Source organism: Filicampus tigris, chromosome 14 (genome assembly GCF_054856515.1).
Source record: "Filicampus tigris isolate MCC_2025a chromosome 14, RoL_Ftig_1.0, whole genome shotgun sequence".
Lineage (NCBI taxonomy): Eukaryota > Metazoa > Chordata > Actinopteri > Syngnathiformes > Syngnathidae > Filicampus > Filicampus tigris.
Window position 1 is genome coordinate 9,913,038 of NC_141230.1, and position 72,089 is coordinate 9,985,126.

General features: G+C 40.3%; 1 protein-coding gene and 1 long non-coding RNA gene across 7 annotated transcripts; one reads left to right on the forward strand and one right to left on the reverse strand.

The window, feature by feature from the left end:
• Positions 1-316: 316 nt before the first annotated feature.
• Positions 317-42,313, reverse strand: LOC147136261 (phospholipid-transporting ATPase IH-like). 5 transcript variants are annotated; one of them, XR_015089563.1, is made up of 31 exons: positions 41,856-42,313; positions 28,798-28,920; positions 28,050-28,139; positions 27,242-27,322; positions 26,708-26,815; positions 24,377-24,505; positions 23,114-23,217; positions 22,972-23,022; positions 20,987-21,051; positions 20,798-20,879; positions 20,563-20,713; positions 20,039-20,236; positions 19,790-19,963; positions 17,962-18,128; positions 16,839-16,910; positions 15,876-15,949; positions 14,839-14,942; positions 14,129-14,310; positions 13,483-13,716; positions 12,531-12,702; positions 12,349-12,451; positions 11,511-11,656; positions 11,293-11,352; positions 10,931-11,058; positions 10,596-10,731; positions 9,428-9,451; positions 7,753-7,818; positions 7,507-7,610; positions 7,244-7,409; positions 3,956-4,292; positions 317-3,598 (listed from the first exon to the last, which is right to left on the reverse strand). XR_015089563.1 is itself a non-coding variant. In XM_086051675.1 (31 exons), the coding sequence occupies exons 1-30, from the start codon at positions 41,892-41,894 to the stop codon at positions 6,192-6,194; spliced, it is 3,414 nt and encodes a 1,137-aa protein (XP_085907801.1). In that variant the 5' UTR covers positions 41,895-42,313; the 3' UTR covers positions 4,146-4,292; positions 6,155-6,191. The 5 variants fall into 5 exon arrangements, 4 of the variants coding, with proteins under 4 accessions (XP_085907798.1, XP_085907800.1, XP_085907801.1 ...); XM_086051675.1 differs by lacking the exon at positions 317-3,598 and adding an exon at positions 6,155-6,272 and having other exon boundaries at positions 4,146-4,292; XM_086051672.1 differs by having other exon boundaries at positions 317-4,292.
• LOC147136262 (uncharacterized) lies at positions 17,143-21,307 on the forward strand. 2 transcript variants are annotated; one of them, XR_015089564.1, is made up of 3 exons: positions 17,143-17,325; positions 17,982-18,152; positions 18,279-21,307. It is a non-coding gene; the product is annotated as an uncharacterized LOC147136262 (long non-coding RNA). The 2 variants fall into 2 exon arrangements; XR_015089565.1 differs by having other exon boundaries at positions 19,807-21,307.
• Positions 42,314-72,089: the final 29,776 nt, after the last annotated feature.

The window sequence follows — 72,089 nt, forward strand, 5'->3', positions numbered from 1 at the left end:
CTGTAGCACGAAATTTTCCATTTTCCATAAATTTCACATGAAAGCCCAATATCCCTAACCTTTTGTGGGTAATGTGTGTGTGAATTTATATATTGTATTTCAAAATGATCTTCTTCCTCTCCTTAGATGCTTAATAAATTTAATTTCTTTCACGGAATGAATACAGAATTGAATCTCATCCAATCTATCTATTTTCTATCTTTCCATCTATCCACCCATCACGTAAAAGTCAAGGGGTAGAGACTGAGGCTACAATGTAGAGAAGTCAACTGAAATTCATCAGAATTTGTAAATAAATTTTTTTTAAAAAGTCAGATATTTTTAACATTTCTTTATTCCAAGCAAAATGACAATACAGTGCTTTCATCCCTCATTTGCTACAGACAGGCTTGCAAAATAGTTAAGGAAAAAAAACGAACCTTTTTTTTTTTTTTTTAAAGAAAACCTTTCAAAACCTGTTATATATAATAGTAATACAAACAGTGCTGCACGGAAGAGCGCGCGTGCCGCGCGGGAGCACACACACGTGCACACACTCACTCACACACGCATGCGCGCGCACACACACACACCCCTGGCACCTTTGTCATGCTCTGAGATGTCAGCATTTTGACGCTGCACTTGTGCTGATGGACTTCAGAAGAAGATGCGTTGACATTCGAGAAAAAGGCTGGTGAGACACAACCATTTGAGACGGAGGCCAGTTTGTTCCATTTTCAAGTTATTTGGTCACTTCACCCACTACAATCTTATTAGAAAAATAACTTGTGAGGAAGTATAACAGTATAACCCCCACCCCACTTAGCTGATGGACAACAGACCTTCATTTTTGGGCGAACACAGATCTGTACCACAAAGTGCAGTGTGTGTACTGAAAAATCTCTACTAACCCTTTTGGTAAACTTGAACCCACATTCGAACAGAGTTAAAATATCTTCTAAAATAATCTTCTTTCAGGGATATACAAAAGTAGCAAAGGAAACATGCACAAAACATCCTAATGGACAACACAACAACGCCACAGAGGTGAAAAGTAACAAAAGGAATTATATATATGTAGATTGCTGTAGATGAGCACAATGTATCCCACCGGGTATTGGATTTTTTTCTCCTTCATGCTTTCAAATTCAAAAGGGGATGAAAGTACATTGTGAGTGGAAATGGAGGGTAAAAAATATTCCTCAAATGCCAAGAAATAAAGTAGAAATGCATTGTAGATGACCCCAATGTATCTCACTGGACAACATTTGGATTTTCCTTTCTCAATTTCAGTACACAAGTTGATGAAAGCACAATTAAGTGAGTAGATGGGACTAAAAAAATACATCCATTGGCCTTTGAATACAAAGAAAATAGTAGAAATGGATTGTACCACAATGTTTTAGTGGACAACACATGTTTTTCATGCTTTCCAATGGGCAAGTGGATGAGAACACAAATACACTGCTATCAAAATTGAAAAAGAACATCGTTTTTGGCACATGTTGAGACCTCAAAATGCGGTTTTAAAAATAAATGACAAAATGTGAACACGTGGTATACATGATGTACAACTAAATCCTGATGGGGTATACAAAAATCAAAAAGTGTTTAAGCAGAGCGTACATCAAATTTGTCTGGATACTATATAGCAACAGCACAGTGAGTGTCACTGAGGTCAGGATGTTGAGTCCCAAAATTAAAACAGACTGTATGCGTGTCACATCTTGTATCTAATATGTACAATAAGAACTACTGGTGTTTTTTTTTGTGCGTGTAAATGAAATCTATACCCGTTGCTAGATGGTAATGTGTATAAAAATAAATTGCGTTCTTGAGATGAAAAAGAGGTTGATCCGGAATGAGCTACAATCGTCAGCTGGAGAACATGACGGACAAATTGGTTTGACATTCTATTGTTTGATTGTGACGTCGCCTATTCAAGTCTTCCTGCTGAGTACAACATACCATCAAGTGTCAAGTTACTGTACATCCATTCATCAAAACTGACTGCCAACAAGACAGGGGAACAAAAGGAAAACGTACTTGGCCTTCTTTCAGATTCGTGATTAGTTTTTGCATAACATACAAAGAGCACAAAATCATCCGGAAGTAAAAGACAGACGCTTTTCGAGCATGCGCAACCATCACTGTGCTACGAAGGAGTATTAGAGCCACAACAACATGAGAAAAAAGGTCAGGATTTTAGGATAATTAAGTTGTAATATTACCAAAATAAATTTATTCATGAAAAAATGGTGTAATGTGACAAGGCAAGTCATAACGTTACTTTTAGACTTAAAAAAAACCCGTAATGTTACACAGAAAAAAAGTCATAACATGAGACTAAAGATATAAATGTTAGGTGAAAAAGTGAAAATTATACACAAAGGACTTAATATTGTGAACAATTATGAGGAAAAAAAACTGTAATTTGCGAGAATAAAGTCATCATTTTAAGTAGTTAATTAAGAGAGAAGGTGTGGATACATTTATGCTTGTATAATATTTCAACTATTTGGTACAATTCCTACTTTTTCTTGTAAGACTATTAAATTACTAATTTATTCTCATAAAATTCAGACATTGTTATCTTTCAACACCTTTTTTTGTTGTAAAACAAGAAGTGTCACCTATTATAACTTTCAGAAAATATTTGGTCCTTGTAATTGTGACTTCATTCTTGTAAAATTGCTACTTTATTCCTGGAAAATTGAAACTTTTTCTGGTAACTATCTGCCAATTTTATTTTCCTGAAATTCCAAATGTTTTATTAATATATATCTTTTTTTAATAAAATGATTACAGAGAAATGCTACATTGACCTTGTTTCGATACTTGTTTGTTTGAAAAGGAACTTCTGTGCAATACAGAAATAGGTGAAAACAATTTATTATGATGAAAAAACTGAGTTTGCTAGCAAATCACTGTGCAGTGTCTTTGGCCTTTTTGGGTACATTAACGTATATGTTGACTGTGGTTATTGCTAGCCTTAAATGGCCACCATCTCCCATGACGCAGTGCAGCTTTTGCATTATTCTGTGGAATGTGAGCACAGAGTTCTGAGTGTTTCACAGCCACGCCAAGACAGTTAGCAAACTGAAAACATTGTTATTTGTAAACTGAATTTTTTGGTGACCTAGGTCTCTCAAAAACTGAGGTTACACTGTATTTATTCATTTATTTTTGCAATCCAATGATTTAATCTCATAATGATGTTATTTTTAGTGTATCTTTTCAGTGTGGCCATAATACTCCTCAGTGCCACGTGGCCACATGGTACAAGAAATTAGAAGTCAAAGTTCAGTCCGGGGTACACATCACCATGCAAAGAGTTGAGACATGCAAGGACACAGAGGTGAGATGGAATAGTGAATATAAGTGTCCCACAGAAACTACAGTAAGCAGGCATTTATGAATTAAGGCAGGGTGGCGAAAATACTGCACATCCCTCTTTCTTATTTTGACCCATTCTAATAGGATGAGGTGTGTGTGTGGTGGAGGCGGAGGGCGGGTGGGCAGGTTGGCGGTTCGTGCGTGTGTAAGGCTTTGTAAGACACCACTTCCTCTTTTTCTTTTTGAACACATTTGGCTCCTAGCCTGCTGCTGTGTGGTTTACCTGTAAGGCAAAGGTGTGTCACATAGAAAACATACAGTGCAGGCATCTTCATGCACGCAGGCGTACATACACACATACGTACACACATCTAAAGGGCTGAGCTTGATGACAGCCCTTACGTGGCCGGACCACATAGTGAACATACACATATATACATGGAGATTTTGACACAAAATAATATAAAGACGTCATTGTACAAATAGGCTGGACTGTATCTTCCGATTGTTCTTTCAATTTGCAGAAGATGTCAGAAAAGCAAAAGAATGAACATGAGGAGTTTGGACAATACTACCTATAAAGTGGTATTCACTAGCCCAGAAGTGCACACAGTGAGCTTGTGTTTGTATAAATTCTCACCCTTGAGATGAAGATGGCCGCCCGCATATCCCATGAGACTCCATTCTGCAAAACCTCACACTAAAGTTTGGACTCAGACTGATGTTTCTGGGCCCGGAGCGTAGTAGGCGATCCCCGCCCCGGAAAGCCGGAACATGCACGGGCTGAGGGAGCGCAAGTCTGCCCTCCCCCCTTCTGCCAAGTGCGCCAAGAGTTTTTGGGGAAGGGGGTCGCAGGTGCGGAGTGACAGCGTCTCCATGGCGCCAAGCTGCAGCTGAGAGGAGTCGACACTTGCGCCTTTGTAGGAGCGGCGGGAGGACAGCTCGGCCACGTCGTCCCGTGCCAACTTGTCGTGATCCTACAGAGACAAACAACACCGCCATGAAGAATCTAACCCCACCAAAAGTTGTACAATTTGGACTTCAGCCAAATCTTAGCTGTTTATAATGTTAAAAATATGGTCTAAAGGCAAACAAAACTTTGGAGTTTTCACCATCACCATGCAAGATATTCTCAGAAGACTTCAGCTCAGTAAGAATCTGAAAGACTAACTCTAAAAGGGATTTTTCTTAGGATGCTTTTGTGACTTTGGGTGATGCCAAAATTCAGCTCACTGCAACAAAAGCTTGTCCTGTCAATTATATAAAAAATATATTTTTATCTCACCTAATATGAATATAATAAACGGTACAGTAGTGTACTTATTCATTCCAGTAATGCCAATAAATCCTAGCTTTCACCCTCCTGTTCCCTCTCCATTACAAGTTTGTCAGGCGTCCTAAAACCATGAGTAGTTCTACTTAATTTCGTTCAGTGGTTAACTATTCATACTTGTTTGACAGATAGGAATGTTGAAATGTGAATTTCATTATTTACTATGGAGAAAAAATTGTTTTGAAATTGCAACAACTTGGAAGTTAACCAATGGATTATGTTCCTCCTTAGAGGTTCACCTGTCTATGTTTGAAATCATGGTCATATTCAGAAAATCCCTTCCATGAATAGTTTTCGACGCCAAAGTAGTGTTACTTATGCAAATACAAAGCAAAAAGTAGAATAATGCGAAGTTGTCAGTTTGTTATCATTATCGAATATCATCAACAGTCACCATGATTGTGAAAACTGGAGTCACACTTGCAATCCCGTCTTTCAACACCAGATGACATCACTGTTCCTCATACGAAAAAGAACACTTTTTATTCAGTCTATCAAATACCAGTCCATCTAAAAAGTGGGTGGGTGATTAAAAACAAGAAAAGTCATTATTGAAATAGAAATAGTGTAAACTTGTAAAACATGTTTTTTTTTCTTGTAATAATAATAATAAAGTAACATATGTGAGCTGAGACCCAGGAAATAAATAGGGTAGTAATAGATGGGCTGCATGCATATCAATAATCAACAGAAGGGATTCAGAGCAGAGGAACGTTATATTATTCAGGTTTCCCGAACTTAGGCTTGGGGGTGAGTTTCGATTCGGTCGCCAATTACCATTGACTATAGAACTGAGTATTATTCTATTGTATGGTATTGACCAGTGATTCCCTAGTTTGCCGTGAGAGCGCATCAGGGGTGCTGCGGGAAGTTTCACTTAATTTGTCACAAAATTGATATTATTTCATCAAAATACAGGTATGTTCATCGATTTATGCCAGGCAGAACAATTGAATGCTCTTCCATGAGTTGGCAGAAAGAACAATAAACGTGCGCATCCTTCTATTGCCATTCGTACAACAGGATAAGTCATGGTTTCCTGTGAGTTTATCAGACTTGTATGCAATTAAACAGGGCCATATTTGCCATGTCTGGGAATCAGTTGAGATGAGTTCATCATTATTTCAGTACTTTTGTTTGGTCCTATGCCGTGACATATTTCTGTTAATGTAAAATGGATGCCTTTGCTCAAAGATTGGGAAACACTGCTAGAGCTCATTAAGCAATTATTTAATTATACAATTTCTTGGCAAAGGGATTTTTCATTCATGTCTTTTGTGTTTTCGCATAGTATGTTGATGTTATGGTGATGTATTTTGGGTCTTAAAACTGAAAAAGTTGACGAAACCCTGCATTCAACAATAATAGGCAGGAAAGGAGGAGGTATCAGTTGCACCTGTTGCGTTGCAGTTAGTTGAAGCGATGAAGGGATACATTAAAAAGTGTTTTTTTTTTCCCCCTTTTTTTTCAGCATGCATAGAGGAGTTGAGGCCTTAAAAGAGTCACCTGCTCTTCTTGCTCCTCCTTCGTCTGTTTGGCTCAATCAGAAACTCATTCTGCTGGACGACTGAGAAAGCATGAAGATGGTGGAGGGCTCCACGGTAAGGCACGGGCGAGGTGTGGACTGTTGGGTTACCATAGGTTGTGGGTGTGTAAAGGGTGGCATTGGTGATGGTGAAGACATGGAGGGAGGAGGACAGCAATGAAATTTGCGTCGAGGGGAAGAATGGAAAAATGATGGTGGAGGGTGGAAATGTGATTATGGTGGTTCATTAGAGATGAAAAGAAGAAGCAGAGCAGGAAAAGAATCTGTCAGTGCTTCCATTCATCCCCTGGCCTTAATTCATGATCCAGTGTGCTTCAAAGGAGGCTAAACTAGGGTAAAGTTAAGTCACAGAATTCACAGCTTCTCATTTTAGTTTAGTCAAGAGAATATATCAATTCAAAGCACAATGTCGTTCTACTGAAGTGGAGGTTGGACAATGTACATTTTTAGAGAGAGCTATATTTTTTAAATGACTAAATCATTTCTACAAAGGAGCATTTCATTCATTCTGGGACATTACAGAAAAAATCCTGGCAAATATCGACAAAATCCATTAAGACACTGAGCTGGCTCGGAGAAAGCTAATCAATGCTAATTAAAACCAGAGCAACCAGTTCTAAGATATACAGTCTATAGATCGATAGATAGATTTGAAATATTTTTAAAAGGAGAAAATGCATGTGGTCCCTGTGCCATACTTTGCCTACACCTGGATTAGCGACCGTTAAAGTGAAAGTCAACCCCCCAAAATTCTTTGCAATAATCTGTTCTATGCATTCTGATTGATACTGCCTTTGTGGAAGATGAGTTAAGCAGTAAAATTCACCCGTTTTTGTCCATCTCTGGGGGTGGCCATTTTGCCACTTCTGTCGGCTGAAAATGACATCACAACTGCTCAAGGGCTCAGATAACGACCAATCATGACTCAGCTTCAGAAAACAAGTGAGCCGCGATTGGTCGTTTTGGGTTGACTTCCTCTTTAAGACTCTACGACAAAACTATTTTACCCAACAGGAAAAGGATCACCATCCATTTGTATCGGATCTCACCTGAGCACGCTCTGTCGCTGTGGGGCACATAGCCCTGCAGAGGACCTTCTTGATGACATCAGGAAGCAGGCTGACCGTGATGAGCAGGATGATGCTAAGCCAGGCCGGCCCGCTGGACAGCATTTGCATGAAGACGTAATACATCCTCTGGTAGTTGAGGAAGGGCCTATGCAACAGGAAGAGACTCACGAGGTTGAGTTTTGCAATGACGCACAGATCGATGTCGCCGTAATTGGAGCATGAAAATGCTAATCAAACTTTACCAAATGATGCCACCCCAGAGAAGAGAGAAGATCACATAGAAAAGCAGAGAGCCCCAGATCACAAAATGATTGATCCAGGTCCAGTGGTGCGTGTCCAAGGCGAGCTAAACAAACAACATACATTTTGCAATCACTCGCTAAATTGTCTACATCAATAGCTTTGCCTACAGGCTCAACAGTCATGTGCAGTCCATCATCCACTTCACAAAGTGGCGCCATGATGTCATACAACCTTAAGTGCCTTACCTTAAGTGTCACGGTGAACACCAGCACAGTGAAAACAAGAGTCCCGAAGGTCCAGTTGCCAAACATCTACCAGGGAAAAGGAGGGAGAAGATTGTTGGTTTTACAACTGAGCACATTAATCAGTGACATGGATTGATTAGTTAAAAGTGTGTGTTTTCTTCCCACACATTAGTGGAAATGATTAGAAGCAGCCTAAAAAATGGGCTAGTACTCATGTTAGGGTTAAAGTTATTATTTTCTTACTCTCACGTCTATAGAGTGGGACCCGCCTTCCATTTCGCTCCAAATGTTCTGGAAAATGCCCCAAGAGTCGAGCAAAACGTGAACCTCAAACCATCATCTTGACTAGCCTTCAAGTGTGCTTTAGAATATGTTTTTCCTTTGGCTTTATGTGAGTGTGTTTTGTGATTCTACACAAAAGGGTAACCATGATGGCATAGAGGAAAAGTGTGTCGTTAACAGTAGAAGCCAACATGGAACTGCAACATGTACTGGAACAATATGAGCAATAAAATTAATTAAAAAATATATGGCTCAAAAGTCAAACCATCACCATGTTTGATACTGGCAAACTTTTGAGTCCACTGTGTTTTGGATTAGTTTGTGTTTTTTTCTTGAGCTTTTGCTTTATGCCACCACAAAAGGTTACTACCCATGTCGCTGAAGAGTGATGATAACCATAGAATACAAAATGTAATTAAGCGTATTCAAGGGGTGAGTAGATTTCCTTTTAGTAATTTAATTTCACAGTGGTTATCTTCTCTTACATTTAATGAAGGTTTTAGGCAATTGTTGAGTTCATTCACTTGATATGGGAAATTTTGTTTTGAAACGAGAACAACTTGGAAGTCAACAGCTTGTGTTCAACTTTAGCGGTTCCTTTGTTAAAAGGGAAATCAACCCAAAAAATATCTTGACAAAAATAGGTTCTATGAGCCGCCACTAGTCACAACACGGCATTCTGATTAAGATTGTGTTTGTGGAATATGATTTAAGCAGTGAAATCCCCCCTTTTACAGCCATCTTTGGGGGCGGCCATTTTGCCACTTTCTGTCAACTGAAAAGACACCACAGTTGCTCAGATCTCAGGTAACGACCAAGCATAGCTCATCTGTTTTCCGAAGCTGAGCCATGATTGGTTGTTACCTGAGCCCTGAGCAACTGTGATGTCAATTTCAGTTGACAGCAAGTGGCAAAATGGCTGCCCCCTGACATGGACAAAAACGTGTGGATTTTACTCATAACTCATATTTCACAAACAGAATATTAATCAGATTGCCGTGTTTTGACAAGTGGAGGCGCAAGGAACATATTACTGTAAAGACAATTTTGGGGTTGACTTCCTTCTTAAATATTTGCATTGAAAATGATATTCTTTCTTAGTGCAGCCCCCATGGCTAAGCAACAATTATTTGTGCAACTGTATGGACACAAACACACACACACAAACAGACAAATACAAAGAGACATTAGACAATCCAATGTCGGATCACTATCTGAGGTCTTATTCTACTTGCTACCACATCAAAACACAGGGATCGTGTGGCGAAGCATCGAAGAGTATCATGGAACGATGGAGCACTAATAAACTACACACTGAGATGAAGATGGAACTGAACGGGACAATGAAAACTTAAAAGGTTGTAAGCGCAGACAGGGAGGGAGACAGGCTTACCATCTGCGTGTTGGTGGTCATGAGCTTGAGGAGGCAATAGAGGTGCAAAATAACAAGAGGAAGCAGAGAGAAAGGGGGGAAGAAAAGAGAAAAATAATCAGGACAAAAAGGTCAAATGAATGAATGTTTCAACTGAAAAAAACCAAGACCAAAGGTAATCAAAAAGCGAATACAAATCAATAATAGAGATATGCTATTGTCAATGTGAAGGGATATCTCATGTTGTCTATCTCGTGCTATTGCAAATCTAAATAATAACGATGTTTTAACTTGAATTTGACAATACACATTTTTGACACCAGTCAACACCATGCTATGACTACCCTATTTCCTTAAATAGTGCTATTTATTAGAGGTAAGGCCTTTATTAGAGTACGGGCCTGTATTTTTACAAATACAATATGTGCCAATATTTAAATGTCTTTTATAGATATATCATTTGTAAACATTCATTTAATCCGTGTATTTTTTTGGTGTTAGTTAAAACTACACTACACTATGATACAATGTGAATCATAATCTCACAATATTATAGTATATTTTATTGAACTATATAATAAGAATTATGGTAAGAGTATAGAGTGAACCCCCACATTTTCAAGCTTTGGCATTCATAAATTCACCTATTGATGATTTTTCTTGGGAACCTATCCAATGTCATTTGCTGAAAAACTCAATCATTCGCAGTTTTTGTACTAAGGCCAGAGCCATGTCTAATATAAACATATTGCTCCGGTGGCATCGTCGTGCCAGCCACTTTGAACCGGGGAGAGGATCTTAATTTAGTCTGGCATAGCTTTGTCTAATGGGGAAAAAAGTTCTTTGCCTTCTTCTTGTGTCATCTATGGGCAATTACAAACCTTTTTGCGGGACATGAATTAGTTGTTGAATTTGTTGATTTTCACGCTTTGCAGCAGAGCTCGGTCCCTATTTGCCGCACAAATAACAAGGGGGCACTGTATTGTGAAAATTTCAATCAGAGATGGCTCAGAATGCAGAATCAATGACACATGGTCACATCAGTCATAATAAAGGTATTTGTCGTGATGTTTGTTTCTTCAAATGGGCTCTCAGTGATTAGGTCAGGCACAGCGTTTATTACATCAAAGGCCATTTATGCGTGGAACTTTTTTTCACGGCAAACACCATTGCTCTTGAAGAGGCTCACCTGGCCATTGCTGGTGAAGGTGGTGTTGTCAAACAGGAAGTAGGCACCGAAGAAGAAGACGACGGCGTCAAACACGCCCAGGCATGTCCAGTACAGGAAGACTGGCCAGCGGAGGAGGGAGTTCTTGGCAATGTCCCTGAGGGAAACAAGGTTGTGCCATCAAAACTGGACAAATATTTCATGAACATGAGGTCTACCTGCACGATATAATGCGATCCAAAGTGAAGGCACATAGAACATATTATTACAAATAATTTTTTTGGGGTGGGGGTTGACTTCCCCAAGTCCGATGGCTACATACAAACAGGCATATATATTTATTTGTATTCCCTTACCTGTACAAAGAGGGCTCCCGTTTAAGTGTCTCCATGGTGACATGCTTCTCCACCAGACTGTATAGGAGGATGGGCAGTGATGTGAAGCTGATGTTATACAAGGTCAAATAGGCCGTGTCGTACAGAGGCTGCCGTGGGACAAAGCACAACATGGTTTAGTGTTCGAAAGGCTCTCATCTTTTAATGCACCTAGGAGGTGCCATTTTGAACAGATGAGAGTCAGGACGCCGAAGAGCTCTCAGCTAAATTCATGTGCGCATAACATCTGGTCGTTACATGACGAGCAAATTGCTAAGGCCATTAAAGGCTAATTTGCGGTAGTGCACCGTGAACAGAGCTGACTTGACAAGTTAAATACTTACCTGCTGGGAGAAGCCGCAGAAGAACTGGTACAGGAACTGCGGGAAGATGAAGCATACATTCTGCAAAGATTTAAAATACGCATCTTAAGTATACATTTCTATGGTGTCCTATAAAGTCAAGTGAGTGGGAAGTGAAAATGAAATGGCTTGCCAAAAATGGCTCAGCGCTTGCAATGGAAAACACCCACACTGATCATGACGGCCACTTTTTCAGGTACCTTGTAGAAGAAGTACTGGACGAGCTCAGCGATGCGTATGTAGTAGTAGTGGCCGTGAACCAGCAGCATTTTCTTCAAATGTTTGAACTTTGGGATGGCGTAATCGCTGTTCCTGGCAGCCTGGCGACCCTCTTTGCCCATTATGCCTTTAGGGACACATATTAACCAGTGAATAGTGATTCAAAAGCACTTTGTTGATTTTGTACAATGTTAACTTAATTAATTTTGTACACTGACCAGGTAGGGCTGAGCGATTATGGAAAATGATCTACGTAATTGCGAATTCCAACATCTACATTGATAAATAAAGACAATACACTTAGACCATTATTTCGTTCGTCTTCATTTTCATTTTTGAAGTCGGATGATGTAACATATGTCCACATATAGACATATTTCACCCCAAAATATATGACAATTTTGCGTTTTCATTTTCAAATCACTTGACCGGAGGATGTGTTTTGATTGGTCACTGATCAGTATCGCCCTGTGCACAAACATCAGAGACACGCCCCTCCACGTCTCAATTAAAGTGAAATAATACTGATTATTATTATTATTGATGCAATCGACAAAAAAACTTCAATTTAGTTAAGTTTAAGAGTGAACGCTTTTTTCTCTTTAAAAAAAAAAAACAAACAGAAAATTAAAAATGCATGGCCAATGATCACAATGTATGCCAGATGACGTTCTCCAGTCGTTTATGATGATTCTTTTTTGTTAAAACAAATATAAAAATGCTTGAAACATTTTAGAACATGATTTATATTTGATTTTTTAAAATATTTTGTACAACATCTTATGGTTTAATAGTGTTAGAGCAGCAAAAGGCGCTCACCAACGCCCACGTGTGCTTCTAAAATCATGCTGACATCATTGGCTCCATCGCCAACAGCGAGGGTAATCGGGTGCTCCTTGGAGGCCTTGATCAGCTTCACGATCTGATAAAGTGAATAATTCCACTGGCTCAAATGCACTGCCTGACATATGACCCGTGGTGTGTGTTTGCGTATCTCTTACCTGCGCTTTCTGCAGCGGCGCCATGCGACAGCACAGCACAGCGCTGCAGTTGCGACAGATCTCCAGGAAGACCTCGCGGTAGTTGCCGTGGCCGTCTTGCTTGGGCTTGAGCACGGCCGACAGCGTTGCCCCGTCGATGATCAATCCGAAATCCAGGCAGTCGACAGACAACCTGCAGGGACATTTTGATATCGGTCAATTGAGACCTTTGCATTTAAACTCACTGGCCTCTTCATTATATGCAGTCCAAACAAAGAGAGTAAGGCTGACTTTTGATTGACGCTGTCAAAAAGGTTTTAATGTAACTATTGTGGATGGAATTTAAAGTCAGTTAGCATCACACAGAGTTTCCAGTCTTTCTATGTTTCATGTAGTGCTTTGCCGCCATCTTGTGGCATCTATAGGCAATTATAAACCTTTTCAGGGGTGCTTCAATTACTCACGGTTTACGACAGGGCTCGCTCCCTTATATGTAAAGTATATAAAGAGATGCGACTGCTTGAAACAAGTGAACAGATGTGTGGGGCAAGTGTCTTCAAATGTAATTTTAGAGCATTTATTTACAACACAGTTATACACCACTACAAAAAACTAGAGCTGTGCAATTAATTGGTATTCAATTACAATTAGGATTATTATACTCTACGATTCCCCAAAAAAAAGGTAAAAAAAACCCGATTATTAATATCAATTTATTAGCTCAGCTTCAGAAAACAGGTCAGCCGTGATTGGTCGTTATCTGAGCCCTGAGCAGTTGTGATGTCATTTTCAGTCGACAAAAGTGACAAAATGGCCGCCCCCCTGAGATGGCTAAAATGGGCTGGATTAACTCTTATTCCACAAATGCAATATTTATCAGAATGCCTTGTTTCAACTAGTGGGCTTGCATAGAACATATTCTTGAAAAAAAAATTGTGTTGACTTCCACTTTAAGCAGATTTGTGGTCCTCACCCAGAAATGGATCTCTGCCTGAGAACTGTCCTGTTGAGCTCAAAAAGAACGTCGTGCAGGCTCTGCTCTTCCGTGCGCTTCTTGGTTAGCTCCAAGATCTGAGTGGTACGGCGGAACAGCTTGCTGGCATAGCAGGTGGCCGCCGCCGTCTCCATTTTGTCCCCAGTCAGCACCCAAACTTTGATTCCTGCCTTGTGCAGCGACTCAATGGTGTCTGCCGCCTTCTCCTGAAGCCTGCGCATCAATAAGTCAATAAATGCATCAGCCTCCAGCAGGGTGGAGAGTGTGCGCGTGGGATGTGGCGGTTAAAGCATTCATCAAAATTCGAATCAATCCATGAGCGAGTGGTGATAACTTATCAATGTGCGACTGCCCACTGTCACACACCATCTCCAGTTTATCTGTTAGGAAGTCAAACTGTCAGGCCAGCAATCGATCAGCTAGAGAGCTGCCTGATAATCAATGCACTCCGTCTTGTCCCAGTGTAAAAACAAAGAAACGAGGTAACGCTACGAAAAAGCCAGACCTCCGACAAGGCCAAACAATTTTCATTTTCCCAAAGGCAACCGACCAGACATGTTTTTTTTCCCCATTGATGACACAATTGACTTCATGACTCATTTCTTCTTGCATTTGTCCAACCAACCTGTCCTCCACCGCCGTGGCACCCAGGAGAACAAAGTCTCTTTCGATGACGTCGTAAGCTTCAGCCAGCCTCTGCTCCCTCTCCTGCAGGGCCAGCTTGGCGTCCGTCAGATGACGACATGCCTCTTGGTACTCGGACTCCGACAGCCTCTTGTAGGCCACGCACAGCGTTCGCAGGCCCTCCTGTTACCATGGCGACAAAGGAATTTGCTGCTCAGTGATTTTTGTTTATGCTGTGCCTTCAGAATCACTCAAATTGCGCATTCATGAATTGATCGTGAGAACGGCACCTTTTAGCCAGACTGTGGTTAAAAAAAAGAAAACATATTAATGTCCTCAATTCTTTATAGGGCACACATTGACATACTTGGAAAACTATCATTTTTAAATACAGTGGTTGTGCCGTGCATTTGGTACCTGGGCCTTCAGCGGGGATTTACCTGACTTAATCAATTTCTAAATATCAACAATAAATTAGCATTTTGCAGTATTATACTGGAATAGTCATGCTAATAATTTTCCGCTATGCCTTCAATTAAACTTTATATTGACCACAACGCATGTCATTAACCTCATACACCCTTATAATTGCAATAGTATGTTTTAATGATCACCATTGGCTGTGAGAATCCACAAGGCTCGACGGCAGTGAAGAAAGCCATGCGAGGTTAATTTCGACTTCAGTTGCCAAATACTGTTTGTGGCACTTACCACAGCATTTTGCTCCACCCGCACCTTCACCTGCTCAACCTTGCCAGATACGACCAGAGGAAAAATGGCAGAGTCCGCGCCCTTGCAGAAGAGCAGGTATTCTCCTAAGAGCATACAAACACGTAGCAAATTATCGGTACAGTAAGGTGCCCTTAAACAGGAAGTCAACCCAAGCATATTTTTTCCAGAATACGTTCTCTGTAGGCCCACTCGTCTAAACAGGGAATTCTGATTAATATTGCGTTTGTGGAATATGAGAAATCCACCCGTTTTCAGCTAGCTCAGGGGGCGGCCATTTTGTCACTTCTGTCGACAGAAGATGACATCGAAGTTGGTCAGGGCACGGATAACAACGAATCATGGCTCAGCTTCGGAAAACAGGTGAGCCGTGATTGGTCGTTATCTGAGCCCTGAGCAACTTCGATGTCATCTTCAGTCGACAAAAGTGACAAAATGGTCGCCCAGATGGCTAAATGTGGGTACATTATTCTGTTTAATTTATATTCCACAAACGCAATATTAATCTGAATTCCGCATTTCAACTAGTGGGCCTGCATAGAAAATATTCTGGAAAAAAAATGCTTGGGTTGTCCTCCACTTTAATAGATTAGTACAGTGGCTTCCAACCACCGTGCTTTGTTACATTAGTGTACCGTATGAGATCATCAGGTATGCTGCGGGAATTTACCCAATTTTAATTAATTAGTCTGAAAATGAATATTGTTTTTTAATACAAATAATGTATCATACAGCTATGTCAAAAACAGACTAGTGACAAGCAGAATCATTAGATGGCATTTGTGAGAAAAATTGAGAGAATATGTTTTCAGTACATACAATAGTATACTTTTTGTGACATTTTTATTCGGTCGTGTGCCGTGACATTTTGCTAGTTTGGGAAACACTCTATTAGCATGTAATTTTTTTCTTCAAGTGCCACACAACAAAATGTCATCCAAGTATTTTAACCTCAAAAGCATGTGTTGATACAGTAAAATGCTTTTCACTGGCAGCGATCACATGTTAGTGCGACTTACCTGAGCTTGCCCGAACAATGACGCTCATTCTCCTCCTCACAGAGTCGAAGTTGAGCACATGAAGCAGCTCAAACCTGAAGGAAAGCAAGAGTTGGCATGAAAAGAACTCTTTTAATCATATTGTTTTGTTGATAATTTAATCACTGTCTTTATCTGAGGAAGGACAATCCATCTTTTTTTAGGCCAACTATGCACTTAGGAGAAAAGCCATTCTTTCTTGATGAATACACTCTGTAAATACTAAAAGGCTCTTCAGTGTGATATGGACTTGATAGATGGAACTAAACAGATGTACCTGGAGGCTTTTTATCCACTGTAATTCATAAAGTGACTTAAATAGAGTACAATGTCATGCTAACTAAAGTCACTCAACCCAGTGAAGTAAAGAGTATATATATGAAATTGAAATTTCAAAATGTTGGGGGAAAAATGTGACTCAGGACTTGCTTGAACCAACCACAACCTGATGACAGCTCACCTGCTTTCTGAAGCTAAGCCATGACTGGTCGTTAACTGAACCCTGAGCAACAGCGATGTCAATTTCACTCGACAGACGTGACAAAATGGCTGCCCCCTGAGATGGCTAAAAACGGGTGGATTTTACTGCTTAACTCATATTCCGCAAACAATATTAATCGGAATGTCTTGTTTCAACTATTGGGTGTGCATGGAGCATATTGTAGAAAAAATGTTTGGGTTGACTTCCCCTTTAAAATAGATGACTATTGACAGACCTCCAATGAATGAAAAAGGAGACTGAGCCTCAATACACTTCTTTAGATCATCAACACTGCCCTGTACAATCAACTCAAACATGAGTCAAATAAAGTAAGCAAATATTTGAAAAAAACTCTTGTGATTTATCTATGATTGAGCTGTTGCGTCATCTTCCCATCCTCCATGACAAATCAATGCCACTACCTTTCCTGTGGTGTAACCACAGCAACCACTTGGCACACCAACCTTTCAATCTCATCGTCTTTGTTCAAAATCTCCATGTAGTTGTCTTTCAGTCTCAGGTAGGTGTAGCCCAGCCTGGAGACAAGAAAGATGATGATTAAAAACAAGATGCACTGGTTATTTTTAATGGAAACATGATCACACACATGCACATGCAACAGTCCATCTGGAAAAGCAACAGTGAAGCACAACACATTCTGGACCATGTTCATGAACCTAACACAGTGTCCCCACTTAAAATAGAGCAGTGTTATATGAGCGTGTTGCTTGGGGTGTACTGACCTCAGCATGTATGCAATTTGCACTTTGTAATTTAATTTTAGAACTCTGGAACGTTATATAGCCCAAATATTGTATCAGGCATACTGCAAGTATTTAGATATTTGAACATCAAGGGACAGCGTAATTATCGGATTGCCAACAATTTTGGTAATTGTCTGTGGACATTCTCGGTCATCCAGGTCATGGTAAACCGTAACGTTGAATCAAGGTAATTGGAATCTTTTTGTTTTTTGAAGACATTTTATGTTTAATTGAAAGGTTTCTTCAATCAATTTATGCCTTGGTGGATGTATATCCGGGAGGTGATCAACAATAGGGTGTTGTTGTTCAAATTCTGGATGAGAGGACAGCCGGTTTGAAAAAGGTGTAAAAGAAGCCATCTACGGTTTTCATCGTCAGGCTGTCGACGCTTCACTTAATTTGGTATTAAAGAGCTTGGATGATGAAGGAAAACTGCTGATTGTTGTGTTATGCGATTTTTTTTGCCTAAATGTTTTTAGCTTGTCCTGTTAAACCTGTTTAATGTGTTTGCTGCCTGTTTGGACGGGACAGTCTTGTAAAAGAGAATTCTAAATGCATTTTTTTTCCCGGCCAGCTATATCGGATATGTCACACTTGAAACGCACATTCTAATACCAAAAATATCAAAATCAGCGGATATGTGCACCAAAAAAAAAACCAGATTTAGGCACTGGGACCTGCAGTGTAAATCTAGCCTCTGAGAAGAGACTACTATTTGGAGGATTTACAGTAATTCAACAATAAAATTCTACAGCTGCATGAGCGCTAAATTATTCCAGGGGCAACAATTTTAAGAATATGCAGCACCATTTAGAACATTGACCTTTTCATTCCCTCCACCAGAGCCACCTCATCGGGGGAGGAGGAGATGTAGAAGGAGGTGGGTCTGCCCTGATGGATGCCCTTCTTGATGCCGTCCACCGTCTCCTCCTCCTTCACTTGCACCGTGTGACACAGACACAATGCCCGGAAAAACAGGTCCTCGTGTTCCTGTAGCCAGAGAATTTAATGAATGTAAGTAAAGGAAATGCAACAGATCACAATGTGTATTTAAGAGGTTTTCTTAATGCTGTTTTTATGAGGCAATAAAACATTGCATGTATTTTGTCTACTTTCATGCCCATTTCTTTGCTTGAACAGTTTGGCAGGCTCGCGTTATGTATGTGGTGGATACTGCTGACGGACAATTTTCTAAATGTGAATACGGTTGCCAGAAACGAAGATTGCCATCACTTTTATGTGTACCGGGGGACATTTCTTCAAAGCCAACAGGAAGGGTTTACAATAGCTTTTATGAATGACAGAAAAACATGCAAATTAATACTTGTTTTGTGTTATACTTGCAATACTGTGAACTTTTATTGTACAAAGTAACTTTTTTTAAGACTGACATTTTTTTCTTGAAACGTTTTCTTAAAAAAGTCCTTGAAAATGAAACTTTTTTTGCTTGTATTTTTTAATGTTATTCATGTAACTACAACTTTATTCTCCAGCAAACAAAACCTTAGGGTACATTAGGTCTAATGAGATCCAAAAGGAAAATTATGCCTTTATAGAAACAGTAATGCTCAGTTTTGATTGACACTGTCTGAGAGGTTTTTAAAAATAACGACTAAGCACTGACTGAAGTGGATTTTCGTCCATCATTGCAATCGTCACCAACCACGTCCGTCAGTAAGCCCGTTCTGCTGACAGTTTTTTTTTGGCGTTAGGGGTGGAAGTGAGAGGACAGACTGATGGACCGACTGACGAACCAACGGACTTCTGACGGATTACCAGTGGGACGGGCGGAATGACCAACTGACGATTACAATTTGGTTCGTCCCGAAAAATGACAGACTGACATATGACACATGATGGACGGGTAGACTGGCCGCTGACGAAAAAAATTGACGTGATCAACTCGACTTTATCACAATAAAGTCGATTACAAAAAATTAATTAGCTGCTCAACACCTATTAGATGGCGTAATATAAACTACAATAAGAGGAAAAAAATTGAAAAATTGTAATTTAAAGAGCGTAAAGTTGCTGTGATAACACAAATAAAAGTTGTAATTTTATTGGCATTCAAGTCAATATTGTCAATTCACAAGAATAATTTTACAAATTTTACAAGAATAATGTATTTTTACAAGAGTTAAGATTGATTAGGCATATAAAGCTCTAATTTTATGAGAATTACGGTGCAATACAAAAAGGAAAAAACATTGAATTCTACAAGAATACTGTTGTCTTTGTGTGAGAATAAAAGTGTAATGTTAGGAGGAAAAAAAGTCATGATTGATAAGGAATTAAGAATTTGAACAAAAAGAATGTGAACAAGTTATGAGTAGAAAGTGGTCATTTTACGATAAGTTGTAAGGAAAATGTTTTACTATTAAAAGAATTACGTTGTAGTTTTATAAGAATAGATCGCCAATAATAGCGCGAGAAAGGTCACACCTTAAAACGAATAGTTTTAATATTAGAAAAAGTCAGAATATTGGAATTTTTCATGAGTTGTAATATTTTTAAAGACTTATTCTTGTGAAATTATTATGAACTATGATACATATATTTTTTTCAATATGATCCTAATATTTCATTGTGGGATTTGTGCTTGTCAAATGCGTTTAACGTAGTCGCGTTTACAATGCGCGCATACTTACTCTGCGGAATCCACCAGGTGAGGAATCTATCATGTCTATGCTGGAGGCAGCGCTGAGGATTTGACCGTTGCAGATGGCATGCGGAATGTAAACGTTCCCATCTACACAGCATTCGATGAACTCCATGTTGTTCTCCGTCAGAGTGCCCGTCTTGTCAGTGAAAACATATTCCACCTGGAAACGGAGAAAGATGAATGGTGATGAGCGGGAAAATAAAATGCTTACAAATAGGAAAAGGTTTGGGAGTACCTGACCCAGCTCCTCATTAAGGTCGGAGGTGTTGACCTGAGCTCCCTCTCCCAACTCCTCATCGAACATCTCCTCATCCCACGTGATGAAATAGGAGCCCAGGAATTTCTGCATCTCCACCGTAACATACATGGACACGGGAATGATATAATTGAACAACACGGTGAAGGCCAGGAAGTCGGTGAAAGCTCGGACCACCTGCGGGAAAACAGCAGATGGGGATAATGGGAACATGAGGTGGGATTGCCAGAAAATAACGTGAAAACACAGCGGAAAAAATCAATCTATTCAAGTTCGGTGTGTATACTGCCCCCGTGGTCACTCTCAAATTAAGGAGAAAAGTGAGCCAATCATAGCAGAGCTGATTTACATCTCAAATATTAATGAGAAACTCATCCATCCGGGATACCAGGAGTGTAAGACCAAATAGAACAACTTGAAAAGGGGCATCCTGGACATTTCCAACCCAAATTATCGAGCAAACCCGATAATAGGACATCAAAGAAAAACGTCACTGAACGCACCACGTGTCGCTGTCGCTCGTTTTCCGTTCTGTGGTTGTACCAGGGCTCGTCACGATCCGGAGACCACTGCCAGGCGTATTTGAGAACAGTGTTGATGACCGCTTTACTGATCAGGATGCACAGATAGACAATCAGAAAGGCATTCATGGACCTGTGGAGGAGACAAAGGTGTCCAATGGAATAATCCAAATTGTTTCTCTCAATTAAATTTGGATGGGGTCAGACGAGATCTCACTTTTCCACCGCGGAGCGCTTCTGTGATTTTGACTGGTAATTGAGCGCCATCTTGGTTTCCATGCCGGTGTAGATGGCAACGGCTGAAGAAAGAGGTGGACGAAAAATGTGTTACTATTGCCCTAAGCCTAACCTCTAACCCTATGCCAACAAACCTCAACATGAAGAGACAATTAGAATAAATGATCACCATATATATGTTGTGTGTTCTTCAATGTTGCACCTCTGAGTAGTAAGTTCTCAGCACCAAGTGGTCTAGAAGAAAATACGAGAGATTAACTTGTCTGCTAGGTATCAACAACAACAATTAAGTCATCATGATAAGGGAAAAAAGTTCAATTTATTACAAGAATAAAAGCAGTCATTTCCAAGAATGAAGTTATGATCTTTATATATTTTATATGAAAATGCTTGCATTGTGTTTTATGCTTTACCTGAAAAAAAAAAAGACCAAAAAATGAGAATCATAAGTGAAGTGATGAAAATGTACTATTCTGTCAGCTCCCACGCGAACCATGCAAACAACAAGCAGCAGACTAAACAATTCTTCAAAAAGATGCCAAGTGCTTGTCCTAAGATGTGAATTGCCATTACCAGTCACAGCTTTATGTCAGGATCCGTCTTTGTTGATTTGGTTTTGATTAGAATTTAGTTTCATCATGTTTTCCTGTTGTCCTTTTTGTCAATGTCTGTCTCGTTGAGTTATTGTGTCCTTGTGTTACCCAATCAGGTCATTCCAACCCTTGTGTCTTATCCACATGTTCCTTTTGTCTCATCAGTTTGTTTGTATTTAGTTCCCTGCTTTCATTCAGTCCTTGCTGAATCATTGTCCTTGTCACGTCTAGTTGCTGTTAGTCTTGTTGTTTGTTTTTCGGTCCACGCCAAGTCTAGTCTTTTCCTCAGTGTTTGTTTTGTTGCTTTGAATGTTTTGATTTTGAACCTCTGTTGATATAGTTTTTTTTTCATTAACTAAGTACCTCTTATTTGCCTTTTGTTATCTTTGAATTAAATTACTTTTTGAGAGCAAACCTGTCTCTCATCCCTGCTTCCCTACGTTTGGGTCCTCTTCCACGCCATTACATGACACTTACACATAGCATAAAGTGAAATACATGTTGTCTGTTAAACCAAACTACATAACTTACAGAAGTCAGCTATCTTAATACTAACACAACGCAAAACACAATAGAAGGGGTAACAACACTAGCAAGAATGTTGCGATCGTTATTACTCTTTAAACGATGAATATGAACACAAACGGTGCAGCAACACTTGCAGACAGATGATGTAACAATACTCATAGGCACTTATGTTTTCTCCTCCGTGGAAAACGACTAATATTATAGCAGCTTACAGAGTCATTTAGTTGTAGGTCTTCATTTATGTCTGTATTATACTGTCTCCAGGAGGTCAAGGCGCATACACCAGAGGGAGCACAATGTCAATGGGCATTGAAGCATGAAATTATGATGCACAAACTGCTTAGTTTTTCGACATTCTATTTAATTACAAGTTTCCTGTCTGTGTTTAACAAAGTAAAATACTGTAGAACACTATTTTTCCAACTAAAAAAAATACTTTACAGACTTTAAACACTCAGCAGCAAGAGCCTATGACACATCTAAGTATTCAAGTTAAAGCCAAGTTGTAATTACAGTACATATATACACTTTTTGTGATGAACAAAATACATACAATAACAGTTACAATTATTGCGAACTATATTAAAACTCTTTTTATAATGAAAAATTTTTTAAAAGTCTTTATGAAATTGTATACACTTTTTAGGCATTGAAATATTTGAATGTAAAACAGCATATTGTAACAAATTGGGTTATCTGTGTTGTCGTTGGATTTGTGTGTTGCTGAGTAAGATCGCGCTAATAAATGGACCGAACCGAACACAAGTGGACCGAACCAAACATATGCCATACCGAAACGTATTAATACACCCACGTGTACCGTTACACCCCTAATATATATATATATATATATATATATATATATATATATATACAAACACTGTGTGTGTATACAAAACAGGATTTTTTTTCACAATATTATGCAAGCAAGTTCTCTTCTGAGAATAAAGTTGTCATTTTATGCCATAAAAATTAAATCTTACATTTGGAAGTCTAGTAAAATGAACATAGAATGAATCACATAAAAACCTACCTAGCAACAGGCTCTTCTTTGTCCTTGTAAATATTGATACGTCCCACAAATCTGAGTTAAGCAGAACAACAAGACGAGACAAGGCAGACATTGAGAAATGTGACCTAGAATTTTCACACAAACACCAAGGTGTCACACTGACTTGTAGAGGTCAGGCTGCGGTTGTTCACATTCGATGGTGGCATGTAGGGAATCTACCTCCTGGTCCGTCCTAAAGGCCATGGTATCTGGTATGGCGTAGTAGGTCTGAAGGAGCAGAGGCCAAGTAAGTGAAGCATTGCTTGGCTGGGAGCTCATCAGGGGGTCCCATTTGCGCAAAGTGTGGGTGGAGTCCTGTATGTGTGTGCACTCGGCCATGCGTGTGGTTGGTGTGTGTGACATCAGTGGAGATCAGTACAGGAGAGACATTAAGAGTAAAAAATATAAAAAATACACAATGTTCCAACTCAATATGCATCATTTTAATAAATGTTTCATTAATTGGAGTCGAATTAATCACATCAATTTGAGATTTGTTTTATATCCATTAGTGACATGAATCTGAAACAGCTACTAGGTTGCCAGGTAAGACTACTTACAGAAAATTAGATTACCACTATTCCATTTTATGAAGAAAGCACAAAAGAATCCAATGCCTTGCAAAAGGAATGAAAACAACAAAGATTTCAAGAAAATTCTCGGGCAAATGGGTTTCTTCCAATAAAGTGATAGGCAAATGTTTTTTGTAGGGCATTAAGAGTATCTTAATTGCTTCTTTTTCTTCTCACTTGACTCCAGCGCATTTGAAGCCCACTGGTAACACAAATCCTGCCTCGCAACACAAATAAAAAAAAAAAAAAATGGACCAAGCGACGGATGGTCATTCATAAACAAAGTTGGGGTACTGGTAAGTCAAGGTACGACCTTAAACAGGCAGTTCATGCTCACCACTGTATAATTAAATACTACATATCCTCACTGTCCGGCCAAATATGGCCAAATTCTTTTTTTTTTTTCACACATATTAATATGCATGCAATGAGTCACTGATAGTGTAGTGGTACACGCGCCCGAGTTGTGTGCGGGCAGCGTGGGATCGATTCCCGCTCAGTGATGGTGTCTGTGTGTGTGCCCTGCTAATAGGGTTGCGTTAGGAAGGGCATCCGGCGTAAAATGCTTTGCCAAATCAATGATGCGAATCATGCGTGCACTTGATTCGCTGTGGCGACCCCTGAGGGGAAAAGCCGAAAGGATAACAACAACTAATGTGTATGTAATAAAGTTGATGTTAAAAAAAAAAAAAAAAAAAAAAAAAATCAACATTTTTTTCACTGTGAATTGCATCGACTATTTAGGAAAATGAAGCAAAATAGCATTATGATGAATCATTTGGACTGAAATGTATATTGGTGCGTCATTGTGGCACCTTGTGACTGGACTCCCCATCCAGGCTGGTGGTGGTGACGTAGCAGGTGCCATCTTGTCGGCTGGAGGAGAGCAGGATGAGGTCACACGGGAACGTTTCGTCCTCCCTCACCACCACGATGTCGCCCACCTGCCACAGCAACACAACAGTCCCATCATGGTGGCGACATCCATAATAGATGAGAGGCCTTTTGCCAACATGAACACACTACACTCTTTTTTAAAAATTTTTTTTTTAGAGGATTGAGAAGTTGCATAACAGATAATGCCAAGCGAGCATCTTACGTCGCGTGGATAAAATCCCATCGTCATGGTGACCGTACACATGACACATGCTCTGCGAATCTGCGTGATTAATATATTCATCATTATTCCTGCTGCCGGCTCAGGCGCTAATCCGCTCCGTTTGATCCATACCACAAAACACAAGAGAGACAGTCGTGACGACAGGAAGGTGGGGAATAAATCGGGGAGCAGAGGCAGAGTAGAAAATAACACGAAAAGGGACACATTACCCTGCACGTGGATGTGGAATTTATTCCGAAGAACACTTTTTTTTTTTTCCTGAGCGATTAGAAGCAAGGGAAGATTACACTGGCAGTAATACTTCAAGGTAGAACAGCAAGAGAGGAAACAAAGCTCTCAGTTTTAACTGGCAGGCATTTAGTTTCCATATTAATGTGCTTGGAGTTTGCAGTGCATCATACTGAGAACTGTTTTTTTTTTAACCTCTTATGCAGCTAAATAAGGTCACCGAAATGTCAAAGGGGCAATCAAATGTTAGGCACAGATACTCAATATAATACAGTGCAGTTCAAAACAAGTATTTGAGGGCAAAGACGATGACTTGATTTTTCACTATTTTGAAGCCTCATTTTGTGGGGGCAATGGCTTGATTTTTCAGTTTAGAAGCCTCTTTTTAAAGACATGGCAATTTTTCTTAAATAATTCAAATTTGGCAGGGTAGTTAACAACACTCTTCTCTGTGGTGTGTGAAATTTAGAAGATATTTACTTGTCCTTCACAGGGACATCAATCTAACCATAATTTAAAAAGCCCACTAGCTTAATCCCAACATACAATGCAAAATGCCATAGATGGGCTAAAGAAACTAGTATCAATTTTATATAGATATAATCCCTTTAAGCACTGATATTCAAACATAAATGGTGCAACAACAGAGACAGTAACATAAAGCAATATTCACAGGCAGTGTTGTACCTGAACGAGATCAATAAACAAAAGTTCATGAACTTGTTCATTTTTGGGCGAATGTGAACTGAATGTACTGTATTTCTGCCTGATGAACATTTTTGCGAACGCACTCATTCTGGTGCCTGTGAACGGTTTTGAACGAAAGTTTTTTTTTTTTCTCAAGAGTGCCAGACTTTGTTGCTCTTCAAAACCTGGCTAAACAAACGGTAAATGAGCATTCAGATGTAGGAGAATAAGGAATTATGTATTTGGCAACCCAAGCCCTGGAGCATTGGGTGGCCGCATGCGTCATCAAAAAGCACGATGGGAGCTTGGAGGGGAAAAATGGGGAAATGGCAATATTTTGAGGGTAATGGCTTGCAAACAAAAAAAAACCCAATATGAAGTACATAATTTGGGGAAAAATGAACTAGTTAAAAATCTTTTTTATGAACTATGAACAGAAAGTTCATTAGAAAATTGTGAACTGAACTGTGAACTTGTTCGTGTGGAAAATGAACTTTATCAACACTGTTCACAGGCATATATTCTTTATCCTCCTCAAAAAACAACTAACATCATTGCAATTTATTGACCTGCTTAGTTGTGAGACTCTTCTTTGTGAATTATGTATCTGCGCATGATACTGCTCCCAGGTGGCCAAGGCGTGCACAATATCAATGAATATTGTAGCTACTTGAAAGTTAAATACAACGGAACTGTACTGTGGGTCACTCTAACAATATACACAGTTGGAACATTGAATTGCATGCACCATTAGTGGTACTGGTACCACAGTTTGAACATCACTACATAGAGTACTGTTTTTTAAATTAAACACTTGTTACAAAAAAAAAATTATAGTGTTTTTTGTGGGGCTGAAACAGATGAATGACATTTCCATTCGTTTCAACAGAGAAAAATGATTGTTTTGAGTTACAAGCATGGTCATGGAACAAATGAAACATGTAAGTCAAGGCATCACTGTGTATACTGAACATTTCATAACACTGTAGTTGGAGGCGTCGCATTGTCAAGATGGCCACAGAGCATGAGGTAGACAGGAGACAAATGTGTACAAAGCAATGCCTGCTTCGTGGCTTCAGGTGCAGTTCGCTTTTAACAAGCCGGGTCTTACCCGCAGCTTGTGACTCTGCGTCCTCGCCGCCTTCCCCCGCTGCACCACATCCACCGGACACTCATTGATGGAGCAGTCGGCTTTGTGCCGCAGCCAATCCTCGTAGCCCTGAGAGGACACGATTGTTAACGATGGAGAAGAAGAGGAGAGGGTGCGGGTTGGACAGATGATTGCGCAAACGTAGAACTGGGTGTGATTAATTAGCGTCGCGCACATTGAGCTGGGTGACCTGCTTGCTTGATTTCGAGCCGAAGCATCACGGGTTAGATTTATGTCCTGCTAAATTTCGCTTCTCTTTAGCCAGCACGGCCCCATCTATCATTGATAGTAGCGCGGGGGGAGGCTGCATCTCCCCTGGGGCTCCAATGATGAACAGAGGAGAGCATTCATTACCATATTTCTCACATCAGCAGACATTTTCAATGCGCCCAGAGAGGAATGTGTGTATGTACGGATAATAGAACAGCTGATTGGAGTCCCAGGCTGCAAGGTGTGGGCTAGAAGTGACTGTGTGTTTGTGTGTGTGTCGTATACCTGCTTGATGGCGGTAACGGTGATAACGAAGAAGAGGGGCAGGCCACTGGTGACTGGGCTAGTGGGGGTGTCGATGATGAGCTGGAGGGGAAGACGCATGACATATATTAGGTGCGAGTGCCCAAAGTATCCATGTTAACTCATCCACTGCCATTGAAGAATTTACACGTCTTTTCACAGTCCAAAACAGAAACAAAAAGCAATGTCAAACCGTTTTATATCTGGTGTACCTCTCTCATAAAAAACGATTTGATACGTATCTCGATACATGGGGTGTGATACCATTGAAGGATGCTACAATTTTTACAATGTAACCATTTCGTTCATTCCGTCAAAAATGGATTTTCTAATTCAAATCGGTTTTTTTTTGTTGCACACCTAATTGCTACTGATCAGTTCAATTCAATTGAAGAATACGAAGTGCTGCTGCAAAGTTGAGACGATGGAGTATAATTTTGCAGCGAGAGCTAAGGACGTTAACATACTTATTTTTGTGCTTTATAGCTGCATATTGTGAAAAGTTACAATAACGCTCCCATGTGGAATCTGACGAGCAGTGGTTGACACATCCAATATGGGATGAACTCGGCACACTTGGAACCCGGCTGACCAGGTACTAGGAATTGTACCTTGTAGTAACCCTGTGGTACAACTCAGTTTCTCCAAGCCAATCAGTGGGAATTTTGTTTTGTATAAAATACATAAAATAAACTAAACAGCGTAACACATTTACCATTCCAAACCATACCATCAATATGAACTGAACTATACAGTTTCATGGAAACACTTGAACGATGATATTACTCACCTGGACAAGAAATATGACCAAAAAGTAAAAGTTGGCAATTCTTCTGAACTGTTCAAACAGGTTCTTGGGGATGAAGTTCCAGAAGGTGTACTGTCAACGTGAAAAACAAAACCACCATCACTCACAGAATTAAAAAAACTAAATCTCAATTTGACCTTTAAACAAAATACAGCGAACACCCATATATTGGTGGCATTCATAGATTTTTGAGGGAAACTAGCCTTCATTATTTGCTGAAAAACACACCTTTTTGTGCTTATGCCAAAGCCATTTCTAATATAAGAATATTGCTTTGGCGCCCTCTGGTGGTATGCCAATGAGGGGAGGAGCTTCATTTAGTTAGGCCCTAGTTTTGTCTCACCGAAAAAGTGCTTGCCTGCTATGTTGTAGCATCCATAGGATATTTCAAACCTTTTTGATGAGGGCAAATTGCAGGCACAATTTTGTTACTTATAGCGGGAGTTCACTGTAATAACAATGGAGGGTTGAGACACTAAAGCAGGGGTGGGGAAACTACTGCCCGTTGGCCGTATACTGTACGTCCAGTTGGGACATTTGATGTAGAATGCCATGAAACGATTGCCTAATATAGTCATAAAAAGCCCAATAATATTCAACCAACAATTGGTTGTTATCTATGATAATCATTCATTTGTTCCTAAATTTAGTGTGTTTTTGAAAGGAAAAAAAGGCCCCTGATACAGTAGGTTCCCTTGGCAGTTCTAAATAATAGCTAGGGTCTTCTGACCTTTGAGGACACGATACGGTTGTCGGGGTAACGTTGAGGGATGTAAGCCTCAGTTCCCGGAGGGGGTTCTTTATGGCCGATGTAGACCGTCCGACTGTCGACCCAGTTCTCCTCCCCCGCGCACTGATGGAGAGAGAGAAAAGCAGATATAAATAGAAACACAGGTAAAGATGAAAGAAAATGTGTTCAAGCCCACTTCTCATTTATGTTCTACCTATTATAACATAATGTTGAAAAAAAAGTTGAATTGGGTTGACGAAAAGATCTTTCTGTGGGTTAGCAGAGTGCATTGTCAACATCCAAGGTTCTTCATGAAGCGACATTGGACAAGGCTCATAACACTTTGGCCTCAATGAAAACATCCGTTGGCAGAGCGACCCGGCTGACACAGCTCAAACGTGCAATACTGATCATTCATTGAAAAGTTCTGGAACAAGCACTTTGTTGTTTTAATGAGCCCTCATAACCTTGGCAGAGATGCCATGAATAAATGGGATTTTTTTTTGGTTGGGATTTTTACACTCAAATATCAAGGCCAAATGGTGTTCAGGGAAGTTACCACTGATTAATAACATTCCATGGTTTGCATAATAATATACAGGATACAAAAGGAATAGCAACACACATTTTAATCTACCATTAGCTTTAGCATCACGCTAAGAGAAATTACAGAATGTATGAACTAACTGAAGACGTTGTTGGTAACGATAAAGATATACTGCATAGGATAAATAATAAATAATATGGGCTCATTATCATTCAAATAAAAGTGGAATTTGATTTTTTTTTAATCATTGTAATTTGTTAAACACACATACAGCAGACCCTCACGTACTGGAGGTTTGACATCCATACTTTTTATTTCATGGTGACATATACCATTTTCAAATTTCAACATCTTTGTGGGGTGCGGTTGGCCATCTCTCTCTGTGCACTAACCACTTTAGAATTACACCAAAAATTGTGATAACAGTCTGAAAAAGTTGTGCTTTCATTGCTAAAGACAGAGTTTTCAACATAGCATGTCAGCCATCTTTGTTTAGTGTGTTATGGCAAGATATATAACAATGTCATTCTTCATCACACTAACAACTTTATTATTATTTTTATTGAAAAGGATAAAAAATAAGTACAATTGCTAGAAATACCTTTTGTTTTAATGTCTAAATACAGTGGTCCTTGGTTTATTGCAGGGGTTAGGTTCCAAAAATAACCCGCGATAGGTGAAATCCGCGAAGTAGGAAAATTTTTTTTGTAATTACAAGTCCTCAATTTACACTCTGCGCATGCTCAACCGCAAGGAATGCTGGTCTTTGCAGTACAGGAAGTGCTTGTATGCGAATGTCCATTGTTTGCAACCCAACGCAAATACACAAGCAGAAGTAAACAAGCTCAGAAACGCAGCACAAAAGCACACTTTTGGAGCGAGGAGGAAACCGGCTGCATCATTCCAGTGGTGAGTGACATCAAGTGTTTTATTGACAGTTGAAAGTAACAAGCGGAAATGACGTCCGTTTGAGTCATGACGCCGTGTGTCGCCGTACACAGTGGGTTATTCAAATGTCGGAGTAACTCTGCCCGCTCAATCATGTAAACGGGTTATTCAGAATGTTTCAGAAATTGGAATTTTGACCTGTTGACAACGGGGCAATAATGCCTCTCAGGGCTTGTGCAATTTATTTTACCTGATATTGGAGTGAACACCATTTTAAATGTAACATATTTACACACATCAAACACAGAACTGTTAAAAATAGAATATACTGCACACTAAAAAGCTTGCCTGTCTAATAAAAACAAGCTCTAAAACTAACAGGACGGAACAGCGAGGTGCATATCTTTAAGTTATACAGAGCGATCAACAGGCGCCAAGTGGGTTGAGGGGAGAAAAATAGACAAGCTGCCAACAGTGTCAGCTGGCTTGAGACCCCATCAAAACATTGAGAGGGGTGGGTGGCGCATGACCCAGAAACACAGAAGAGAGTGCGAGCGATGAGGGACAAGCAAGGCTATGATACACCAGTGAGATCCAGTACAAGAACTAGATTAAAAGAAAAACCTTTACAAAACATAATACTCACTTTTGACTGACAATGTCAGAGAGGTATTGTATTGTGTATAGTATTTTGTCTATAAAATTGCACTGCGTCCTAACCGAGAGCTGTTTATATCTATTATAAACTCCATAATTTATACATTTTAAAATCCCATTTACACTCACGCTTCATAAATTGGACACATAAAACATATAACATAGATATTAATATATGCCCTCGATTCGTACAATTTTTAAACAGAGCAACATTTTTTTTGTTAAAAAAATACTCAATGTGTAGTACTAGTTGAGCAAAACTTTCAGCTCAGTAAGCATCAAACAATTGGCATTGAAGTGAGTTTTCATTTCTTCTTTTTCTTTGCTTAAAATGCCACCAGAGAAGGGTACTCGTGATGGTAAATAGATCAAGTGTGGTGATAACCCAAAGAACCGGAGAGTGAACTCATATGGACATAGTGGCACAGTACGTGTGTCTCTGTCATTGGCTGCCAGTACAATAATCATAAAAAAGTCTTTATGTGAAGAGATTATTTTCCCGGGTACACAAAAAAAAAATCCTTGTTTGTCAACATAATGAATGACAAGTACACACATTGTTTTAAGATACAACGCTTAGGTTATTTTTACACCTGTATGGCAGTTGGTTAAATAATTGATAGGCATTAAGTTACTTCAAAAGGAGAGTAGTTTTATTCTACTTTCCGTAGTTTCCACTGTAGGTTGAAAAGGATTTGCAAATCATTGTATTCCATTTCTATTTACATGTTACGCAATGTCCCAACACAACATCCCGATTTCATCGGACTTTGTACAGTATATGAGACCGACGACTGACTGGCAACCAGTCCAGGGTGTTGCCCAAAGACAGCTGAGCTCGGCTCCAGCGCCTAGCAACCCTGAACAGGATAAGGGCTATAGGAAATGGATGGATGGGTAGATCATGAGCCTTACGAAACAGATGACGTTCAACCTCAAAGGTTCCACCGCATCACAACGAGGCATTTAAACATCATCTCTTTAAATCCGTATTGTTCCATCCTTCTTTTCCATCATAGAGTCTGCCTAGAGCGCTTTGTGATCCTGGGTATGTGGAGGAAGAGATCAGATTATAGTTTGCATTTATCTGATCATTAATCCTCACTGATCCCAATCAACCTCCGGTTCACTGTTGCGTTCCTGTCCCTGCCTTCGCTCCATCATGCAAAGTAACCTGGCAAGTCCGCCGCACCTGACATGGAATTCTTAGTCTTTATTAGCTGCAACACAATGGCGGCAGGCTGGTTTTACTGCAGCAAAGTGCTATTGCCTTAACCGTAAAAAGGGTTCTTGGCCACATCTTTATCTTCACACTTTGAGTCAGACGCTCTCAGGTGGTGCCAAGAAGAGCAACCTCCGACCCCAAGCAGTTTCCACGGTGCAGCTCCCTGCAGAGGTGCAATAAAAAGTAACAGACCATTAAGCGGTCTGATTAAATGGTCGTGTCTTGTCCCTCCTCTATGTCGCTGCCACGCTGTGCCGCAGAGACGAGCGCCATGTTGAGCTGGCATCCCTCATTAAGCCAGCTCTTTTTTTTTTTTTAATGAACTCCTCATGTTTAAACGGGCAAAGGTTGGTGCAGCATCGTTCTGTGTTAACATACACTCACCGGCCACTTAGCCACACCTGCACAGTCTATCCATCCACCCATTTTCTACAGCCCTTAAACTCATTAGGGTCGTGGGTGAACAGGAGCCTATCCCAAATGATTTTGGGACGGAGTTTGGATACACACGGGACTGGTTGCCAGCTGATTACAGAGACTTCGATGAACCTAACAGAAAAATGTAGTACCCCAGAGATAACTCTCACGTATTTCAAGTATGGGGAGGATATGCAAACCCCACACAGGATGCCCAAGCCGAGATTCGAACCCAGAACCTCACAATTGTGAGGAGTGCTAACCATGAAACACCGTGCTACCCTGATCAAACATTTACAGAGATTGCAGTTTCAGAACAGTTCTACACACCACTGTTAGCTACAGCCAAAACCACTGTTAAATTTACACCTATTTGACTGTGTTGATCAAAACTGAATATTAGAAAAAAAAATTAAAAAAGAGGTCCACAGCATGCATTTCGAGTAGATGCATATAGTAGAACATAAAGTAAAATAAAACAAAATGAATTGCATCCAAAAGAATGCACAGCTATGTACCATATACTGAAGGTTGATTGTCTTTGTGTGCCCTGCGATTGAGTGGCAATCAGTTCACGGTACATACTTCCCATAGACAGCCAGGCTCCAGCACGCCCGCGACCCTTGTGAGGGTAAGCGATTTGGATAATGGATGCAAATACCCAGAGCTGGGCATTTTACTAAAAATTGAGCGTCCATCATCCATCTGCAACATGGGTACCCTTCCGTTGTTCGTCATTCGCCTTTAGTACCGGTCTATAGGTCGGTCAGCCCCTAATTTCAAACGTCCGTCCGTCGGCGAGGCCGACTAAACTTACAATTTACACCCAACTCCCATCCCCCGCTGGCCAATATTTGAACAGAAATAGTGACTCAGTACGCTTTGGAAGCCTGTTCGCAGCCTGGTCCCTCACTCAAGTCTGTCCCCTGAAGCAACAACAACTCACTGTTTTCCTCCACGCGCTTGCCGCAGCCATCAAAGCCTCGCCACGAAATCAAGGACTGCGGACGAATGGCGGACTAAATAATGCTTCTAAAGCCGATGCTTCGAACCTGGTCGTTATAATAACAAAAGCCGTACTTGACATTTGTGTGAGACAGAACTGAGTGATTTTAGCCAGAGTAAGTGTGTCAGAAACCTTTTAATAGGACACATGGGAACTCTCTTAAACTGTGAAAAAAAAATGCATAATACGTCTCCCTTGAAAGACAAGAGCACTTGTTGTTCTTAGTTTGGTTAAACAAAATTTAAATATCTCTGTATAAAATTCCAATTAGAGCACGGTATGGTGAAATATCTCTACAGCCGTAACCTTTTCCTCAACTGTCTCATGATGCAAACATCCTGCGGCATTACAGGATTAAAAAAGAAAAAAAAGACAACATAGTCGGATTACTTAAAAAAAAAAAAAAAAAAGACAAAATGTGTATGCTGTTGCTTCGTCCCCCGCTCGACTCCAACTGTGATGTAACTCTTTAATTTGGCAGCGCTACTTCACTTCCCCCCCTTAAAGCACCACCATAATCTGCGCCGTCCATGACCCTCTTCCTCCTTTCATCCCAATTTGACACAGGCGATGCGCTAACAACCTGGTGGGAAGCTGTGAGAAGTCATTCCCACATGCCAGGAGAGCGACGTACAGTATAGCCGTCTATGAGATGAGGGCGAGAGCGCAGAACAGGAATAGAACTGCCTAAAACAGCAATGTGTCACTTTTGTCTTTCAAGAGCAGGCGAGGGGAGTGGAGGAGCCGTGATGGTGTGAGGAACCTTTTGAAAGCTGTCTGGCAAACACTGGATCAAAGGAGGACATGTTTTGTGACCCGGGGCAGCGGTTGGTGATCACGTTAACACGTTTGCAAATGACGATTAGACGCTAAAACATTTATCAACCTGTTGTGTCAATATTTGCAACATTATTGTTCTTTCTTTTTAGTTTATTCCTTACAACAAAGAGGAGAGATTTAAGAGAGCACGCAGAAAGCAGTGCAAGGTCTTCCGGCCAGCATACCAACTGCTACCTCACTTTGCTAAATATAAGCCAAATTGCGCCAACGAACTTAAAAATGTTTACAGTTACTCGAAAGGGGGCGAACAAAAACAACACTGGGCAATGAGTCACATGCTGCTTCACCGAATCAAAAGCCTAATGCAATACAGTAGCGCCTTGACTTACAGGTTTAATCGTTCCGCGACCAAGCTTGTAACTTAATTTACTAACTTTACCATTATTCTGTTGTTTTGTGTTTTTAATAAAGAAAAAATAGCATCTTATTGTCCGATAATTAAAACTCATTCACTGCCAAAGACATATTTATATGTCTTTTTACAGTCAAGACATAAAATCCCAGGAATTTATTGGGGTTTTTTAAAATTTATTTCAAACATTAGGGTAAAAAAAGGGCTGAAAATGTCTGGCAGTGAATGAGTTAAATATATTACAAGAGGCTTTGGACATCCTCTCTCACTGACTCTTTCTTCCTAGCTTGGCACTAGGGGCTGCACAATATATAAAAAAATATTGATATCGCGATAATAGCCTATGTAATATAGCCATATTGCAAAGCGATGCAATCATTTTCTTATGGAATTGCATGCTTTCATCTGAATTTAATCAGTCAGACACAAACTTAAATGTGAATCACCACCCAATAGTTGGACATGATTGTTAATTAGCTAAGAATATATTGAGCTTACGTATTTTTTTGCATGAAAAAACAAGTCTTTATTTAGATAAAGATCTTTAGGAATGTGTTAAATATCGCAATAATATCAATATCGCCACATCGCAGAGATGACTTACTTGCTGTATCATATTTCAGCTGCCATGTTAGAAACGTCCACATTTGTTCTTGGTGAGTGTTTATCAACACAGTTGGTTCTGTTTGACCAATTTGATCAAAGGTGTCATGTTATATTAGCAGATATGGTCGGGGAGTCACGTTTGCACACGATGTGGAGATTAAAACGATCCTTTATTGTTGCTTGATTTTTGGCTTAGTCTCTTTTTTTCAGTCAGTGGTCGCCACAGCGAGTTGCTCCCATGACGATCCAACCAAATGCAAGCCCTTGTATCCGTCTTTAGTTCGGACAAAGCCCTCCACGTACATACATAAGCGTGCCTCTAATACAGAGCATGACCCTCTCGTGCAGTCTTGACAGGCGGCGCCACACTGAGGTATCACGCCACGGCTATTATTACCACATGACAAAGGGCACGATGAGACCAATATAACACGTGCACTAACACACCAACATGCACACGAGGTCCCTTTATGTTGCTTCTGGAACTTTGAGCTGCTCACGTACACATTTCCTGCATTGAAACAATTGCAAAATGAAGGATTTACATGCATCACTTGACATTGTTAACAAAGCAATACGAAGGACAGAAGGAATAGTTGATGTGATCGGGCAACAGAGAGCATTATTATTTTTGTAACGGTAAAGCTCTTATTGGATTTCAGTAGCTGGTACCTAATGAAGCAGCCATACTGTGTATGATGAGCTTGTTGGACAAAGGGTGAGAAACATCGACTAACTATCATCACAAGAACAATGCAATACAGTGACTGTGCAATAATCAATATTTAATGCTGACTTATTGATTTTGTACCGTGAGAGGATAAAGATGGTCCAATCGATATTTGACCCTACTGCTATTTCAGGCTAATTAAATTGTTTCCCCATCTACACGGTACTGTGGCAATTAATCCTTTTGCCTTTTTAACCCCTCGTGCCACTCGGTTGCCGCATCTTTACTCTAACCTTTAAAAAGACGGAATCAAGCCAGGGTTTGACTAGCCAGCATTTTCAGAGAAGTATCAGAGCGACCAGAGATGGGACAGCGCACTTACAGGCATTTCTTCCACCTTTTGTTGCCGTCAGACAAATAATTGAAATACTAAGCAAGATACTGGCTCTGATGCAATCTAATTATTTGATTGTGGGATGCAATGTCGCTGTGTGGATTATGTGGGAAAGAAACTGTGGATAAATGCTGTCAATCTTCTATTATGGCTTTCACACGGCTACTTTGGGGGGTCTTTGTGTGACAGAGGCTGTTGGAGTGACATCATGCTACGATGATCAAAATGTAAAACCGGCCAGAGATCACGCCAACAGTGGCTCCCGACTGAAACGATGGTACTCGTGTTGAAAGCAATTGCCGACTATCACCTAATCAGCTAATTCTCTGACAGTGAGATACTGTGTTGCTGTCACAGTTGCCATTTGTAAGGTTGACATTCATGCTGGTGTTTAAAGCACAGGTTTAACCCATTCGACGACTCCTCCGCATCAATGGTTAAAGCTTGAAGTTGACTAAGCACTAATGAGGTGTTGGTGATCTCGTCTTTGTCAACAAATTTACAGAGCATTTAAAAATTGCCCATTTGCTCGTGTTGCTTTAAAGATCGATGCAAATACAACTCAGCAAATCGTTTTGGATCAAACAATTGCTTGCGTTGTTGTGCTAACTTGCATTGTTGACATAGATGTCAATTAACCATTTAAAGTTTTTCCAACTTAAACTACCGCTTTGGGCCCAAAAATACAAATTGTGTGTGCGTGTTTTTTTTTTTACAGTATTCAGCATCATGGCGAGTTCATATCACATTATATTAATCGAATACAAAAAATCGTGGTCGTTCAACACCTAGTTATGAGATGGAGCTGCAGTTTGAACGAGCTGCTAAACATTTCGACTAGATGAACTAAAAAGACTCAAAAGAATGAGGGATTGCAAAAATATGAAACAATCCAACTGATACTTGATACATTGAAATGGAGGCCATGTTTTTCTGAATTCGTGTTTTCTCCACGCAACATATTCACAAGACATCAAGAAGAGTGGAGCCATGTAAATCAAGCAGCGCACTCTAATGTAATGTTCTTCTGTGCTGCCTCGTTAAAGAAGCGTCTGCTGGAAATAATGCCGCGGTAATGGTTAACTTTAGTGGGCCAAACATATATATATCATCCCTTTCCCTCCCTCCTCCCTGTCAATACCTGCATAATTGAATTCATGATTCATTGGCCGTCAACTGTGTAATGTTGTGGCCAGGATGCAAACGGCCAGGCGGGTGACAGATGAGGTGAGGGGGGTGCGTGCAATGACCCACCCGCTCTCCCCCCCTCTCTCTGCATGTTGTTGTGACACTATCATGAGCGCTCTGCTGCTGGAGCGCTCGCAATACCGAGCGTGTTGAAGTAAAAATAATAAATAAACATAATAGCAAGACCGTTATCCTCAGAGCACCTGAGACACTTTTAAGGTCAGGCTCAAAGGTTGTGGGTCATGAGTTCAGTCTAATAAGTGTCACAGTCAGATGCCATGAAACCAGCTACATCCTTAATAAACACAAGTAGGCTGTGCTGCCCTTCTGTTGACTTCATACTGTTGTTTTGTTGGTGACTTCAAACACTATTTCTCAGAGGAAATAATAGAAACTAAATTATTAATCCATTCCAGAGTTAAACTGTGGCCATCATGAAACTATTATTACTCTACAGGCAATGTGGTTGCAGGTGCATGTCTCTTTCTTTAAAAAAAAAAAACATACGAGTTTAACTAGTTAACCACTACTATGAGTCAAAAATAAACACAATATAATGCGAGAGAGTCATGCAATTCGTTTTTTTTGTTGTTTTTTTTTTGCTCTCAAGTGGCACATTTTGGATACGCGTAATGGCATGGGAAATTGAAATTACATATTTTTTAAATGGCTGAGACCGGATCGGACATTATCGAAACTACAATGCCACCACCTAAGAGGCACAGCAGGAAATATTTTACTACTTTATTTATAGCTTTAAGGCAATGTTTTTCAAAATATTTGAATTTTGTTAACTGTCATACACTAGAAGTGTAAAAAAAGATGTTAAAAGACCACTGCTGAACACTTATTTGTAAAGTGATGTGTCTTCTCATTTTTAAACATTAACTGTCACAAAAGTGAAAAATAAAGTTACCCATAGTAAAATGTAAAAACAACAAAACAGTCTATGTCATCAGCTTTTGCAGGAGTTCCTAATGTTAACACCTAAGTGGTGTGTTGTTTTCGTTGACGATGACGAAAATATTTTGTTAACGCCCCTTTTTTCCATGACGATAACGAGCTAAACGTGGCTCTTTGATGACTAAAATATGACGTGACGTATATGTGTTTTCGAAACCGGAATCGACCGAATTCAAACGATGCCCAAGCAGAAAGAACAACACGGTGCATTGTACACCGCGGTAATGGTAAATGTGGCCACAAACTAGGTGGAAATAAAGCCACAACAATTGCCAAAGAAAATGTTTTGATTCTCATCTTATTTTGGAATAATGAGCATTGATTCCACTGTTACCACTTTATCTGTGTGTAATGCATAATTCTTAGTAGATCAGAAAGTCTTTGCTATTGGGTGGAAACCTTGTATGTCTATTTGTAACCAAAATTGCCTAAAACTAGTCTAAAACCTTTTTGAGTATTTGTCGACTAAAACTAGACTAAAACCTTCTTTTGAGTTTTTGTTGACTAAAACTAGACTAAAACGATCCTGAATAGGAATGACTAAAATGTGACTAAAACTAATAAGCATTTTTGCCCAAAAGACTAAGACTTAAGACTAAATCTAAAATGCCTGCCAAAAACAACACTGCCCCTGAGTGGAGTTAATTTTGTATGCATGTTGTGGGCTTCCCCTTAGCAACTTAAAAAGTGGGCCAGCCAAGTTGATTTCCATTCCGCACATTCAGCGCGCAGCGTTGCATGTGGGGCTTTACTGGCATGTTCCCCATTCAGCCTAAGTCAATGGCCCGCACACGGAGGCAAACATTTGGGGTGTGTTTTTAGCAGCCTGTAGCTAATTAAGATAAAGCACACATGCATTTCACGCAGTAATGCTTTTAAAGCAAGGGTAGGGTGGCTTTTTCCTACAGGGGGACAGTTCAGTGCTGCAATTCAGTTCTAATATCCATGCAGCCATTTTCTGTAATCCTCATTAGGGTTGCGGGTCAAAGGGGTGGTGGTAGTCTTCAATTAACCTAACATGTACGCTTTTGAAAGTAGGGGGAAGTCGGAGTACACGCAGAAAACCCACGCAAGCATGAGTACATGCAAACTCCACATCGGAATACCAAGATTCAAATCCCGAACCTCAGAACTGCGAGGAAGACGTATTGAACGCTCAGCCTACTGCCCTAGGAAATAATATGACGCATCCATCCATTTTTCATGAGGGTCATGGGTGAGCTGGAGCCTATCCCAGGTAACTTTGGGTGAGAGGCAAATACGCACTTGGGGACTTGGGACTTGTCGACAGCCAATTGCATAGACAGCACAGTGAACCCCCACTTTTGTCAGGGAGGTTGCGACTGAGACCTGCTGCGAATATCAAAAATGTAGCACAGCTAAATCTAAGGCAATTAATGCCCCCCCACTCCCTACCAAAAAAAAAAACTAGGTTTATTATTGTCTATAAATGGCACAGCAAAGCACTACTTTTGTCTAAATGAGAGGAGGATGTTGCTCCCAAAAAGCCGCAATTAAATGAATTTGAAATATGATGCAACAAATGCTTTAAATTTATTTGGTATGGGCGAGTAGTATCAATACCAGGTATCAGTATCGGGTTGATAGTGGCCCTATTACAAGGGATCGAGGGCTTGGGAAGTCTGCCAGTACCAGTCACTGACGTTCTCTTGTGGTCGTTCTACTATCAGGAAGTAAATAGCATGCAAGTAAATAGCTCACAGAACAAGTCGACTGCATCCATGTCAATTTAACATTTTTTTCCTTAAATCCTCTCAAAGACCAATTGAGATGCAATTTCTATAAGAATATAGATGCTTATGAGGTTTATATTAATGCTTGGGAGTGCTTTATTAGTGGGTTGCTGATGCATTATCATAATTGTAAATCATAAGAGTTCATTTGCTCACAACATTTCTGCAAGGGTGACAGAATGTTTTTGGTTTTTTTTTCATCCACGTCCATCCTCTCATATGTGTGTTGCTAACGTGCTACCAACATTTATACTTTTATTTGCTAACTCAATTTTGGTGGTATGATGGCTTTCTCCATTACGGTATTTTCTGCATATATTTTACACATTTAGCTGCTTTCATCGACTGGGAAAAATAGAATGTTGTTATTATTCAGTGCATTAATAAGGTTGACTTTTCCTGTTGAATGCAGTGCAGGCAATATAGCACTTTCACTTACTGGTAGTATGATACAGAGTGCTATACTCATCTGTTGCCTACGTTTTTGTACTCGTGTGCACATATATTTTGTAATATGAATTAGAGCTGCACGATATTGGAAAAACATGCGATATGGCTATTAACTAAAGCGATATTGATATCAATGAGATATTTAACATGTACCTTAAGAAATGGCATTTTTACTATCTAATGAATAAAGTTGTTTTTTTTTCATGCGGCAAAATAAGCAAACTCAATGTGTTTTCTTAGCTAATTAATTGTAATTCTACTGGATAAAGTCCAACTCTTGGGTGGCGATGCGCATTTAAGTTTGCATCTGACTGGTCGAATTGAGGTAAAATCCTACAATTCCATGAGAAAATTATTGCATGTCTTTGCGATATGCATATTGCATACACAATTATTGCGATATTAATATTTTTTCAATATACTGTGCAGCCCTAATATAAAGAGTGTTTTTCTTCTGGATGGTTGTATTTTATTATATTTGACCTTTAATCTATTTAACATTTTTCTTATTTTGAATAGGTAAGGAAAATCCAAATTTATCAATATCGGCTGATATGAAATACTTACATAGTGATACATTTTTCAGCTGTATTTCCCAAACCTATTTTCTAACTCAAGATTGAACCTGTATTATTTTGCACTTCAATTTATTTTGAACAAAGACTAAACCTCAGGGAGTTGTCAGGGAGTGTTTTATTTTGCACTTTTACTAATGTATTAGAAATTAATCCTAAATCAGAGCGAGCTGTTTGCTTTATTTTGAACTTAAACCCTTCATTGCAAAGTGACTGTCTGTCTTTGGTCTAATAGAAATTGTATGTCTCATTAACGGTCTCGGTTACTTGGTATTACCAGTAGTAGGAGTTTCTTGGACTGGTGTAGGTTTGGAAAAAAAAAAAAGTGGTATTGCCATTTTTATGGGCTATGTTAATAAGTTGAACTTAGTAGTTACTCGGGTGTTTTTAGCACGATAGGCCAGATCAAATGCACTATATGTGGCCCACGAGCCATAGGTTGCCGAACCTGCTTCGATGTACTGTTCATGTTCGTGAGAGTGTGATGTTGAGGTAGTGTGTGCGAGCGTGTTGTGGGGTCGCTTACGTATCTGCTGATGATGTTCCGGAGCCGGCTGAAATCCATCCTCTACCCGAAAGCGACTAAAAGAGGTCTCCGTGGACTCTCGTGGCGGACGCTACCTTCCTCGAATCACCCCACTCGAGTCCATCATCATCATCATCATCATCGTGTCCGTGATCTCCCTCAGTGGGCTGTTGAGATTTTCATGGCATCACCCTCCCCACACTCCTCTTCTTCTTCTACCGCTGTGATCTCCCACGCTGCCGGGCTACATGTCGGTGACAAATATGGCACTTCGTGCAAAGCGCCCTCGATGCGGTCCGCTCTCGCCTCTGTCTAGCTCGGTCTAGGTGGCGCTTGGAGGTAGTTTGGCGTGCGTGAAGGCGCCGGTTCTGCAGCCGTGGCCCTCCTGATGGAGTCCACACTCACTGACAGGCACAAACATGCATTCACGCAAGACCTTCAGCCATCAGACGACTACGACGCGCATGCGTAGTGGAGCTCGCCTGTTGTATGCTTGCGAACACGAACGAGCACAAGCGTGGATGAAAGCATGGATGAAGTAAAGGAAAAAAAAAAACATTTGCAAAAAATGAACATGAACAAAAAGTCAATTTATATAAAGCGTGGCTTCCATGAATTGCATAAAAACAATTCATAGTATATGAATCAACACAGAATTCAGTATAATAAATACATATGTGCAAATACCAACATTCTCACAAATAAAAATAGAATATGCTGTATGTACACATTAATGAACATTTAAAAAAAGACTGCACCTGTGCCCTGGGTTTATTAAATACATCATGTGTAATGTCATCTTGGGTATTTTACTGTCACGTGTCATTGTTCCATATATTGTTTGTTCTTTAACATTTTTTTTAAATGACAGTAAAACTCTATTTTATTGATTTTAGAGATCTGCAAAATTATTAGGTTTGAATGGGTGCAAATATTCCTCTACACACATATAAATATGAATAAAATATAATGTATATAAAAATAAATACTCATTGTGTAACCTTGAATGTCTTTTTGTAATAGGACTGCATATGTGTACATAACGGGACAGTCTAAAATGCAGAATGAAAAATGCTTAACGTCGCTTAATATCAGAAAACTACGACCAATCGTTATCAAAATTCACATGCACATCTCTATTTATGCCCACTTCAACCTCTGAAAGCATTAAACAATCGCCACAGTATTTTGGATTTTATAGGCAGTGAACTTTTTCCTCCCCACAGACATTAACGATAGAGAAAAAGCTTAACGTCCTTTAATGTTAGAAAACTGTGACCAATCGCCACCAAAATTCATGTGCACATCTCAACCTATGCCCACATCAATCTCTGAAAATATCAAAACCATCACCCCAATATTTTGTATTTTATGGGATTATGATACAATGTATGTTCATTGCTGGATAACAAGAATTATAGCAATATCTTTCCGATGATGCAGTGCAGTTCTATACCACTAAACACCACAAACTTGTTAAATACGTAAATATCCCCCCACAGTGTCACTCAAAATGGAGTATTATTAGGCTATATTTGTAAACCCGGATACATTTTTTTTTGTAATACATACAATCACACATACAAAACATAAATGTAGATGGAATATGCACAATTCAACATTTGGTTCAGATGATGTAACATTGCTCATTGTGCTGTGTGTATCAGGGGCGGAGCCATGGGTGGGCCTGGGTGTGCACAGGGCCACCCAGATTGACAGACTTACCATCCAATGAGATTCATGAAAAAAATATATACTTTTAAATTTTAGTTAAATTATTAAACTGTTTTTGAATTTGTGTTTTTTATTTTATTGAATATTAAAAATGGCATAATTGTGGTTGTCTAAGGAAGATCTGAACTTCAGTTTCAGATGATCATTTCATTTGAATATACGATGTATCGGGATTGTGCTCAATGAGAGAAATATTCAGGCCCACCCTGATTTTTCCAGGCCCACCCATTAGCCACGTTCTGGCTCCGCCCCTGGTGTGTATTGCTCTTTTGACTCCATCCCATGTTGTCACGCATGGTGGTCACGTGTCATATTTAATTAGTGGACCATTACATGAGGAGAGGACATTAAATCGCACCACGGAGGCTCCTTTGTGAAATTAGAAAAAGAAAAAATCAATATGGCTATTTTTGCCGCTCCAAGTGAAAATGAATGTACGGTGTGTTGTGTAACTGAGTCATGTGACATGTTGGACATACAGAACCTTCTAAAATTAGCCCCATCTCCATCTCTGTGAGGTGAGGAGGGTCCTAAGTTAGTCAGGTGGCCGAGTGGGATGTCTGCACCAGTTCATTTGTAGACGGAACATCTTTCAATTAGTGCAGACATGATCAATAATGCATAGTACAGTACGCCGTGACCCACTAATGTATAATGATGCTGTTGTTCACCTTCATACAGGCCTTAGGGTACATTATAATGATGACTACTCTTCCTGCATGCACAGATGGGACTGTGAGAATTAAGTGCTTTTATGTCATCTTTTGTAATAATGGTAGTGATGCATATTTACTACTCACACACACAATGCTGCTTTAAAATACATCATGGCCACATTGCTTAATGTTCTGTCTTTGACTACAGTCCTTCCTTCTCTCTCTCTCTTTCTCTTTCTCTCTCTCTCTCTCTCTCTCATATTATCATTTATTTTATTATTAAATTATCATTTATTTGTGTAAACTTATATAATAGGTCTGTTATTGTTAATTTAATAATATTAGAATACAAATCTGTACTCTAATATATATTACTCTTTGTTGTACTGTATATCAGCCTCAGTATTTATTCAGGCAGTGGCTGGGTGCATTATTTTTTCAACTGCTGAAAGAATCAGGCTTTGACAGTGTTGCCTTAAAATTCATGTGACCCAACTTAACATTACTGTCTTATACTGAGTCAGTTCTATTTCATGTCAAGATGTCTGTGTTAGACTGGCCCCAGATGACCGAGGCACGCACACCAGAAGGAGAAGCACAATAACCAGTAAACTGTAGCAAATAAATAAATGCAATTATTTGTATAGTGCATTTTTCTAAATTAAATACATGTTCATTTTAAAACTAGTAATTAATAATGATTCATTAAAATATTGCTGCAATCAAATATGTGTTAACACATCTTGTTTGTTGCACACTAGCCTATTACGGACTCAATATTTTCTTTGGAGGAAGCATTTTATTTACTCAAGTAAAAGAGTAGCAGGCGTCTATTGAAGGTTAGACACTGATTGTATGGGAAGTCTTTATTTGTACACATTCATTTTTTAGAATAATACATAATATGTCTAATTAAAAGAATATAAAATACAATAAAATATGAACTGTAATGTATATTGGCTGGATTGGACGACTGCGGTATAAATGCAGCTTTTGCATACGACAATTTTACCGATTTATTCTATTAATTTTCATTTCGTAGATATCAGTTCTACCTTGCAGGAGCTGTGCGTTGTGGTAATGACGTCTACTGTGAAATTTAAGGACCAGTTTTCATGCCCAGCGCAAACGCAAAGTGCAGTCTAACTGTAAATACACAGCAAAAAGTGGAGTGTTAAAATATTGGGGTCAAATGTTTCAAAGTTTATTTAAATCCCAAAAGTGTATTTTTAACACTGTCTGGTTTAAATGGAAGTTGGTGTTGGAGTTACTCGACAGAGTTGATTTACTTAGTGTTAACCAACTCTGCATAGAGTTGATTATAAGATTCGCCCACTCGTTTAGAACTGCTCTGCCGCAAAGACCTCTGGGCATGCAAAGTGTTGCAGTTAAATGTAGCTGCTCTTTTTTTATTAATAATGTTATGTTCATGTTTAATTGTTAAACAACCAAAGACGTGTTAAGTTCCCTCTTACATCAGTGTTGTACCGGTAGTGTTTTTCTTTTTTTTAGCAAAGGGGTACTGTGACTGAAAGTGGCAGTGTGTCAGATGAATTCCTGCCACAAAACAGCGAGAGAATTCTCTCCATGTACCTGTCCCTGTCATGTAGTGGTTTCACACTTAGGGTGAAATGAGGATAACCAATTCACCTAAAGCTAATTTGTGTAATGGGAGTTCATGCAACGAAAAAACCCCGAAATATAATCAATTGAAATATTTTTAACACTTGTGGGAGTGAAACTAACACTAACCAGGTTGTTAAATATATCTCAGCAGTGTTACCACTCTATTCCTATAATGTTGTTCAGTAACTCTGGCACAGTTTAAAATGGTTAACTCTTTGCAAAATGTTCATTCAACTCTGTAGAGTGTGGAGCTATATAAACCCTGAAAAAGTGTTGAAATTTGACTCTGTGGGAGTCATTTTAACACTCAACTTTTTGCTGTGTTCTTGTATAAAGGTGGAGTTAATTTTCTTTAGGTGTTTTCGTAGAATGGCACATTTGTCTTTGCACTGCTGTTGGAGTGAACACAGCCGGCTTGTGTCCCTGCCAATGGAAGCGGCTCCCTTCAATCTCTTTGAATTCAGCGCGGGAGAGGTGCACCAAGTCTTCAGCAATGGGGGAAGCAGAAATAGACTCGCTGGAGTCCATGCAGAAGCTCAAAGCACAAAAAGTACGTTTATAAGAAAGTCTAAGGTCTAGTCAGATTGTCAGGTTTGCTGGGGCCGTGTAAAAGAAAATGTCCGGGATGGTCTGCCAAATTCTCATACACGCTAAACTTAGACTTGCTCCAGCACAAAAATCAAGGTGCACCAGTTTTTAAGAGAGAAAGTCACTCTTTGAGTAAATGCTTTTTACTAAGACGTTTGTCAATCTCTTGAGTGAGCTTTGCTTTGTGCTCATGCTGTATATTAGTTGTTCATAAAAGTGTATACATACCTGCAAGATAAGTGATGCACAAGCCAACAATAAGGGTCGATGGAGCTTCAGGTTTGCGCCATGATGATATTTCAGGCTCCTTTGCATATTTTTAGCTGACTCTGCAATGCGCAGTCAGCACTATGGGGGAACCTAATAGGCTCTTCATGTATAGTGTCCACTTAAAATAGAAATGCAAGAATACAGTGGTGCCTTGAGATACGACTTTCATTCGTTTCATGCCATTCTCGAAACTCAAAACACTCAAATCATCTGTTCCTATTTAAACAAATGTAAATCACATCAATCCGTTTAAGCCTCTTTAATTAAAATAAAAACGAATGAGTATTATAATGAGGAAAATGTGCATTTGCTACTATTGTATACTATGAAAACATGCACTATTTACATTATTAAATCGAATTAAAAAGATTCAAACTACTTTTGTACTGCATCAATTGAATAGCCATTGTCCTGCTCCTCCGGGTGTGCCCATATTGACCACCCGGGGGCGGTATAAAACAGACAGACAGATATGCTGTTCATTGCGACATCTCAGCTTCTCTCAACTCATCAGTACAGCACAGATATTAATTGTTCTTTGCACAGGATAAAGACTATATGACTATCTACATGCTTTGCATCACTGCATCACTGATTTGCTTCACAGTAACGAATTGATTGAACGTATATTTCAAACATGCTGTACAACAACAAAGAAATAAACGTACAACACATTTCATTTCATGTTGAAACACTGAGTACATGCAGCTGGTCCAAAATGGAGAAGGAAAAAGTAAAACTTCAAAGTCCTACCCCTTTAGCCCTTCCCTAAGATTAGTTATTATATAATTCAATTATTATTGTCTTTACATTCTACACGTCATGGTCAGTTTTCGATACGCACTATTGAGAAAGCTTAGCAAATGACTGAGTTGATGAACGTCATGTTAGGAAACGCTGCAGCAGAGTCATTATAGTCAAACACTTCCATCTAGTGGCCGAGGGGCCAAAACACAGCCCAGTGTGTTCTAGTGTGTGTCTGGTGGAGGGAGCTTCCTCAGGTAATTTGGCACTTAATTAATGGCTTTGATTGTGTGTAATTGGAGGAGCATTAATGCGTGAGTTAGGGGAAGTAAATGAGGCGCGTCCTATGATTATTCATGAAAACGACGGCACGTTAACAGCGACATGAGACTGATGATGATAGCTTGCTTGACTGACGTAACAAGTCTGCACAAAAGTGTGCGTGACAGTGCAGGTGAGCTTGCATTCATGCAAACGATTTGTGTCCTTATGTCAAACGTCACCGAGCGTGGCGGTGACATCTTGAGGGACTTTTGGGCCGGAAAGGTGGGTGACTGCGTGGATGCCGCTGCCAGGTTTAGAGACTGAGGTGGTGGGGGGGGGGGGGGGTGTCTGTTGGATGTGCGTCACATGCCTCCACCTCGGCGGGTGCCAGGAGAGGCTTAAAACCTGCGTCTGGAGATGGGAGCCGAGGAGATCCCAGGGAGCGCATACTTGGCACCGTGAAATAGGATTTGGGTAGGACCAAAGCAATGAAGCGAGAGGAGGAAAAAGGCGAGCCGCTGCCAAGTCCTCTCTGCAGATTTAGTGCCCCCCCCCATCTTCCTCCTCCTCATCCCGTCACCCCTTGCACACGTACACACACACATGGGGGGAGAGGAAGGCGAAAAGATGCACGTCTAAGAAGAGGTGTTTAGACAACAGTGTTGTCACAGAGCTGACCTGAACATGTGTAACCAACTCATACAACTTCCTAATCCTTCAAGCACTTTAGCAGGTGCGCTCTGCTTACGCATGAGTGTGTGTGTGCGTCCACTTGTTTGTGTTTAACAGTGGAACCTCTAAAGTCGAAGGCCCAAAGTTGAACAAAATAGCAGTGTGTCAATATTTCCCACAGAAAATATATTTCTATAGTCTGCCTATCTGCCTATGACGGACGCCCATTTTGTAGGCGATAAACGATGGATGGGAAAATTGAATAACAGTCAGACAAAGCATCGCCGGAAGCCAATTTTTTCCATTTATTAAAGTTATATCCTTCCATCCATTCATTTTCAAAAGCACTTGTGCTCATGAGTGTTACGACTGAGCTGGAGTCCGTATAGTCGCCAACCAATTACATTGAATTCAATCTACTTTCAATATTTCCTATGAGAATTGTCACACAAATTGGAGGTTGACCAGCATCTCAGAATGGATCGCGTTCAACCTCAGAGGTTTCACTCTGCGTGGTAGTGTTCATGTTTTGTCCAAAGCATCTTCAGGCAGAAACAGAAAGAGATGGGAAATAAAGAGGCGGGGCTACTCGTAAGCCTGTCAAAGGAGGTGATTGATTTTACGGCCCTTGTTATCGAGGCCGGCAGCCCTGAGGGCCCCCCCACTGCAGGTCCTCCTGCTCCATGTGATCGGACACATGCACACAGACGCACACACTACAGTCAGCTCCCATTTATCACACGACATATGTTCCAGAGCCACCCATAGGAAAAACCATGATATACAGAGACCATATAAAAACATTATTTTCAAATAATTGTACCTCTCCCAACATGCTTTAAACTTATTAAAACCATCTTGGTAAATATTTTCACCACATAGTTTAGTCTTGATTACGTACAGTTTTATACAGCAGTGGGCATTTTACAAAAGTTTCAGGGTCCGTCATTCGTCATCCGTCATCCGTCAGCAGCCTGGGGACCCATCCGTCATCCGTCAATTTTTCAAGCCGAAGAAAACTGTAATCGTCTGCCGCTCATGTTATTTTAATCGTGCTTCCATCAGTAAACATCAAAGGTTCACCAGTCCGTCTATTGTCAATCCGGAAAACAAAAGGTATTATTGTTGACACGGCTGGCAACAAGTGAATCAGAAGCGCTAACGTTACTGTTAGCTGGATGCTCTTCACTTTTTTTTTAAGATTAATGTGTTGTCCTGTGTCATTGTCACCTGCTTCATCACCAATCCAGGTTCTGTTTTTGACCCTTTTGGAACCACGCCAACATTTGTGGGTTCTACTGTTTTCAACTAATGACTGTATAAATAACTCATTTCAAAGTTTCATCTCGCTCTAATACGCTAGAGGCTAAAACTGAGAAATGCTGGTGCTCCATTCTGGCCCGGACCGGCTCACTTCAAGCACTGATTTTATATTATTTATTTTTGTATTTTTTCTTTACATTATATTGTAAAATACATGTTTTTAAGTATTCTTGAGAGCTAGTCAATCTCTTGCTCACAAAGTTTTCCAAATAAGAGGCACAGTGTGCTTGCTTCAAGCTGTTCATTGATCACTCTCAATTCAAGTTTACTGTAAAAGTGGAACATAAAACAAAAGTCAGCAAACATTGTATATTTAAAAGTAAAATGTACAACCAGATCATATAATGTCATTTTGCAAATGAGCTAACTTAACGTTAACATAAGGTGAAACACGATAGATGGGCTAAAGGGCATTAGCATAGATGTTATGGTTTTTAATGCTAAATCTTCAGACCACTACTACTTCAACATAAACGAAGCAGCAACAAATACAAACGAAGCATTAAACAATACACACAGGCAGATACAGTTAACCCCCGCCAATTTGTGGTTTGGTATTCATACATTGGCAGATTTTTGTGGGGGAACCTATCCTTCATTATTTGCAAAAAAAATCGCCTATTTTCAATTTTTGTATTACACCTTGTTTCTGTATTCGGTAAGCATATTTCTCAGGCATCTGTAATTGAATATTTATTTTTCAGATGGCTTTTTACCTGCACTCCCTACATTTACAAATACATATAGTGTATCCTTACTTTGTCAAAATAAGCCCATTACTTTTATCAACGCCTGCGGACGATGACAGGGAGAAATAAAGTCAACCACAGCTAATGTAGCATTTTTTTTGTTAGTTAGTTCACAATGCTGGCAAAGCTATGGGAACAGGGTTTTGGAGGCATAAAAGTCCTGAGCCAATGCTAGCCAGCCTATTTGTCCTCCTCAGGTAAAATCCAATGTAAGTTAATAAAAGACGAAAACTGTGTGAGAATGTTTTTGTAATTCATTTTGTTGTGCAAAGTTATCAAAATGGGTATTTTATATAATTAACACATAAAAAAATCATACATAAGTACATTTCAGTTTCTTTACTTAATAATAAAAACTGTAGAAACTGTAGATCTACTTGTAGTAGAGTATTGTTTTTACATAGATATCTGTACTTCTGGGCGGCATGATGGTCGACTGGTTAGCACGTCCGCCTCACAGTTCAGAGGTCGTGGGTTCGATCCCGGCCTCCTTGTGTGGAGTTTGAATGTTCTCCCTGTGTCTGCGTGGGTTTTCTCCGGGTACTCCGGTTTCCTCCCACATTCCAAAAACATGCATGGTAAGTTGATTGGACACTCTAAATTGCCCCTAGGTGTGAGTGTGGATGTTTGTTTGTCTGTGTGTGCCCTGCGATTGGCTGACAACCAATTCAGGGTGTCCCCCGCCTACTGCGCGTAGACAGCTAGGAAGGCTCCAGCACGCCCGCGACCCTTGTGAGGAGAAGCGATGTAGATAATGGATGGATGGATGGGTCTGTACTTCTGCTCAAAGTGGAAGTCAACCCAAAAATGTTCTTTACAAGAATACGTTCTATGCAGGCCCACTAGTCTAAACATGGCATTCTGCTTAATATTGTGTTTGTGGAATATGAGTTAAGTATCAAAATCGACCCGCTTTTATCCATTTCCGGGGGCGGCCATTTTTTCACTTGCTGTTGACTGAAAATGACATCACAATTGCTCAGGGCTCAGATAACAACCAATCACTTAACAACCAATCATTTCTGAAACTGAACCTTGATTGGTTGTTAGCTGAGCCTTGAGTAACTGTGATGTCATTTTCAGTCAACAAAAGTGACAAAATGGCCACCCGTGAGATGGCCAAAAATGGGTGGATTTTGCTGCTTAACCCATATTTCACAAATGCATTATTAATCAGAATGCCATGTTTGGACTAGTCGGCCTGCATAGAACATTATTGCAAAGAATTTTTTGGGGTTGACTTCCAATTTAAGTACAGAGTGTGACCACCTCTGGGAAGTGGCTATGTATTAGGTGACTCAGACAGTTAGAAGCGAATAAAGTACGGTGCCGTCAGACCTGTTGAATGCTGTGAGTGAAGTGTAGTCGACCACAGTGTTTTTGCTCGAGTGTAAAAGTCACCGGCCCAGTGGGAGGATGACAGATATTTCAAGGCTAATTAATCCAAGCCTTTTCATTGTTCTCCCCTTCACTTTCCACCCGGCTCCTCCCCCATTTCTTCTGGCGCTCCATCTTCCTCCTCTCAATTTTTTTCAATAGACTGGTGCAATTTTGCCATTGCTCATATTATTACCGGTGAAGCCTCGGTGCCGACTCCTCGGCGGGTAATTGCAAGCTGCAGGTGTGAGAGGGCACATTAGCATAAAACCGAGGCTTGCCCGATGCACCGTTTGGGTCCTAATGGTGACATGAAAAATACATCCATCATGCTAATGCCAAACAGATGGATGTGCACCGCAGTTTACGCGACCAAGACGCGTCGTTAGGAACACGCAATATCCTGCCGCGGGAGTGCTTTCCACCGTTAGAGTGCACATACCTGAAACACAGAAAATGGGGGAAGTCATAGAAAATTATTATTAAACGGACTCAAATAAGTGCACTTTTGCTGAATTTACGTCAACCAACCGCCTAGTTATACATCACTCAAATTACCCTCAATTTCACTTATAGATACATATGAGCAAATATTAAAGTGGAAGTCAACCTAAAAATTTCCTTGACAACAATATGTTCTATGCAGGCCCAGTAGTTGCAACATGGTATTCTGATTAATATTGTGTTTGTGGAATATGAGTTAAGCAGTAAAATCCACCGGTTTTTGTCCATCTCAGGGGGTGGCCATTTTGCCATTTGCTGTCACCTGAAAATGACATCACAGTTGCTCAGGGCTCAGCTAACGACCAATCCTGGCTCAGTTTCAGAAAACAGTTGAGCCATGATCGGTCGTTCCCTGACCGCTGAACAACTGTGTTGAAATTTTGGGTCGAGAGAATTGACAAAATGGCCGCCCCCTGAGATGGCTAAACAACACAACACAATTACAACTCTGTGTGAAGAATAAGATATAAAATTGGAAAGAAGTTCTGTCAGGGCATTGCATCACTTGGCCACAAATATAAAACGGCCACTGGTTGAATTGAAATGAAATATGTCCAGCCCCTGCGGCCTTCCTGGCTGCCTCCAGATGGTCCCTGTGGAGTGTTTATCAGGCCCATCTGAGCCTGGGAACCCGAGAGCGTTGATGTTGGGTGGGCAGTGTGGTGCCACGCCAAGCCGCCTGTCCCCAGGAGCCCGAATACGATCCCCCGCCTTTACCTGCCCCCCTTGTCTCCAAACCTCCTCCTCCCTCCTCTTGCACCTCACCACCGGCTAGACTTACTCCCACCTCTGCCCTGGGATAGACTTTCTTCCACCTGACAAGGTCTGGACTGGATTACTGGAATACCTGGACAGGTGGGTGGACCGGGGAAGGTGTCAAGTTTGGCTACAACAAGGCAGCCCAGTTGGTCGTTCGGAACTTGGCATATCATTCTGTTTCCAAAGTCCTCTCTAATTATCCCATGAATAAATAAGCTGGGTTGGAGCCATGTTAATAAAGTTTTGATTTTCAGTCTCCCCGCAGCGTTCTGAGCCCGCCAGCTAATTAGGCCCTGTCTTGGGTTTCTCTGTCATGTGTGATATGAGTCTATCAGAACCGCACGTCAGACTGGCGTAGGTCACGGGACGTCGCGCACAGACAATCCACGCAAAGCCAAGAGAGAGCAGCGAAAGCAGTAAATGTTTCATAGTTCACTGAGGTGTGGCAGAAACGAGCGTAAAAATTCAAATACAGCAACACACATTGCATGCACGGCTATGGAATGCTTCTTTGTGCAGGAAGCAATATGGCTGAATGGTATGCATTGCTCTGTTGCTTTTATTATTGCTAGCGTCAGTGTCAAAAATGGAAAAAAAAAATTGGGGGTTGATTTTTACAATTTCTTTCATCTGGAGACATTCCAGAAATCATGTGCTTAGATTTCCTTTTTCATGCAAAAGTATGTGTTTTATTGTAGTTGTATGAACAAGTATTAGGGCCACAAAAGAATAAAAATACACATTTTACGACACAAAAAGTAGAAAAATGACAAATAATAACATTGCATCATTAAAAGAAAAAGGGACATTAAAGTGAAAAATTAAAGAATCTTTCCATCCATTTTTTTCCATGAAAAAAATGTGAGTTTACTCGTAAAGTTCTCGTAGATTTTTTTTTCCCCTTAAAAAGATGCCTTTTCTCGTCAAATGTCTTCCTTTTTGTAGGGGGAAAAAATACTTTTGTTGCGAAATTGCGTCTTTTTCTAAAAAAACTAAACAAAATTATAATGTCTGACTTTTCTCCCCTAAAATAAGGTATTACTCTTTTATTACAAAGTTCTCACTTATATTTTCACTTGAAAAAATAAATAAATAAATAAATATATATATATATATATATATATATATATATATATATATATATATATATATATATATATATATATATATATATATATATATATATATATACACACACACACACACACACACACACGCACACACACACGCACACAAGTGCGTTTACAGTATTTTCAGAGCATTTGAATAGCTCTACACCGCAATGAGAGCGGGGTCTAATATTATGTCCCTCTCATGTTACGAAGTAGTGTAAGTTAACCCAAGTTTTCGAGACACCCTTCATTATGATGCAATGCAGTTCTGTACGACATTAATACACAATAAATTTATACCTCCCTGACAGTGTTAATCGAATCTCAGTATTTCTGATACAGCTCCTAGGTAGGATCTCATTAGATTGTGAAGGAGTATTTAATATGGATTGTATGTCTGTTTGTGGATTGTATATTGTATATAAATAGTGCAATGTAATGTGTACTTAATCAGCTGCAACCCTTGTGTATTATTAATGGCTACGTATTGGCACACTGAGGAAGGCTGTGCAATAGCGGACATCTGCTTTGACATGAATTACACTATGCATGCAATGGTCAAGATTCCCATCACACATATTGACACATTTGTGTGAATAGCATATGTAAATGTAAGTGTAAACAGTGTACAGTATACAGTGTGCATGTACTGTATATCCAGTGCACATACTTTATATACACACAATACACAAACATACAGTGCATACATATACACATATATAATGCATGAGAGGACGAGTCTCACATCATGTTAGAAATACTTAATTGAAGAATTGATCAGCACTTACCCAATTGTAGTGAAATGTTCTTCCACAGCACACCTTATGACAGGATACACTACTTGAAGTGCATTCAAAAGATGGACACAATCAAATGCAATTAGCTATTCCACTTGCTTTTAACTTTGTTACCTTCCGTTACGCGTAAACATTTGATACAATTAGTGTTTTCTTTCCAAAACAGATCTTTCTCATAGAACTTCAAACCGGTTGAAAAAACTAAACAAAAGTATTGAGTAATTTCAGGTCAGCTTATGAGTAAACAGTTCACTCGCCAATGGGCAGAACACCCACCAACCCTCTGCCATTTTTATCAGCACACTGCTGAACTACACCCACTTAACACTTAGTAGATTGTTTCAGGGTAGCTTTGTTGGACCCTGGGTGGCATCATTAACACAGTCTGGAGGTATGCATTTAAATCAGATGGCATTGTTATATGCTTGACCACTATTGTTCATGCATGTGATTCGTGTCCAGTTGGCTGATTAATTTCACAATGGTGGTTTCCTTACACTACAATTTGTGAACCCTTTGGAATTGCCTGACTTTCTGCATAACTTGGTCAGAAAATATGATCTAATTTTCATCTATAGTAGGTCACAACAATAGACAAACGGAGTTTGTTTCTGAATCACTCTCTTTTGCTCTCTCTCTCTCACCTGAAAATAAAACTAATTAACAACAAATATTAATCAGATGCGTTTGTGTCACAAAACATATTTTTGATACTGATTTCAAAAAACGGTTTTGCTTTTTTTTTTTGCACCTCAGGTTTTTGAGATATTTTCATCTGTATTCAATTTTACCTATAACAGCATGCACAACACAGATTTTACTATGCGTTGCAATTTATAGCTGTGTTTCAGAAAATAATTGCACCCGTTGATGAACCAAACCCTTAAAGCATAAATATTATTGTTATCTTTGATATTATTACTATTATCTAAAAAGGTTTACTTGCATCTCTGATTAAAACAATTATGAAACATTTGTTGACCATTGTAATGGGAGTGCGTGTTTTAGGTGAAATTGATAGTTTGTGTAAAACAGGGGTCACCAAGTCCAGTCCTGAAGGGCACCTTTCCTGCATGTTTTCCATCTCTCCCCGCTGCAATACACCTGATTGAAATGATCAGCTCATCAGCAAGCTTTTTCCAGAAGCCTGATAATGATACAGATCATTTGAAACAGGTGTGTTGCTACAGGGAGGGATGGAAAACATGCAGGATAGGGGCCCTTGAGGACCGGACTTGGTGACCCCCGGTGTAAAACCTACCTGTTAGATGAGACTGAGCCAATCAGATCCCAGCAAAAAGAAGGACTAATCTAAAGTGGGTTGGGCTGGGCGCGAGGTGGGCAGTGGTTAAGGTCGGATACACCACGCTCAAGGCTTATTAGTCATTCAGCCAGCCATGTATACACAGCCGTGGCTCCCATAGTATTGTCGTACGACACTTGTTGAATATGCTCATTAGGTTGATTCAGGACTGACAGTTTATGCAATTCAGCACACATTTCAACACAACCCACCAAGCTGTTGTGGTTCCAAACAACTGCAGAAACTATTTATACCGCGCGACGGCCCTGTGCAATAGAAACAAAGATTGCAACCTGGAGCAGGTCGCTAGCCTCATTAGCTTATGTGGCTAAGCAGTCAAGCATCTTACATTAATAGTAGTGTAATCTTTGCATTTTGGTTAAGAATCAAACAGCATGGCAATTTTCTTCAGATAATCAAGAACAGTAAGTGGTGACTAAGGAGTTGAAATAGACCAAGCTTGTAACTCCAATTTATTGTATAGCAAATTTATATTCACCGTTGAAAAGAACTGCAAGGCCTGTGAAATGTTTTTAAAGCGGAAGTCCAGTCACAAATGTTCTTAACAATAATATGCTCTACATGCCATTTTGCCACTTTCTGTCGGCTGAAAATGACATCAGAGTGCCTAAAGGCTCAGCTTGTGAATGTCACATGACCAAACCCAGAAAACAGGTGAGCCGTGATGGTCGTTACCTGAGCCCTTAGGCACTGTAATGTCATTTTCAGTCGACATCAAGTGGCAGTACAAGGCAAAATGGCCGCCACTTGAGATAGATAAAAATGGGTGGATTGTGGGTGCTGACAAACATTAGGAGAAATTATCATAAATGCTGCCATTTTTAAATATATATATGTGGCCCGTTGGACCGGTGGTTTGATTGAGTGATTTATTGAACACCAAGAGAACAGTAAAGAACAACAAAAATCAGCACAACTATGCACGACCAGACACTCACACACAGGGCCGGCCCACCTAGCCAATGTGGCGCCCTGGGCAAGATAGTATATGGCACCCACCCTCCATTGAGGAAACATGTGCTTACAAGTTATGTTTTTAACATTGCGGAAAGACTAGCTATACTTTTTGTCATGTCCTTATTTGTCGTAGTTGCTTGTTATTGCAATACTGGTGTAACTCATACTACCGGAGTCAAATTCCTTGTATCTTTTACATACTTGGCCGATTAACATGTTTCTGCTTGTGAATTAAAAAGACAACATGTCACACAATTTAAAATGCAAAATGGAACATGTCTTCCTTTTATGACTGTTATGTTACTGTCAATTTGACAGCATGCAAAGTCAGCAGGTAGCTCACTTTCTCTTCTACAAACCAGCAGGTGGGATTTATATTTAAGGCATTTCTACTAAAGAGAAAATGGTCTACATCTTATTCACAGCATTTATAAAGTGTACAAAGTAAAAACAATTGTGAAAAAAATGCACACATACACCACACACACACGCACAATATAACACCTGCAATATTAATCAGAATACCATGTTTAGACTAGTGGGGCTGCATAGAACATATTATTGTAAAGAACATTTTTGACTTGACAAATCCTCTTTAAAGGCACATGCATGTACATGAGCACGACAATACATACAGTACTTTCTGTATACATTTAATGCTTGTAATAGTGTGTGTTTGTGTGTTTTACAAGTGTGCCTTAATACTTGAAGGGTGTTAAAGTGTGTGGAAGGGTTAAAAAGAAAAACGTTTTCACATGGTCTCTATGTTGCAGATTTTCATCAGGTGAGTCTGGTACATATCCACAATGTCCAAAACGGAGTTTCACTGTGTGGTGTTAAGACACCTGGGATCTGTTTTAAATTGTAGGTGGAAAAAAAAAAGCATAAAATGTCGACTTTAATGGGGCAAAATGTGAAAATGTATCTTTGAATTCCATGGAGCACTACCTGGAAAGTGTCAGACAACTGTTATTTGCTCTACTGTGATTGGCCAGTCTGTGTTTCAGGGGGTTGTCCTTGTCAGCTTTGGTAGCCTTCATAGCCACTACTGAGCTGGTGATGTCACTATCCTTTGTCCTACAGTGGCTTCTTCTCTCACACTGATATCATCGGTGGTGAAAGAGGCTACAGAAGCCTGTAATTAGCTGCTTGGCCCCTGGGGGGCTGGCTTGTATGACCCGGGCAGCCGTGGAGCGCTGATGCCGCCTGATCAGATGAGTAATTCTAAGCATGGGTGGGTGAAAGACATCCGCCAGTGCACTTTGTCACCGGCGCTCCCATGAGTCAGGGCGGACCGGATAGGGACAATCCACGCAAAGACCTTGGAACACACCAGCGTCCATAACTCAAGGAAAGTGAATGAAGGTGGGGGGAAACCTGAGCCAGGTAGGGAGGGGCGGCGTTGGCCCTCGGTCAAGTGCCTTGAATCCCGCAAACGGCTCGTATCTGGTTGCACTCCACCTGAGACGCCGCCCCCGAGGAGAAAATTCAAAGAGAAGCGTTGGAGACAACCTCAACCTCCTTCTCCTATCTTCAGTTAATAGAGATTTCAGATCCATGTGAAGATTCATTCAAACTCTGGACACGAACACACACACACACACACACGCGCGCATGCACACGCAGGCGCACACGATTGCATCTGAGTGGGGGACCAGGTGTAATTGCGCTTCACGTTATGAAAGCATTCCCGGGCGGGTCGATTATCGCAAAAAAAATGTGTCGCAGGCAGGCCTTTATAATTTTCGTTGCGGCTAATTAAAAAGACAGGAGAAAAGGGTGTCATCAAGGACGCACTGGGAGACGCACACCTGAGACGGTTCAGCCGCTAATGCTTCAGGCACCTCGGCGTGACCCCAACATGGTCGCCGTTTGAAGTTGCGACCGAGCTTGGAAAAAAAAAAAAAGAGACAATGGGGGCTGGATGGGAAACTGGTGTTGCCCTTGAGGGAGAGACTCAAGTCAAAGGCAAGAAATGGAGAGGTGATAGCGATAAGAGCAATAGGGAAAACATCTCATGGGTAGGAAGAGTTGATTCCGCCTCTTTGCAACAACGGTGATTTAGTTCTAGCGTGGCAAAAAACATCGGCAGCCATGCTAACCACAAAGTGGGCGTGTTAACCACTAGGTCACTGTACTGCCATTAGTATTTTTGGAAAACTAAAAACAAGGATTACCATTTATTTGTCATATAGGCTGCTTCTTATAATAGTCAGATCATAATCCTTGATGATGGTTTTAATGACTTTCGGGGTGACTTCCTCTTCAAGGAAATGTCAACTTGTGACTGTTAAATAAATAAAATAGTTACATGCTAATTAATATATTGCCCAACAATATAACTTTAAAATAATAGCTATTCTTTTTTTTTTTTTTTTTTAAATAAAACAACATAAACTAAGGCAAATTCAGCCACAGTGAACATCCTTAAATTAACGTTATTTGTTTGCACATGGAAGCAGCACAATAGGCTGACAGGCAGAGAATATTATACAATTTGATTAAGATGAATTTCAACAGGTGGATTCACCCACATGTGTCAGTACTGATGACATATTTTGCATTATTGAAAAACAATTGAATTCCCGACACCATACACCGTTATCTTCAGTTTTGTGCACACATTGCAGGTTGTGTGTCTCCTTGCTACTTTTGAATGAGCCCAACCCCCAAATGTCTGATGGACTGAGATGTTCTACATGCTTCGCAATTTCCAAGTGAAGTTCTTGTAGGCTGAAACGTTGACATCAGAATCATCTTTGTTGGCCAAGTATGTTTAAGACCATAAAAGGAAAATTATCTCCAGTAGTTTGGGCTACTCGAGTACTACTGTACAGTAGGAGAGGAGTTCAGGGATGATGGGTGGAATACAGATCTTAAATGCACAGACAGGATCTTCCCGTAGGTCTCTGCGCTGTTGAGGTTTTCCAAGACAAAGTGCGGCCCCATGTTGACGGCATTCTACACTGACCTGTTTGCTCGGTGGGCAAACTAAAGGGGGTCAAGCAGGGTCTTTAGGTGGTCCAGCCAACACGAAGCGTTAAAGAGACTTCATGACCACAGATGTCAAATTGTCAGGCCTGTGGTCGTTCAGTCCGATATTGCAGGTTTCTTGGGGATAATAGCGGAGCATTTGAAGCAGGAAGGTAAATTCAGACAGCTCCAAGGATCTGAGGAAGATCGGAGTGCAGACTGGAGCCAGCTGGTCAGTGCAGGCTTTCAGGCAAGAGGGAGACACGTGATCCGGCCCTGCCGCTTTATTGATCTTTTGTTGCTTGAAGAGCTGTCTCACATCCTTCTCGAGGCGGACATGTGTTCGTTTTTCAAGGCAGACAGCGTATGACATGGCCTGGCTTGTGTAGTAACGGAATACATGTACCAGGGTTACATATTCATGATACAAATAAACCTGTAATTAAATTACAGGTACATTTAATAATGTGGATTATTTTGCAGCATTACATTTTTATTGCGGGGCAATTTAGAGTGTCCGATCAACCTACCATGCATGTTTTTGGAATGTGGGAGGAAACCGGAGTTCCCGGAGAAAACCCACGCAGGCACGGGGAGAACATGCAAACTCCACACAGGGAGGCCGGAGCTGGGATCGAACCCACGACCTCTGAACTGTGAGGCGGACGCGCTAACCGGTCCATCACCGTGCCACCCGGAATAAATACTAATTATTTTTTATTAACAAAAATAGAGATACAGCATATATAAATACAATATGTATTTGTCTGGCCTAGGATGTTTAATATGCATAGTTTAGGACTTCAAGAGTACGTCTGAGAACAGCTGAACCTTCAGTCACTGGGCAACCCGCTCTACCAACTGAGCCAAAGACCATTTTTGGCCATCTCTGAGGGCTGACCTGTTTTCTGAAGCTGAGCCACGATTGGTCATTACCTGAGCCCTGAGTAGTTGTGATGTCATTTTCAGTCGACAGAAGAGACAAAATGGCCGCCCCCTGAAATGGCTAAAAAGAGTGGATTAACTCATATTCCACAAATGCAATATTAATCAGAATGCCGTGTTTCAACTAGTGGGCTTGCGGAGAACACATTTAAAAAATTGTGTTTGGGTTGATTTTCTCTTTCGGTTTTCCCAGAAATTCAACACCGACAAAAGAATTAATATCTTAGCCCCTGTAGCAAAAAATAATTCCAAAAGAATTTGAGGGCTTAGACATGTGGCTTTCACACTTATTATTTACAGTTTCAATCAAAAATGTAAAAATAAAGTGTCAGTGCAAGAGAAGCAATATATTTAATTAAAAAGAAATCGAGTGGTAATTACCATCCTCTATTCTGTTACAAAGACACCGAAATAATCATTGTCTACAAACATAAATCTTAACCATATATCGCGTTCGACTGATTCCACTGGTTCAAAGTCCACAAGCGCGTCGTCTATACCACTGTGGTTACTTATTTCAAAGTTCCCGCGATAATCTGCACATCCGCCATTATGCTCGGAAAAATTCTGCGACATCCTCCGACGTTCACGACACCGTTACGTGTATATTCTGATGCATTTAATTGGCTAAGAGAATTGGATAGAAAGAAAATGAGGTATACGCATCAGCAAAAGCAAAACAAAACAGATCGGGATGGAACAGCCGAACCTTCCGTCACGGGGCAACCTGCTCTATGGACTGAGCCACAGCCACAGCAGCAGGGCCAGCACGTAGCTGGAGCGCTGCCAGGAGCTGGTGATTGCTGGTGATCACATTTTTGCTGGTGTCGCCAGCTACCAGCAGGGCAACAACAGTGTGTTGGTCTTGCTGGGTGGCTTTGGCTCAGTTGGTAGAACGGGTTTCCCAGTGACTGGTGAAGGTTCAGCTGTTCTCATGCTGTGGGGAAAACAAATACACGTGCGTCTCTTGGTGACCTTTCTGGTTGGCATAGTTTTCCAGACATATTTATTTGAACCCCAAAGTGTGCCACTTGTCTGGCATTGGACTCTGATATTATGTTTGTAGCACGTGTAACTGGTAGAGAGTTGACACCTCTTGTTTAGATACCTGTTTAGTTTCTACCTTCTCTACTTCTCTCAAGTCGTCGTGTTTACACAAGCTCTTCGCATTATTTTCATGACTGCTCTTCCGCCTCCTTTTCTTACGCCGTCTTTCTTTGTCCTTTCTCCCGCTGCTCGGAAATCTGCAAGGCTTGCTCATCGGCGCCAGCCTCTGTTAATCCCCTCCCAAAGCACCTTAGCAACGCTCAGAATTTAGAGATGCTAAAAAAAAAATAAAAAAAAAAAGCACACCACCACGACAACTGTTCTTAATGCTGGGCCCGTATTGGCACGAGTGGCCACATCTTGAGATGTGTGTGTTTTCCATAAGTAGTTGAGAACAATCTGGAAGGCTGTGATAACCAAGGATCTCTCAAGTGTATGTGCGCGTGTGTGTGTAATGACAACGTATGTCTGTGCCATATGATGCCCACAAGCTGGTAATCCCTGCGTGTAGTCACCTGAGATGCTTCATTATCTAGTCCCCCAACACTCGTAGAGTAGGCACACCGACTGGACTCGCCTCTTTTGTACAGGCGCAGACATCAACGAAGCATGAGAGCGCCAGTGTAAAATATCACCAGGGATCATTAAATGTAGCTTGTTACCATACAAAATGTACCTTTAAAAAAAATTGTAGCAAGTTGTACCCCCCCCAAAAATAAATCATAGAGGAGTGTCTTGACTTGACTCAAAACACGTGTACAGTGGACCCGTGCATACTCGTGGTTCGCCACCCAAATGGGTTCGCAAAATCACAATTCACATGCCTTTTTTTTTCAATATTTAAAAAGAGTTTTTAATAATAGTATTATGATTATTTTTCCTGATGGCAACAAGACACAGCATCTAAAACTCAGCATCAGCTGCCAGTTACAGAGGAGTTGAGGAATAACCTGCTTCAGTTAAATTTTGGAGAAACTCAGAGGGTTTCGGAATCAGGACTGTGCTGGGTTCAGGCACATTTTGTGGAGGGTGGCTTCCTCAATGCTCACATGCGCACAAAATACAATTCTGTGTTTTAATCAACGTAACGGTTCATTCACGCATATATTGGCACCTCACGTGCTTCACCATGTAAGTCAGGGATTGGCAAATGGCAGCCCACGGGCCACTTCGTACCACACTCTGAGTGGCCACTCCATTAACCTGCCCAAAAGTATATATTTTTTCCAATTTTTTTTTTTTATGCGGTAATTGCAACCTTGTTTCCTCTACTATAGTTTTAAGTTGTAATATCGATGGCAGACATCGCTGGGCAGAGCTGGGCATCGTCTATCTGTCATTCAGTTCCCGTCTGTATTTCTGGCCGACCCACGTGGTCCCGGTTCGCCCCTCGTCGGCAACAGCCAATCGGCGTCACACGCTGACACAGACGCACAAGCAGACGCGCCGCCAAATAAAGAAAAAAATATCAAATAAAAACAACAGACACACACCCACGCACAGCGTGGTGATCTGTGAAAAACAAAAATGGGGCACGACATTGCATCTGTGGAACTGAAAGGTATACAACACTGTTTTATTTTTATTTTTATTTCTTTGTTTGGCTTCGTGTCAGGAGTGGGGCACCTGCGTGTGATGTGGTACTGGTAAAGTCCGTTCTGGACGCCGTTTGGCTGACTCGGACCGACCGGGCGGGTCTGAAATATAGACGAGAACTCATAGACGGACTAAAGCATAGACGAATGCCCAGCTCTGTTGCTTAGTTGGGCTTGCTCCTGGTCTTTTTCCTCCCAATACTGCAATGTGAGCAGGCTGAATAATTTGGGAATTTTGAACGACATGCAGCACAAACATAGCACCTGAATGATATTATAATTTTGAGCGAGTTGATTCTTGTGAAAAATGCATTAAATGAGTTCTTGCACTTAATGGTTTGCAGGTTTGTTGGTTTGCTCTTCAGCAGTGCCAACCTTGAATGGTAAATTTTATGCTCAAGAGCCCTTTGCATAGAAAAAAAAATCTCAATGTGCGTTTTTTGGGGGATTGTTCAAACCCTTTGTTGTTGAAGGGTGGATCTTTTATACTTGCATACTGTGATGGACTGACAAAAAACAGACATATGCACAAATTCTATCACTAATACATTAAACATATAAAGAAAAAGTTGTGTGATTTTTGTTTAATTGATGGCCAGTCTTATCTGAAACAGCCAATAATAGACTCAATGAAAATAGTGTTAGTAACGAATACATCAGTGTTTGTGTGTGGGGGTCCTGCCCATTTTTCAGAATGAATCTGCAAGTTCTTTTTGAGTGGCACTGTGTAATGTGACAAGACATGTCTGAAAAATGCGTACGTATTTGTAAATAATGTGAGCCGAGGACACTGCGGTAAAACATAAGCGTAAAAAAAAGTTTATGTTGCTTAACACTCAATCACTCTTCCCCAAAATATATGTGGACATCTCTACTTATGCCCACATTAACCTCCAAAAATATCACAATGATTCCCCCATAATTTTGTATTTTATTTTATTTTAGTTTATAGCCATCTCAGGGGGTGGCCATTTTCTGTCGACCGAAAATGACATCACAGATGCTCAGGGCTCAGATAACGACCAATCATGGCTCAGCTTCAGAAAGCAGGTCAGCCGTGATTGGTCGTTACCGGAGCCCTGAGCAACTGTGATGTCATTTTCAGTCAACAGAAGTGTCAAAATGGCCGCCCCCAGAGATGGATGAAAATGGGTGGATTAACTTTTATTCCACAAACACAATATTTATCAGAATGCCATGTTTCTTGGGCCTGCATAGAACATATTCTTGAAAAAAATATGTTTGGGTTGACTTCCACTTTAAATGCACATCAACTTCATATTTTTGTAAACGTGTAGGTATATGAAGACATCAAAAAGCTTTTTCTGTCACCTAAAAAGTCTGCTTAGAGTGGATTCCTTTCATATGAAATCCTACCAAATTCCCATAAGAACAACCATCGCTACGTGCACAATTTTAATACAAGCCAAATTCTCTATAAAGCAAGGTTGAATTGCTCGTACCAATTATTCTGTCAACCCTTTCATTTGTTGGCTTCTCACTTTAGCAACGGCCCCACTCCACCCTCCCTCTACTTTCTCTACTCACAAAAATCAATTACTTTGGGGCTACAGTAAATAATTGAGGGCACACTTATGGCCTTGGAATTTAAATAATAATAATAAAATATATATATATATATATATATATATATATATATATATATATACATATATATATATATATATATATATATATATATATATATATATATATATATAAATGATAATAATAACACAAATAAAACACAAGTATGTTACTTGCCAAAATAACTCTACCATCATGCCACAATAAGATTCACATGCACTGAAAAAAATGGTGTGTTGAATTTACTCACTCTTATTTGATCAAGTCAGGATGGTGTAATTAATAGTGTAAAATGCGGGAGATAGGTCGACGATGAGGAAGATGCAAATGGAACCAGAGTCAGTGGCGAGAAAGAAATCAGTGGAGACTTCGAGGATGCCTTTAGGATTAAGGATTAAAGTACATTTTACACATTGTTTCTTGTCTTGCTCAAAATAGCCTGTTTTTAGGGAGGTGGCCCAGAGTCAGGGCCAAATGACACTAATGGTGAGTCCATCGTTTGTTACCATGATGACAGGGGCGGAGCTAGTGCTTGCGACAAGACAGCTTCTACTTGTGAAAGCGATGATCAGGGTGTTGGGGAAAAGAGAGAGCACAATAAAGAATTTTCACGTACACTTGTCAAAGTGCAGATCTGTGCTGCCTTGCAGTGCATGCAGCGGACTAATTGCCAAGCCCAGATACTCACCGTCCGCTATTACAAACAATTAGTGCATCCCACAAAACTTAATGTAGCTGTGCTTACCTTTTGGCATTGGCATGATCGTGTTTCAAACAGCATTGTGTGGTTGTGGCTTGAAAGTGGCGAATCTCTGTCCTAACTAGCTGTCAAGTCAGTGGTCTCTTTAGAACATCATAATTTGGCAAGATTCAGAACCGCTTGTTCAAAAACATACAGTATTTTCAGAAATAAGCATTTCCATAGTTGTTTAATTTAACACTTTGTCAGGCACTGCAGAGACACCAACTTGTATATTCGCAAATAAAATGTAAACTTTACATTAAAAGCCCCCTTTAAGATATGTGCAATCAAAAATGGCATTTGAAATTGTTATCAGTAAGACATTTTTTGTAGCTCAGAAAAAATGTTTAGCTTTATGCATAGCTCTGCCATTAACACGACAACAGAGATGACAATTCGATTTTTAAAATTGATAACCTTTGGCAAATTCAACCCGTAATCTTCAGCACAGTTAAAGCGGCATGAAAATAAAAATGCAAATGGTTGCAAATGTCCCAAGCGCCTGAAAAGCTTCCTCGTTTGCCATTAATATGGCGGTCAGTGGTCAGACTCTACGACAAGGAATTTCCTACGAAGCACTCCTGTAAACATGAATGACAATTCCGTCTTATTTGGAGTAGAAGGTCAAATTTGCCATGACAATTGTACGCCGCATGTAAACATTTGCTGCCGCAGCAGATGAGTTTGACCTCTGACAAACTCAAGCGGCGGATCTCGCACACGGCTGCTTCGAGCGGGTCAAACGGCTCATGAAATACACCCGGGGCTGCGCGAATATTCATTACAGGCATTTTGATGGCGTTTACAGACGTGGAAATACAGCCAGTTCTTGGAAAACATGCCAAGAGAGGGACTAAGAGTATTAAGACCGAGGAGCTGGCTCCAGTGAAATGGAACGATGGAGGAGGGGGGATTTTGGAGACACTGTTGTTGTTATTTATCATGCTGCATGCTTTTGCTGAGATGAGTGGGAATGAGGATTGTTTGCACCATCAGGTAAGCCAAATTAAATAAATCCAAAACAGGAAAGATGATCACCAGAGCTGACATCTTCCCACATCGTCTCCATGGTGAAACATGTTTGCCACGATGGATGCTTTACTCAAAGACAACGAAAGAGGCAGCATTGTTTTTTTGGGGTTTTTTGGGTCACAAAGGAATTTTGTAAATACAGTCAAGGTCACGGTTTGCCATTTACAAATTCACCTATACATGTTTTTTTTTTTTTTTTGTGAAACCTCTCCTCAGCTAGTTCTCTATTTTTCTGCTCTTCCTGGAATGTCCTAAGATGTCACAAGTCAGTGCTGAAGGTCTGGCTAATAGCAAAGTAGGAATTGGTTTCGTAAATTGAATCTGGATTGTTTGTGGAATTTATCATTGAGGGTGATATAAATTTTTTTTTTTTTTTTTTTTTTGGAAGACAGACAAAATGTTAAAACTTGGTTTCATCGGATGATAACACATTTTCCCAGGTGTGTTGGGGAGATGTATCCTATATCCTACCCCACAGCCCGGACATACAGTATGAAGAAGAAAGGAGATTGTTGTCATATGTATGAAACAGCCAGTACTAGCCATAAATTGCTGCTGCTCCTTCAGTGGTGCTTTCAGCCTCTTGGCAGTGTTTCTGACCAGTTTTCTTCTCATCTTTTCACCCATTCTGGAAGGACGTCTGGTTCTTGATAATGTCACTGTTATGCTAAATTTTCTCCACTTAACGATGACTGTCTTCACCGTGTTCCATTGCACATTTAATGCACTGGAAATTCATTTGAAAATGAAATCCCACTGATGGTGTGAAAACTCTCTGTTGAGCATGGCTTGTGCTCCAAGATGTGACAAATTTCAGGAAAAGCCTACTAGAACATCTTAACATCATTTGGGGTTAATTAGTGCAAGTTGAAATGGCAGCAGCTGTGTGCTGACTCCAATTTTACATGACTTCAAATGTGATTTTATAAATCTGAATTGTGCAACCACAATACCTCATTTGTTTTACTTCCCCTCTCTTAGTCTCATTTGTTATATCACAGAAGCCTTGCATTTGCACAGGGGTGTGTAGACTTTTTCTATCCACTCTATTTATTATGTTTTACAGTTAACTTCCTTTTTACACTTTTATGACAATTAATGTTAAAAATGGACATGCACGAGTTGCATCTGTGACTTACTGTTTCTTGTTGGTTGCTTGTTTTTACGTACCAATAGTAGAAGTCAATGCCTTTGAACTTGTAGGAAAGCTGTGACTTCACACTGTTATTCAATGACTGAGTTGCATAGTTGTCATACTTTGCTCTTAACAACTTCTTTTTGCTCTTGTGCGATAATTAAAATTGGTCCAAATTGTGACCTGAATCACTTTTGCATACACGGACGCACACATGCACGTACGCATGCACACACACAACACCTACAAAGGTTAATGCTTGAGCAAATGAATTAACGTCAATGTCAACTGGATTAGAATATACAGTGTAATAACATTTATCTAATCATTAGAGGGGAATCACACAGGGTGCATCCAGCCCAATAGCTAATAGTGGGCGGCTTATCAATGGAATTATAAATGGATCAAATGTAAACGGTGTGCTAGGCGACAAGCATCTAAAACAGCAGCGGGAGCAAATTGAGTAGGCTTCCAACCATTAGGGGCCATTGACTAGTTCCTCACATATCCTTCACTTTGCTTCCTATCTCACCTTTCACCTCACCCCTTTGGGGTCAGAGGTCAGCCGGCTCAAAGTGCTATCAGCGCGTGGCAGGTTGCAGGGGGCGTCGTAAAAAAAAAACAAAAAGGGGGAAAAAACGATGTTTCTTATCCGAACTTTTTGACCCCTCATTAACCTCATTGCTGTGGCTTTGAGAGTGATCACCTGTCAGGAGGGAGGAGAAATCCTTTACAGCATCCAGTGGCTTACCTACATGTGCACCAGTGATACGCTCACATTCAACGATCCGTCTCCTCAATGCAAGCTCGTACAGCCAGAGTGTCAGTAGATTACTAGACTTGGGAGGGGGGGGGTACATGAATAAAACTTGGCCTGCCTATGAAATGATTTTTTTGTAGATGCAAATGTAATTTTGTATAAAGAGACCATACACTGAAGCATATTTCTTACAGTTTTAATTCTCCCCACATTTTAAACACATTTAAACCTATTACAATACACGTTTTAAATATATTATGAACATATTTGAGCACAAACTGGTGGAGTGGTTTGTAATTTAGACAAGTCTGTGTGTGTGTGTGTGTGTGCCTGTGCAGCAGCAGCTTCTGTGTGAGTGTGCGTGTGCTCACGGTGATTTAACAGTTTCCCGGCACTAATAAATGGCTGAAGAGAGCATTAGAGAATGTGTCTCTCATTTGCCATATGCAAGGACATTACAGGAAGTATGTATACTGTAAAAACCTTAACTGCAATATGATGGGGAACACTGCCGTTACTTGAATGGGATTTATTTTTTTTTGCTTTGAATTATAATAATTGAAAACTAAATACAATAATGGATAAACTGAAATACTTGCAAAAAACACATGAACAATAAAACTGTTTGATTTGATTTGATTGTGAAATTTGTCACCCCCCACCTCTCCGCCCCAAAATGGGCTCCGGCCCAGGGACGGACTGCCCAGCTCTGGTAAACATAAAAACATATTTTTTAAATGGTGATTTCATTTATTAAAGAATAATTCAACGCTAGCTGGCCCTGTGTGAAAACGTAACTGGACATGACATGACCAGTCAGTCTGGGTGAAGATCCAAAGCCACTTTCAAGCAACAGACGGACTACGCTGTCTGAAACACCCTCATTCAGATGCACCATCATGCAGACTCATCCACATCCCCAAAAGGTGTAATGCCCCTGCTATCATGCCATAGTCAGAAGGTAAGCAGAGCTGCATTAAATTTTATGACAATTGTTAGCTTCTGAAATGTAGCACATTCTTTAATTGCTCAATGTTGTTGAAACAGTGGCAAGTGGCATGATTTGTGTTAATCATTTGTCCATAGGCCACATACGCACAGTGTTGTTGCTATCAATAAAAATAATTTGATTGTTTTCTGCTAGATTTTTTTTTTGCCCACAGAAGCCACTCTCACTGTAATGCCAGGGCCTCCCGTCGTCATAGTAATAAGCATTGGATCCACCATTGGCCCATATGAGGCAGAATGTTTCAGCAAAAGAAGAAATAGGGTGTATAAAGTGTGCTATAATTCATAATCTTCTGGGTATTTTACGTCAAGGACTTCTATATTTCTGCCATAAAGACATCTGGGAACTGCTTGAAATCAGACAACAATGCCTAATGTGTCTCATTTAAATAGAAAGAGGTTTGAGAAAAAGTCAGAGGTATGAAAATTTTTTGAAAAGTTTGAAAAACTGACTGGATCTTAAAATGATACAGTAAACATCTTTCTTGATGGTGTTAGCTATTTTTTGATCGCACACCATGGGGGCCTCATCAGTGACAGGAAGGGAGTCCAGAGGTCCCGCAATAAGATGCTGAACAACTTCAACCCATGAGCAAGCAAACAGGATCCTGAAGGCGCTTGATGATATGGCAACATGCGTGGACATGGAGGGAGTTCAAGTCAAGGAAAACAAGAATCAAAGAAATCAGAAGTGGAAAGGTGGCCAACAAGTGGCAGGTACAAGTCACTGCTCTAACGACATCTTCTCCTGAAAGAAAGCTACCCTAAGCTATGTACAGATGTCACTGAGCTAGGCAGCATCAATGTAGATGCATTAACGAGGAGGTGGCTAACCAAAACAGAATCACCTACCGGGACACATAAACAGTATCTGGAATGAATTAAGGATTGTAGTTTCCCACTTGGATTCTGATATGTTCCGTTTGCAGTGTTGTGTGCGTCCTCTGCCTCCATCTCTCTTCAATTCTCCAGAACAGTCTTTCTTTTTTTTTTTTTTTTTTTAACTTGGAAGGTGGCTGGACAAGCCTTCTGTCTATCACATCAATCAGAGCCACTCGACATCTGACACCATTGGCATGCAAACGTTGAGGTGTCCTGTTCTGATAAAACTGCGATACAGTGGAAGAAAGAACTAGGCTAATCCCCAATGAGGTCAGGACTAATTGAACTACTTATTCCACCATATTGTGCATCATCTCACCACTGTTCTGCTATAATATTGCTCATTACTTCTACTCTGTGCTTCTTTGTCAGGCTTTTGCATAGTGCACGACTGTCACACTTTGTCCTGCTCTGTGATCCTTTTTCAGGTTTTCTTGTGCCGCACAGCTCTCGAACTGTCATGCTATCACTCGTATTCTTCCACAGTGTTGAAAGGGGCAGCAAAAATCAAAGCTATTATTATTTTTTTTTCATACTCTTGTGCAAGCATGCTGCTGAGATGTTTTGTGTTGCTCTGTGGGATTTTGCAGAGCACATGGCTTTTTCCCATTCTGTGCTTCTTTTTCAAGCTTTTGCATAGCGCAACTACCACTCTGCTGTCATGCTCAGTGGTTTTTCAAGCTTTTGCGTAGCATATTGATGACCCGTTTTATCATGCTGTTACTGATTTCTGGCTACCCTGCTTTTTCACAACATGTGCTTCTTTTTCAGGTTTTTATGTAGTGTACCCCTGTCATGCTCTCACTTTGTGCCTTTTCTTAGGCTTTTGCGGAGCATACAGCAGTCCCGCTTTGTCATTTTTTTAATCTGTGCTTCTTTTTCAAGCTTTCCTTGTCATGCAGATGGGGGTGGTACAAAGATAGAGCAGAGAATCAATTTGAAATTCCTGCACCAGGTGGGGAACAGGCCAAATGACAGACTCAAATGTGGTTCTATGTTTCACTCACTTGACAAAAGTATGCTACAAACAAGCCTGAAAAAGACGCACAAAGTGTGACAGCCATGCGCTGCA

What these genes read in the sequence shown, in the direction of transcription:
- LOC147136261 (XM_086051672.1), bottom strand. Translation starts at nt 41,894, where the DNA reads ATGGATTTCAGCCGGCTCCGGAACATCATCAGCAGATAC. An exon ending in TGGTCATATTTCTTGTCCAG is followed by an intron (nt 27,323 to 28,049) that starts GTGAGTAATATC and finishes CTTCCCCTCCAG; the next exon opens with CTCATCATCGACACCCCCAC. An exon ending in AGAAGCACACGTGGGCGTTG is followed by an intron (nt 11,657 to 12,348) that starts GTGAGCGCCTTT and finishes GTGTCCCTAAAG; the next exon opens with GCATAATGGGCAAAGAGGGT.